This window comes from Danio aesculapii, chromosome 21 (assembly GCF_903798145.1).
Source record: "Danio aesculapii chromosome 21, fDanAes4.1, whole genome shotgun sequence".
In the NCBI taxonomy this organism is placed as follows: Eukaryota; Metazoa; Chordata; class Actinopteri; order Cypriniformes; family Danionidae; genus Danio; species Danio aesculapii.
Genome location: NC_079455.1, coordinates 3,304,004 through 3,374,143, shown reverse-complemented (window position 1 = coordinate 3,374,143; position 70,140 = coordinate 3,304,004). Strand labels below are relative to the sequence as shown.

The 70,140-nt window shown below is 37.4% G+C and overlaps 2 protein-coding genes across 2 annotated transcripts in view; one reads left to right on the top strand and one right to left on the bottom strand.

The window, feature by feature from the left end:
• Positions 1-6,999, top strand: part of stk32a (serine/threonine kinase 32A) — a 103,493-nt gene extending 96,494 nt beyond the window's left edge. Inside the window, exons 12-13 of the mRNA XM_056446517.1 lie at positions 4,050-4,114; positions 6,323-6,999. Coding sequence (XP_056302492.1) covers positions 4,050-4,114; positions 6,323-6,428 — 171 coding nt within the window. The 3' untranslated portion in view covers positions 6,429-6,999. The remainder of the gene's footprint in view (positions 1-4,049; positions 4,115-6,322) is intronic.
• Positions 7,000-16,796: 9,797 nt separating this feature from the next.
• dpysl3 (dihydropyrimidinase like 3) lies at positions 16,797-68,555 on the bottom strand. Its single transcript, XM_056445821.1, has 14 exons — positions 68,433-68,555; positions 61,522-61,610; positions 58,080-58,264; positions 54,361-54,525; positions 50,960-51,021; positions 47,379-47,459; positions 43,135-43,203; positions 41,070-41,190; positions 34,032-34,188; positions 31,809-31,950; positions 28,921-29,091; positions 23,496-23,675; positions 21,630-21,786; positions 16,797-19,097 (listed from the first exon to the last, which is right to left on the bottom strand). The coding sequence occupies exons 1-14, from the start codon at positions 68,469-68,471 to the stop codon at positions 19,012-19,014; spliced, it is 1,704 nt and encodes a 567-aa protein (XP_056301796.1). The 5' UTR covers positions 68,472-68,555; the 3' UTR covers positions 16,797-19,011.
• Between the last annotated feature and the right edge of the window lie 1,585 nt (positions 68,556-70,140).

The following is a 70,140-nucleotide window of genomic DNA, read 5'->3' as shown; positions in this document are numbered from 1 at the left end:
TACAAAGAACGATTTTGGTTCATATAGCAATTATTACCCTCCATGACAACTGTGAGGGGGGTGAATTTTTTTACAACTCATCCATTTCCTTTATATTAGGTTATATTAAGTTTGCATAATTAAGGGCGTGGCCACTTGAGTGACAGCTAGGTCTCGCTGGTCGCCGTCACTTCACCTCAGCTGAATCCGGCAGATTAGCCACTGATCTCGGCATGTTCATCGTATTTTTGTGTTGTTTTATGTGGCTTTACACAGTCAGCTGCCTTTTGGACTTATTTCTTACAATTATCAGATGATATGGGATGCTGTGTGCACTAAATTGTGCTCACAAACCATTCATGTGGCCTCGTTTCCCATGTGAGTAAAGTTATATACTTATATACCTTCTCTATACATGTGTGTGTTTTATTTAAGATCATTTATCATTTATAATGTTCTTTAGACCCGTAAAGCACTCCAGAATGTGACAGATTGATTAGCTGTAGGCTCTAGAACAGTCATCTGAAGCGTTATCATACAGTGTTATGCTGGAGTTCATCAATAGTCTTGCATTTACTAACACACACTATATCTGGTGTTTGGAAGTAATTCGCGTTTTCCTCCTGTAGAAAAACATCATAAGAGCAATGCTTAGTGGCTCAATGTATTACTACAGTGTTTTTAAAAGTCTAAACACTTTATTGATATAGTGTACAGCCAAGCACATGTGGTCAGAACACAAACGAGTCTCAGGTAATAGAGTATCAAGCGTTTCTCCCAAAGTAAAGTCTGTCTGCCAGGTCTAACCAAAGTGCCAGCAGGTGTCTGTAGCTCCGCTCACTCTCCGCCTCTTTGCCCTTGTTTGGTATCCCACCGTGGGTGCGATGACGCGCGAACAAAATGCCGACGGTTGGCCGCGCCTACTTGTAGCTTCTTTTGCAGTGTTCAGAAACCTATGGGTGACGTCACGGATACTCCGTCCATATATTTTACAGTCTATGCCTAAGACAAGCAAAATAATCTGCCAATGGGGGTAAGCTCAACAATCTTATGTCAAAATGAAAACTAGGTTGTTTTGTTCACCCCATTGGCAGATTATTTAGCTTGTTTTAGTGACAACTCACTTAATTTTGACATATTATTTCTTAAAACTAAGCAATATGTTTTTCTTATGCAAAAACTCTTAAATCAAGTAGTGTTTTCTAGACATTTAGACTAAAAAACGTGACAATAAAAGCATTTTTGCAGTGTGGTTTTACTTCCTTCTTGCCCCCCAAGAGATTTGGCATGTTTTAACCTTGATTCCCTGAAGATCTGATCTTTTCGGGAATTATCTTGTTTTAAATAACCTGTCGTTAAAAGATAAACCAGATAACACCATATGTGTTTGCTGAGTAAATAATGCCACTGTTTTTGTGTGTTCAGCAGCAGCTAGAGATTGTATTTCCTAGAGCGCTCTTTATTGGGTGGAGTGTGGATGATTGTAGCGCACTAAGCATCAGTCAGGCTTGCTGAAGGAAATCCCTGCGCTTGCCTGGAGCCGCATGGCTGGGGTTTCTAGAGTAAGCACTAAACACTCGACACCTGCTGACTGTATCTCATCACGCCCAAAGTCATGACTGCACACATTTACACAGGCAGAAGTTACTACTCGTGTCTTTTTGCTTTGCATTACTTCACATTTTGTGTCGCAGGGTGATTTTGGTCCAGATTGTGGATTATTCAGGCCAAGGTCTGTAAAGGGGAAACTCACAACGAAGTGGGATCTTATATAGAGCCATTTTGGGTTCTTGTGGCCAGAAACTCTTTCACACCCCAGAACCCCATTTTTTTTTTTAATAGGTAATTTTCCGGAAAGTTCTGTATGTGTGAAAGGGGCTAAATACTGATCCTATACTGATCCCCCACACAAAGTAGAAACGGCAGTCTCAACAACACATGAGCTGAGGAAACTCCAGGCCCAGGCTGTGTCCTTTCATCATATTCAACCATTCATGGTGTTTTGAACAATTTTATCTGACAGACCTTTAAATAAGCAGACATCCTCATTCTCACAACCAGTTTCTGAGTTCTCTCACCCTTCCAACCGAATATTGCTCATTAGAGAATCGTTGTATAGTGGTAAATCATTGGTATAATTTGGAGGACAACAAAGGCAATGTCCTTGCCGTGAGCTGAACTAAAATTATTATTTGTAAACAGAAATGCTGAATACCTTTGAGTACTGGTCAGTGCCGTTTAGCTGAACTTGACCTCAGATAACTGTAGCACACACTGCTGATGGAAATAAAAACTACATAATGAATGACGTACGCCACAGAGAGTGTCAGTGTGAATGCCTCGTACAGCGTCTTTCTGCAGTCCTGTAAGGCTTTCTGACACCCTGCTGTTGTAGCACCGGTGGTCAGCGACTTCTCAGCACAGCAGGGCAAACTCATTGTCTGATTCAGTCAAACTGATAATGCTACTGCGCTTTCAGAAGATCCGACCAGACAAAACAACATGAATCAGCAAAGACGACATTTTAGTGGCATTCAATCCATGTGTATTTGCTTTGAGCTCATCTACAGTACTGTTCTACAGTAAAAGCCTGTTAACTGGTGAACTGTAGGTTTCCCTACTATATACAGCATACTTGCAGTAGTACCTTTCTTGTGAATAATCACTGAATAATTTAATTAATTCCATGCATGGAATTAATATTCAACGTTTTGGTTTTATTAACTTTAAACAGGGCGACATGGTGGCTCAGTGGTCACCTCACAGCAAAAAGGTTGATGGTTCGAGTCCCGGTCATTTGGCATTTCTGTGTGGAGTTTGCATGTTCTGCCTGTGTTGGCGGGGGTTTCCTCCGGGTGCTCCGGTTTCCCCCACAGTCCATCCACATGCGCTATAGGGGAATTGATGAACTAAATTGGTCGTAGTGTATGAGTGTGTGTGTGAATATAAGAGTGATTCAGATCCGGAATTAAGCCCTGGTCAGCATCACTCGGTTACACTAAACATTTCACTTTTTAAAACTTTCTGGCATCTGGCATTTCTGGCTTAAAACACTCAGAGCAGTTTGTAATGAACTGAAGGAGCTACAGTTTAGTGATATATGATCATTAGAGAGACTTGGGTCACACTGGAGAGTGTTACGACTTTTTTCAGAAGCTGTCATTTGCTAATATTTAGGCCCAATTCCAGTTCTACCCCTTAGCCCTTCACCTTACCCCTACCCCTCATTTTGCACATTCCTGTGGAGGGGAAGTGGTGTACCAATTCTCTTTAGCTTGAAGGCGTAGGGCTAAGGGTAAGGGGTATACACCCCTTCAAACGAAGATTTTCAGGACCACACTCCAAACCAAGGGGTAAGAAAATTTCCCAGAATAAACCAGCCACAGCTGCACCCGGAAGTAAGGAAATCCACTAATTAGTATTTTTTTGGCATTATTACGAATTTTTACAACAAAAAAACACATGTTTTAATATATTCATAACCGCATTCTTGTTTTACCGTCATGCTTTAAAAAAAAAAAAAAACGTTAAAATCAAAAAATGCTAAATTTCGCGATCTGTAATCTCTAATCATAACTCCTGTACAGCAGTCCCACAACATTCTGACACTCGATGACACTGGAATACCCTGTCAGAAAAGTCTAGTAGCTGAGTATGAGCTTCTTATAGTGTCTGCTATAATGTTAGTGTTGTTTTTGTGTGTTTACATAGATGAATATGGCCACTGTTTAAATGCACAGTACAGTTACGATCGTATTGCCACATTAAATCGTTATGATAACATAATAATGCCTTCAGTGTTTCCTAAAGATAATAACCAAAAAATAACCCAACTGGAATAACTACAGCAGTCGCCATCGTCTGATCTCATATGAAGCAAGAGATCGCGATGACATATGATGACGTGTGCAGGTGCTGCAGTGCTGTCCCACTATTTAGGGGTAAATTTTGAAGCCCTTCCCCTTAACACTCTGTTTTAAGGGCTAAGGGGAAGGGGTAGGGGTACAAAAATAGAATTGGGATTGGGCCTTAATGTGACACTTTATTTTTCTCTCTTTTGTTTTGTACAGAACGGGCACATCCAGCAGCGCTTAGAGACGGTCCAAAGAGATTTCATCGTCTTCAACAGAGAAAAGTAAGAACACTTAAATAGCTTCTAAATCTGAAGGGGAGTGTGATTTTGAGCTTTGATTTTTGATTTTTTTGATTTTGAGAGGAAATATATATATATATATATATATATATATATATATATATATATATATATATATATATATATATATATATATATATATTTTTTTTTTTTTTTTTTTTTTTTTTTTATATATTTTTTATAATTTTTTTTTTTTTTTTTTTTTTTTTTTTAATTTATTTATTTTTTATTTATTTATTTATTTTTATTTATTTATTTTTTTTATTTTTTTATTATTTAAATTTTTTTAATTTTTTATTTTTTTTATTTTTATTTTTTTATTTTTTTATTTTAATTTTTATTTATTTTATTTTTTTATTTATTTTTTTTTTTTATTTTTTTTTTTTTTACTTATCAGGTTTTACAGTGTAGATGAATGTAATACTCATTTAGATGTGTAATCCTTAACCATTAACTTTAATTCCAGGTACATTTAGTAGACATTTATGTACATGTAAAACTAAACAATAAATGAGAAATAGTGCTTTGACAGCAAGCTGTTTTCTGTATTTAACTTACCATTATATTTACAGTTTGAGCTTTAGTTTTAATGATCTTGGCCTGGTTTTTCAAAAGGTTTAATCCGGATAAAATTGATCCAGATTTAGATTTTTTGCGATACATGATCATGTAATCCAGCTTACTATTTGAGCCAGTTTTTCAAAGCAACATCGGATTGGATCAATCTGATAGGGATAGGAAATTTTCAGGATCACTAAAATCTGGATAACCAGAGCTCAAACACACACACAATGTAGAACTATAGATATGTTAAGAGCTACAAGTAGAATAGCCAGTGTGGCGTCAATATAAGTTTACTTTTATTTGAAATAAAAACACACACATTAAATAAGACTAAAGACAAGAAAACCCCCAGATCATCCTCCTCCAGCAGTCCGCTCATCTGAGACCTACAACACAAGCACTGTACATTGAGGATATTTATACCGAGTTTCAAATATAGATGTATTGAATTAAAAAAGAGACTTAATGTCAAAAACTCCACAATAATTTCAGACTTCCTCATCTGAGAGACCAGCTTGTCTGAGCGTAGCCTTCAGGAGGCGGATCTCAAGTCTGGCCTTGGTTTGCTGCAGTTTGGTCAGAGTCAGTTGTTCCTCTGCCAGATGAAGCTGTGCTTCTGCCCTTTCAGTCTCTTTCTGCAATTGTTGAAAGTGTTTTCAGAAATCAGTGATTGCCATTCTTTGCATTTTTTTTGGTTATACTGTAATCATTTCCTGCATCACTATTAAATATTCTAAACACAGAAATATTTTCCATTGTGATGAATATATATATCAGTCAGTGACAGAATAAAACAACCCAGGCTCATTCTGAAAACATACCTCCACGCTTTCTGGAGGCCGCGAAATACATCAAATCCGCCGACGTACGTGGCGCGCTAACAGGACAAACTGGTTGCAGCCGGAATGCCATCCATACAGAGGTAAGCGGTCAGCTAGTAAGCGCAAAAAGGAACGCCATCACACCGCCCCCTAGCGTTCGTTTAAAGAAATGAAATGCAGCCATACGTACCTCCGCCTACGTAATCCGCTGTCTCCAGAAACGTCCGCAGGGCTACGTTTTCACAATGAGCCTGTGTTGGATTAAAATGTATTGTTTTTGGTCAATTTTGACAGCTGTTTGAGGATTGTTTTATGAGGCCAAACTCTTTCTACTTTGCTGTAGGCCTATACTGAAAGGCTGAATATGTTAAAGCCTACCTAATCACTGTAGCCTGACGGATCAACAAATACAGTTAAAACCTTAGGAATAAGCTGGATATCTTGTAAGATGATCCAAATATAGTATTATTTGATACGTGTTTAAAGTTTTCATTACATTTTGGACATGAAATCCACGCTGAATCCACCCTTCTGATGGGATCAGTTTAATCCAGATTTTTTAGATCAAACTGATCCAAATCCTACAAAAAAGGTCCGAAAAACCCAAAACTGAAGGTTTGATCTGGATCAAAATCAAGATTGGATTACGTGATCTAATCCAATTATGTAATCCATTTATTCTTTTGAAAAACCCATTTTCAAGATTTGATCCAATCCGTTATCCAAAATCCTAGTGGATTACTTTTGAAAAACCTGGCCCTTGTATTTCCTTGACTAGATTTGTTCTCCTTTCTCTGTTTTGGAGGTTGAGGAAAACCAGAGCAGATGCCGAGACCAACAACCTCAGCACAGAAGAGACAAGCAAAGCCATTCAAGACGGACAGAACAACAATGTACAGCTTAACAGTTAGCATTTAGCCCGATCATCCTTTTCAATCCACGCTTTCAGCAAAGCAAACGCCACCGCAGTTTCCAGCAGAATGCATGAGAACATCCATTCGGGACAGACTGGAGCATCATGGACTCTGAATGGACGCTTCAACCTCGTGTGACCCTCAGCTCTGCATTAAAACTGATGGTGTGCGGCGGTTTGGTGAACACCGTACATATAGAAATAACTGAATGATGATGCTCTCTGGACCTGGCTGTGAAATGTGTGCCTTACTAGCGAATGGATTTCCCTAATGCGTCTGGAGGCACATGGAGATTTACTGCTGTCTGATTCAGCGAGCGATCAGACTCCGAGCCGTTCGCCGGGATTTATACAGCTTCTCTTGTTGCAGAGAACACAAACATATTTAGTTCAGCTCATTACGCCTACCGTATGATTAATACAGTGTGAATCTTTACAGAGCTGCAAAAAAATCCTGTCATTCATGCCATCGAGGAGATTATTTGGCTTTTCTAAGTCTTTTGGTTCTTGGGATCCATTGCTGGATCCCTGAATAAGATATCGATCACGCTGTACAGATGAAGTAATAATAATAAAAGAGTTTAATAGCAGCATCTGACAAGTCTGATTAAGGTTTTGCATGGCTGAGGTAGACTCTGGCTCATTTTTAAAGCCAGATAAACACTGCATATTTTCATCTAAGCCAGCGTTTCTCAAACTTATTCTGCCATTCACCACTTGGACGTAGGGATGGTTTGCTGTAATAATCAGACCCTCAACAGTTTCATGATCCTGCGATTGCTGACTCTAATGCAAAATCAAGCAAGATTTCATGCCATTCGCATTCATTATTATTATCAGTATTATTATTATTATTATCATTATTATTAGTAGTAATATTATTATTGTTATTATTAGTAATTTTATTAGTAGTAGTAGTATTGTTATTATTAGTAATAGTATTATTATTATTAGTAGTAATATTATTATTGTTGTTATTATTAGTAATATTATTATTAGTAGTAGTAATATTATTATTAGTAGTAGTAATATTATTGTTATTAGTAGTAATATTATTATCATTGTTATTATTAGTAAAATTATTAGTAGTAATAGTAGTATTATTATTATTAGTAGTAATAATATTATTATTGTTATTATTAGTATTAGTATTATTATTGTTATTAGTAGTAATATTATTATTATTAGTAGTAATATTATTATTATTGTTATTATTAGTAATATTATTATTATTGTTATTATTAGTAATATTATTATTAGTATTATTATTATTATTGTTGTTATTAGTAGTAATATTATTAATATTAGTAGTAATATTATTATTATTGCTATTATTAGTAATATTATTATTATTATTATTGTTAATAGTATTAATATTATTATTATTGTTATTAGTATTAATATTATTATTAGTAGTAGTAATATTATTATTATTATCAGTAATATTATTATTATTATTATATTTATTTATTATTTTTTAAGATTTTGAAATATGATACAGCAGATTTAGGGGTAAAGTCTACTTTCTCTCAGTGTTTCGTTTTCTCTATATAGATGACAGAAATCAATAATTCTCGAGGTCAATAAAATGAATAAAGTATTAAGATGTGTATATTTGTGTATATATTTCAAAGGAAAACAATAAAAGAAATGCAGCGTAAATTTGCTACAAATTTAGCAAAAATTCGCCACATAATCAATCATTTTAGTTGCAAAATACAGTTTGCAAAGGAATAATTTCTGTCTTTTAGCTGATAGATTGTAGATATATTACATGAGAGACTTGCTTTGTTTACCAAATAAGTCGATCTAATAGGATTTGCATTGTAAACAATAAATAAAGGTTAAAAATTAAATTTTTAAAAAATTTAATATATGAAGTTTTTAGTTATGATACTCCCAAAATCATTCCGCATAAATCCGCATATTTTTCACAATATTCTGCGCAGAAATAGCAAAAACTGCCTGCAGATTCTGTCTGGCCCAAATAATGACTCATTTCCACTGAGCAGTACAGTAGTATAAGCCAACTTATTCTCACTCCCGATACACCTTGGGCATCTTTTACCGCATGCAGGGGTCATCAAATGATTTTGGTCACTCACATTATGGGCTCGATTTTAACAATCTAGGTGCAAGATCTAAAGCCTATGGTGAACAAGCATGTCTGAATCTACTTTTGCTCTTTTAAGGATGGAAAAATCTGCTCTGCACCGCGGTGCTTGGTATAACAGGGTTGTGCTTATTCTCTTAATGAGTTATGGGTGTCATTTGAGCATAACGTACATTAAACCAATCAGAGTCTCATCTCCCATTGCCTTTAAGAGTCAGTTGCGTTGCGCCATGGTGCATTTGCTATTTACATGGCGGACTTTGTAAGTGGAAAAACTGAACGCTTCACTAGCGAGAAAACAGTTAAACAGATCATCTGCAGCGCGAGGATAAAGAACGAGCCTCCTCCATTCAGCCTCTTTACTTTCTCATTACTTTTACTCCTTTACTTTAATAGTGTAAGGAAACAATGTTGCACGCACTCTGCTGAAGACTCCATCAGTCTACATATTTAATTTAGTTTGTTAAGCGCAAAGATTTGCTTCAAAACTATTTCTAAATTCAGTTCTAATTTCCAGCAAATGAATAAATGAACAATAATAATGAAGTGTGGAGTAATATCCAAACACACGTCCTGTTCTTATCCCCATTTGGTGATGCAGACGTCTCCAAAACCCGACAAAATCTAAACTTGTTTTTATTAAAACAAATATAAATAAACATTTAATAAATAACACTGCTAATAATAATAACATTATACAGATGCAGATTGTCATGAATGAACTGAAAAAGCCCAGAGGTGAAGAAGTCATGAAGGCAGTGGTTTTTATAATTATGCAGAAAATTGTATTTTTGTAATATTTTAATCCTTTATTTTTTCATCTGTAAAGAGATGTGTGTGTTGCTGAACATTATGTGTGTATTAAGCAATGTGTAAGCGTTTGGACTTGCATAGGTTCATAACTAACACGCTCTGCAATGGACTTTAGAGCAGCTTTTAGTCAGTCAATGGTGCAGTCTATTTCAGTTCTACAAGATAGCAACGCACCAACAATGCGCCTTAACACACCAGCACCCTCATGAGTCCATAGAGTGGCGCAAATGGATTTGCTAATTAAACAACGTGGCACAAAACGTGAAAATTACTGTTGCGCTGGTCTGAAAATAGCAACAAATATGGATGTGTTTTGGGTGTAATGTATTAAGCCAATCAGAGATTCAACTCCCATTCACTTTGAGAGCGAGTTGTGGTCTTTCCATAGTGCATTCACTATTTACATGGCAGACTTTGTAAGCTGAAAACTGATCTGTTAATGCATGACGTTAAACCAGGCATGGGCAAACTCGATCCTCGAGGGCCGGTGTCCCTGCAGAGTTTTGCTCCAACACTAATCAAACACACCTGAACACCCTAATTAGTGTCTTCAAGATCACTAGAAAGCTACAAGCAGGTGTGTTTGATTAGGGTTGGTGCAAAACTATGCAGGGACACCGGCCCTCCAGGATCGAGTTTGCCCATCCCTGGGTTAAACCAACAGATCATATACAGGACAAGCCAGATTCACCAAAGTCCCCTGAGCTGAAGGACCGGGAAGAAGCTGAATTTTTTCTATTTATTTTGACTTTCACATTTTAATCCTAAATTTTTCATAATTAAAGATGTTTGTGTGCTGCTGCGCATCCCTGTGTGTGTAACGAGCATTTTAATGCCCTTTTTAAATGACAAAAAAAACATTTTACTTTAACTTTAGCGCAGCTTTTAATTGGTTAAAAGCGTGGTCTAATTCAGTTGCCTCAAAATAGTAGCACGCCAACAATGCACCTTAACACATGCGCCTTTCATACCAGCACACCCATGGGTGCACAAATTGGCACAATGCATTTGCTATTTAAACAGCACAGAGCAGAATTGTGGAAGTAAACAGTGGAAAACTGGAAGTAAACACTTGGTGCCACATTGCGCCGGGTGAACGATCGGACCCCAAATAACAGCATAAAATCTTGCATATAGAAAAAAATAGAAGTGCAAGTATATTTTCACTTTGTTGAAATGTTATAATAAATGCAACTGTGTGCATTTTTGCTTCTCTTAACATTTAGCTGAATAAATAGAAGTGTGGACTAGTTCTGCTTTGCTTTGTTTTTTCAATTTGGAAATAGCATGTAATAAACAAAATTGACACAGAAATGATTCTAACCTTATTCACTATTTTATTATCAGCAAAATGAGTTTTTAACTCATTTAAATACCAATTTAAATACTTATGGAGAAAAAAAATAAGGTGCATGGACATTGTAAATTCTATGTTGAATCTATATATATATAGATATATATATATATATACACACACACACACATATATATATATATATATATATATATATATATATATATATATATATATATATATATATATATATATATATATATATATATATATATATATATATATATATATATATATACACACACATATAGTTCTGTCTGGTTCTCTAATCTGATTGGCTGATAGCCGTGAGATATTAAAGTAATATCAGCACATGTACAGCCTCTTCACCTTTGTGTATTACTCTGCCCACAGTAGTGGCAAGCAGAGGACTACAGTTTGACAAATATTGCAGCTGTTGGACAACATAATGTACTTTTGAGGCTTTTTCAGGTGAGAATCTAGTTGTTTAGATTGCAACTAAGCTGTTTATGTATAAGGAAAGGGCCTATTTTAAATAATTTCAGAGACTCAGTGCGTTGGGGGCCATCCTGCCATACTGAGCAGAGCAAAGACAGTTGACATTCTACCACAAGGAGGCGCCAGAGACCGCATTATAAGTCCTTAGAGGAGAAAAACAGCATTTTTTCAGCATACGTTTCAAACTACAGCAGAACAAATTATTATAGAACAGGTAAGTGACAGTATAAGTCGATCTCTCTCTCTCTTGTATGTTGTAGTGCTGTATTTATACCATAGTAATCTGCTAGTGTTTGCTTTGCTTTGGCTTTTTCAGGGTTTATTATTGTGATCTCCCAATTGCATCAGGGAAATACTGGGAAATCTCTGTAGACTGATGGCATTTCATGCCGCATTGCTTTAGACATTACGCTAGAGAATCATTCAATGCTAGCTCCAAAGTGAGATTGGTGAATGAGCAACGGTTTCTGCTGTTCTGACATCAGCTGCAGATGAGAATGAACGGCGGAAGAAAGTAGTTCCTCATACTAAGGGGTTTTTAAGACTCTGCGTGTTTGATTTTCTTTTTTGTATACACAATTATGTCGTCGAACTGTTGTATAAACGCAATATCACAGGAGTAGCAGTGCGATATAGCTGTATAACGGCACTGGTGGGACACTAAGGCACTCGGCCTATGGCCTCGAGCCAATGCACACCTACCACCAGTGTCGATATACAGCCATATTACACTGCTAATTGTGTATATATGTATATATGTGTGTGTGTCTGTGTGCGTGTGTGTTTGTTTAAATTTGTACATCTCTATTGGATATTTTTTACACTTAAAATGCTGTCTTAAATTGTCCTTTGGGGTAATATCTCAGTCAATTTTAATATGCAATTAATTATGCCTAAAAGGGATCAACTATGCCCTTTTTACTAGTAGTAAAATAAGTCTCTGGAGTCATTTAAGTGTGCACGCAAAGTTTTGCACTCAAAAAAACACACAAATAAGGTTTTATAATTCCCTCAAACTGAAACCATTTAAAATTTGATCCTAATTAGGCTATTTTAGTGACTGTCACTTTAAATTCAAATGAGATTGTGCTCTTTTCAAAAGAAGGCGGAGTTACAACCGCCAGTAAAAGTGTAGGCATAGTGGCAGATTCAATAACAAGACTAATGTCCTATGCTAATGAGGGAGAGATGGTCACTAGTGGGCAGGGCTTTCCTCCTCTGATGACACATACAAACGGAGAATGTCAATCAAAGTGTTTCTGCAGACTGTTTTTATCAAGTCTGATTATAAAAAATAAAATGTATACATTTTTACCATTAGAAGTTGGTTATATTCACACACTGCTGCCACACAACTGTGTTTAAACCCCTTATAAAAGTGATTTTTGCATAATAGGTGCTCTTTAATGAGTTTCTCCGTTGTGTAATGAATGAGGTGAGACAGTAGGAGGACACCTGTGCTGTGGAGTTTATCGGCGGTACTAATGAAACCACATGAAGAAGCTTCACGTCAGAAACACGCCGGCCAGTGATGAAGCAGATGAGAAACACTCCGCTGGACATCTTCAGGAACAGCCTCGCTTTAAATGACTCAAAATGTGGGGAGTTTTCTCACAACATTGCTGTAAGTTTATTTATTTAATGACGTTCAGTTTGGTGACGGGTTTCAATGAACGCTGTATAGTTTCATTGGTATTTGGTGCCCTCTTATGGTCGGTCAGACAATCTGCATACTTATATTGTAGAGTTTTTGAAGTACTTGAATTAATCTGTTGTGATAATTCTGTTTGCTATTGTAATACAACAACTATACTAAATGAAACGTGTTCTACAAATATATATATAATACTCCAACCAACTACATTTTACTGTAGTAAAAACTACATGAGTTCTTAAGTTCACTGTAGTTAATACAGTATGTTGTAGCGTTCATTAACAGAGTTGTAAATACTGTAAAATATACAGTATAATACACTTTACTAGTGTATTGTTCAAAAACACTATAGTACTATATAACTTAGTATAACTATAGTAGTATAACTATAGTATTTTTATATGTGTTACAGAAAAAAAAGTCCTGTAAAGATATTTAAACGTATTTAATGCTTTACACACATTATGTATTGTAAGTGTAATATTAAATACCTCATGCTTCAGTATCAAAACAACCATTGTTAAAACTGATTAAAGGTGTTGCCAAATTGTATTTCAGTATTATTATTATAATATCTGCGAATACGTTTTTTAAACTTGAGAAGTTGACTATTTTATGTGCATATTCAATACAATTCAGCACACTGACCAATCAGAATGAGTTATTTTAGAGTGCTGCTTAATATTCATTATCATACATTATAGATAGATGGACAGACAGACAGACTGACAGACAGAGAGATAGATAGACAGACAGACAGACAGACAGACAGACAGACAGACAGACAGACAGACAGACAGACAGACAGACAGACAGATAGATAGACAGATAGATAGATAGATAGATAGATAGATAGATAGATAGATAGATAGATAGATAGATAGATAGATAGATAGATAGATAGATAGATAGATAGATAGATAGATAGATAGAGCCAGTATTTGTTACCTCATTTTAGGTTATAATGCATCGATTATTGATTATATATTAAGAAAAATTATATCAAAATGCATCTATATGATGTGATTTATTTGGTTTTTGAGAATTATTTATGTATACATGTCTTAATAACGATGGTATTCCAGCATACTTATTTATTATTTTGCCTTGAACCTTGAACATGAAAAATAAGTTAAATATCATCTTGCTAGACATTCCTGAGAGATTGAAACCTAATATTTATATGTTTCATAAATATTTTATTTATACTTGTATATGGAACTTGTTAATTTCAAGCTATCAGAGTTTTGTCTTTTTGACACATAACTATCAGCAAACCCATCAGTGCTATCAGTGATTTAGGAAGAGTTATCAGTCATTTAGGGCATGCCTATCAGTTTTAGGGAGGTGTTATCAATCCTTTAGGGTAGGTCTATGAGTCTTTTATTGTTTGGCCACCAGTCAAATTTGCCCACTGGCTTCTGTCCATCATGGCCTGCTAACCATCCCCATATCATAATTGGCTTCATCACTCTGTCTCTCCACCAATCAGCTGGTGTGTGGTGTGCGATCTGGCTCATTATGGCTGCCGTCTGATGCACACTGGCGGTGGATGAGGAGACCCCCCCCCCACCACCACCACCACCTCAATGTAAAGCATTTTGAATGTCTAGAAAAGCACTATATAAATGTGTATGGAATTATTATTATTATTATTATTATTATTATTATTATTATTATTATAGTACTACTTAAATCAACTATTAATTGATATTAATACTTATTTAAATTGTAACATTTAATAAACTGTATCATACTAATCATTTCCCTGATATAAAATTCTTCATTACATAAATATCCATGCAATCTGTAACAGATGTTCTGTTGAAGAAAAATACCATCTCAGCTAATATAATATTAAATAAGTCGAGATGTTTAAGCTTATTATTTAAGTTTTTGGCACAAATTTGTGTATTTGATTCATGAAAAAGTAATTAAAACATTCATATTTGATGTAACACACTTTATAATGTACTTTAAATCTCAATGTAGTCTATACGTAAACAAGTCTCCTCATTCTTTTTCTTTTGGCTTAGTTCATTTATTCCTCAGGGGTCACCACAGCGGAATGAACCGCCAACTTATCCAGCATATTTTTTTTTACGCAGCGGATACCCTTCCAGCTGCAACCCAGTACTGGGAAACATCCATACAAACTCATTCACACACATACACCACAGCCAATTTAGTTTATTCAGTTCACCCATAGCGCATGTGTTTGGACTGTGGGGGAAATCATCCGGAGGAAACCCACGCCAACATGGGCAGAACATGCAAACTCCACAGGGAAATGCCAACTGACCCAGCTGGGACTCGAACCAGTGACCTTCTTGCTGTGAGGCGACAGTCCTAACCACTGAGCCACCGTGTCGCCCCTGTTTGCCCATTCAAATCAGTGTTGTTGCAGATGAAAATAATGCTGATCACACACGAAATCAATCAGTTGTAGCTTCTGTTTATTGAGGAACACATTTTGCACATCACACATTCATTTCAACCTGCTTGTTTTATCAATCTTTTTTTTTTTCTTGAGACAGCTGTAAAAAAAAAATACAATCAAACCTACATAAATATAATAAACAACCTACTGCACTCCACGTCATTTGGTAGATCACTTTAAGCCATCGTCATTTAATCTATACAGTATGGTGAACTGTTTTAACCTAAACCTGTCCTGCTGAACTACACCTCAACCTACCGTCAGAGATTTGGATATCAAAAACGTATTCATTTAAGAAATAGAGATTGTAGCACCTGTTTATCTGAGCTGAACTGAAATGCAGAAGCTGGAGATCTTTCCCCTGCAGGCTTTCAAACAATTCGATCTTTTAATGTTATGTTTTCCTTCATGTTTCCGACTGAAGTTCACGTATTCCTTCAAAGCGCATATCTGAAACGGGTAATGAAAGCAGAACTGTGTGTGAATCAAAGGGATAGTTCACCCATTTGTTTATTTCTTCTGTTGAACACAAAAGAAGAGAGTTTGAAGAATGCTCACCCCATTGACGTTCATAGTAGAAAAAAAACAAATACTATGGGAGTCAATGGGTGCCAGCAACCAGCATTCTTCAAAATATCTTCTTTTGCGTTCAGCAGAATAAAGAAACCCTTCTTATTTGTGTGTGAACTGTCCCTTTAAACAAATGCCGGTTATATTTATCAATATATCATTGCATGTTTTCCTTAACATTCAGTTATACGTTAAAAAAACTGCTTGTGATACCAACTCAGCACTTCAACTTCGTTTAAAAAGTAACGTTTACTAGAATAATCACAGCTGATTTACGCAAATAAAGCTTATGAGGGAATAAAGAGCTGCAGGAATGAAGTCAAAACTTTTTCCATGGGGTTTTAGGACGCCGTTATCAATTAATGAGTAAAATAGGGTCTGTTGTATGAAATAATACTTGAAATGTTTGTTTTACATAGTAAACTGCAAAGGCTCACAGTTTTTATTATAACGTTTTAAATATGGGGGTGTGATTTCATCCCAGGCTCATTGGAGATATGTGCTCAGGGCTACATTTTTCATAAATCCACTAGAGGCTGCTGTGTACATTTTCAACAATTTCAAATACGTTAAAGGGGCATGTTTCCTCACACTTGTCATTTCTCGAAAATCCACCAGAGGGCGCTGTGTACATTTGTACAAATCTTTAATGTGTCACTGGGCCACATTTTCTCATCGTACGTGTCATTTACATTTTCAAATTGAGCGCGTCCCTGCTTGTCATGCATAATATATCAACTTGCTGTCAACTGATCCACACACAACTTTAATAAACGCAACCAATAGTGTTTTTCAAAAATAAACTAGAAGAGAAAAGTGCATTGTGGAGGCATGCTTTTACCACGATATAAATATTTTATGTTTCTGGAACCATCACCCCCCATGACTCCACATCCCAAATTAAACACCGTACAAGGTGAGCTACTGAGCAAACTGATCTTGCTGGAAAAGCCGTCCATGTGATGGTAAGCAGTTAGCAATATATCAAAAAATCACCCATTTCGAAACCGTTCAGTAGCATTCGTTTTACACACAAAATGCAGCAGGATCCACCTGATCTCACGAGGAAACGTAACTATTTTACGTTTTTTAAATTTAGTTGCTAATTCGTACAAATTTATACAATTTCAGTCAAACGAAAATTTTTAAAAGAGGTGTTATACAACCCCACCCTTAAACCCAACTGTAACTGGTGGATGAGCCAATCGTATTAAATTGTACAAATTATATCATAAAAATTCATAACAATTGGCAATTAAATCAAAAAGTTACGAATTGCTGTGAGATAGAACTGGCTGGATGTATAAGAGGGTACGTATTTGCAGTTTCCCAAATATGTAGTCCAGGGCAAGTATTCCCAATGAACCTGTTTTGTCAAATTTTTTGTTTCTGGAGCCATCATTTGCTGGACTTAAATCCTGGTCCACTCTGCATCCCCGTCCAATGCTGTACAAGGTAAGCTATTGAGCAAACTGACCTTATGGGAATAGTTGTCCATATGATGGTAAGCCATTAGCAGTATATTGCGAAAAATCAGCCAAATCGAAACCCCCCCGTAGCATTCGTTTTATACGCAAAATGCAGAAGGACCAGCCTGATCTCAGAAGAAACTATTTTACATTTAGTCAATTTAGCCACTAATTTGTACGAATTCGTATGAGTTCAGTCATATGAAAATGTCTGATTTTTAAAAGGAGGTGTGGCACCAAACCAAACCCCACCCCTAAACCCAACCGTAATTGGTGGATGAGCCAATCGTATTAAATTGTACAGATGATATTGTACAAATTCATACGAACTGGCTACTAAATAAAAAAGTTACGAATTGCTGTGAGATAGAACTGGCTGGATGTTTCACAGGGTACGTATTTGCAGTTTCCCAAATATGTAGTTCTGGTCATGTATCCTCAATAAACCCGTTTTGTCAAATTTTTTGTTTGTTTCTAGAACTTTCATTTGCTGAACTTAAACCCTGGTCCACTCGGCGTCCCAGTCCATTGCTGTACAAGGTAAGCTATCGAGCAAACTGACCTTGCTGGAAAAGTTCTCCATATGATGGTAAGCCATTAGCAGTATATTGCGAAAAATCAGCCAAATCGAAACCGCCCCATAGTATTAGTTTTACACTTAAAATGCTGAAGGACCAGCCTGATCTTACAAGGAAATGTAACTATTTTACATTTTGTCAATTTAGCCACTAATTCGTACAAATTCTTACAAGTTCAGTCATACGAAAATGTACAATTTTTAAGAGGAGGCATGACACCTAACCCCACCCCTAAACCCAACCGTCATTGGCTGAGCAAATCGTATTAATTTGTACGAATGATATTGTACAAATTCATATGAATTGGCTTCTAAATAAAAAAATATTACGAATTGCTGTGAGATAGTGTTGACTGGACGTATGTCAGGGTACATATTTGCGGTTTCCCAAGTATGTAGCCCTGGGCATATATCCCCAATGAGCCTGTTTTTTCTCATTTACATCAGAGCGAAAGGGATAGTTCACCCAAAAATAAAATTTCCTCACTATTTACTCTATAAACTTTCCTAATTTCATTCTTCTGTTGAACACAAAACGGGATATTGTAAAGAATGCTGATAGAAAGCAGATGTTTACATCCATAACTCACTGTGTTGTGCATTCTTCAGTAAATTTTCCCTTCTGTTTAACAGAGGAAAGAAACTCAAACTGGTTTGAAACAGTAAATAATGACAGAATTTACATTTTTGTGTGAACTATCCCTTTAAGTTATGGTTTCCACACAAGTTGTTATAAAAAGGGAGACCCCATAGTGAATTCTACTTCCAGATTTTGACGTCATTCTTCCACCACTTTAATCAGATAAAGCCCTATGCAATGCATGACAGTAGTCCTTCCTCTACCGAACGCAAACTTTGAGAAACATCCACACAAAAAATCATTTTACGGGAATCCTACGTTTATCTAAACACATAAATGAACATGTCGCTACACTAACCGCCCGAGTGAATGTTTGCTGGGCTTTTTTTTTCTTGCCTTCCTCAGAGGTGGACTACTGACCTTCAGTCATTCAGCAGGAGTAAATCATGAAGGGTAAGGCTTGAGTTCAGTGTTTTATGGTTTCGTTTCTTTCTTTTCCTCTCTAATCACCTTACTTCTACATGGTTGCTTTTATCATGGGGCTCATTGTGTTTAACTGAGGGAGGTGATGTTGGAGCGGCCGCCGGGAGGCACAACGATACGTCTGCCAGCCGGTCTGATAGGGGCTTCTTCAGGACCTGAGAGAGACATAGAAATGCAGCATGAGTTTGGTGTTCTTCACGTTTACGGTGCCGCCACTCCCTGCCTTCCGTCCACAATTGATGTCAAAAATATATAGATTCGGCCCACCCAAATACACACTCACCGGCCACTTTATTAGGTACACCTGTCCCAACTGCTTGTTAACCCAAATTTCTAATCAGCCAATCACATGGCAGCAACTAAATGCATTTAGGCATGTAGACATGGTCAAGATCAGGGGTGTCCAAACTTTTTGAGCCGAGGGCCAGATGCAAAAAAAAAAAACATTGTCCCGGGCCGAACAATGCATCCATTTTGCATCCATCACACATACGCATATATATATATATATATATATATATATATATATATATATATATATATATATATATATATATATGTGTATATATGTCTGTGTGTGTGTGTGTGTGTGTGTGTGTGCGTGTGTGCGTGTGTGTGTGTGTGTGTGTGTGTGTGTGTGTGTGTGTGTGTGTGTGTATTATGGAATTATTTTAATCTGTCGTCCAACTGTGTTTCTAAAAAGACTTACGATTTTAAAATCTTGAATCTTCTCTGGGCAAATTACAGTTGCAACACTCATCATACACTCCATAAATTCTCCTTCAGTGAAGGGTTTCCTGTGCTGTGTGATTAGCTGAGCTACCTCATAACTAGCCAGCATAGAATTTTCTTGCACTTTATTAGCACGAATAAACTGCTGTTGTTGAGCTGATAGGGCAGCTGCTAATTGTTTTGCTTTATGATCTCGTTCGGCACCATTGTAAGAGCTGAAGGCCTGATGTTTTGTTTCATATTGTCTTTTAATATTACATTCTTTCATTACTGCAACTGATTCCTGGCAAATTAAACAGACACATATTCCGCTGACTTTGTGTAGAAATATTCTTTGCCCCAACGTGACTGAAATTTCCTGCACTCACTATTGATTTACCTTCTTCTTGGTTGTGCCCTGGCACACCAAAATGTGATTATCAATAATGTTTCCTTCAGTTTGTTGGGTTCGTTTTACTTCATAACAGGAACTGCTGTCCTAATTGAAGGCATGTCATAGCGACACCCGGTGGTTATTTATTAAATCACATTCATTTTTGTATAGCGGGCCAGATTCTATTAAAACTTATAAAAAGCCTCACGGGCCGCCACAAAACTGATTGCGGGCCGCAGATGGCCCGCGGGCCATAGTTTGGACACCCCTGGTCAAGATGATCTGCTGCAGTTCAAAGCGAGCATCAGAATGGCGAAGAAAGGTGATTTAAGTGACTTTGAATGTGGCATGGTTGTTGTTGCCAGATGGGCTTGTCTGAGTATTTCAGAAACTGCTGATCTACTGGGCTGATCTGTCGGGATCTGCTGATCTACTGGGATTTTCACATACAACCATCTCTAGGGTTTACAGAGAATGGTCCAAAAAAAGAAAATATCCAGTGAGCGGCAGTTCTGTGGGCGCAAATGTTTTGTTGATGCCCGAGGTCAGAGGAGAATGGCCAGACTGGAGTAAAATATGTAGCAAAATCTCTGAGGAATTTACCAGTTCCTTGTTGAATCTAAGCCATGAAGGTGTACCTAATAAAGTGGCCAGTGAGTGTATATTCGCACATTGTTGTGCAGTTGCATATAGCAACTTGTGGGTTTTGACTTGCCACCTACAGAACATTTAAGGTACTGCACTATATATATATGGTTTAATTTTACTTTCAGTTTCTCTCAGAGAAACACATGGTTAATTGTTAATGAGTTGTCGGTCACTGCAATACCAATTTGAGTTTGAGACCCCTGGCATAGACTGTAACCTTGAAGCCAGTTAAGTTTCACTTTAGTTTGCACCAATCTTGGGTTTTAGGTAACATGAAAGCAGATCGACTTTAATCACTCATTGTTGGCACGACTTTAATCACTCATTGTGGAGCGACATGGTTCCTAAAAGCTAGAATTTATGCAAATTAAACTGAAACATAAAGCTCCCGTGAAGCGTTTTGAAATGTGCATTTTGTTATTTGATGTTTGACGTAATCTCAACTGAAATATGAATAGGGGGTGGGGCATCAAGTAGCCCCTTCCCTTTAAAACAGCCAATAGTGTTTTGTTTCATCACCACTCTGCCAGTGGGAGTGGTTGAGCTCAAGAGCATCAAATGTGAAGCGTCTTGAAGGGGGTGGGGCATGTCGGATACTACAGAGCATTTGATTGGTCAGAAGATTTGATGACAAATTAAAGTATGATGTTGATCCATTTCTAAAACCGTTGATCCATTTAGACGGAAGTGACAAAGTACAAGCTATACATGTTTATATCTGTTTTATACGTCCTAAATGTGAATTTTGTCATTATTTTGGAGCACACTTGCTTACAGATATCCTAAATTTGAACAATTCTGATACTAACATCAAAAAAACTTTATTTTAATTTCATGGGAACTTTAACTGGCTAGCCAAGCAATCTCTAAGCACTTTTCAAACCTTGAAAACACTAGATTCAAAGCAATTTTAAGGATTTCCTGCACGTCATACCTGAGAGTGTGAATCCAGACTGATGCAGGTTCCTGACGGGGACTTTGGTGGGTGATGTTCGGGTGGAGGCTGACGGTGTGCCACCCCTTGACATGGGTGAAAACTCAGACACGGGGCCGTCATACATGCCCCGGGGCACGGCCTTCAGGATGGCCAGCTGAAAGAGAAACAAAAACATTACACTGCAGTTTCTGACTGGACCGCGTGCAAACCGTTTATAGAGAAAAAAAGTCTGGGTGTTGGCAACAACATTCCACGCATGCATTTATCCTCATGTGGGCTGTTCTGGGGAACTGTGTGTTCACGAAAATTGTACATTTCATGTTTTTGTGAAAATTGCTTCCAGATTTTTGCTGACAGACTATTGAGATGTTTAATCGTGTCGTGCTATTAATTTTGTTTCTGCAATATCAGCAAGATATGTTTGAGGAGTAAAATCATGGATAAAAAAAGAAAAAAAACTAAATCAGACTCCATCAAATAGTGGAGCAATAAATATAATCATGAATAGATATCATCAATCCCATCTGTAAAATCTGGCTTTATTCAATCAGATTTTTTGGGCTTGAAATTCATGCAAATTATGACATAACTATGCCTCATTTGCATGAATTCATTCATTTTCAACCGCTTTTCCGGGGTCGGGTCGTGAGGGCAGCAGAACCCCAGACTTCCCTCTCCCCAGACACTTCCTCCAGCTTCTCTGGGGGAGATCCCGAGGCGTTCCCAGGCCAGCCGAGAGACATAATCCCTCAAGCGTGTCCTGGGTCTTCCCCGAGGTCTCCTCACGGTGGGACATGCCTGGAACACCTCCCTAGGTAGGCGTCCAGGAGGCATCCGAAACAGATGCCCGAGCCACCTCAGCTGACTTCTCTCGATGTGGAGGAGCAGCGGCTCTACTCCGAGCTCCTCCCGGGTGACAGAGCTCCTCACCCTATCTATAAGCATGTGCCCTGCCACGCTTGTATCCGAGATCTTGTCCTTTCGGTCATGACCCAAAGCTCATGACCATAGGTGAGAGTAGGAACGTAGATTGACTGGTAAATCGAGAGCTTTGCCTTTCGGCTCAGCTCCTTCTTTACCACAACAGACCGGTACATCAACCGCATTACTGCTGCTGCACCAATCCGCCTGTCAATCTCAGGTTCCATCCTTCCCTCACTCCTGAACAAAATACTTGAACTCCTCCACCCAGGGTAAGGACTTTCCTCCAACCTGGAGATGGCAAACCATGTTTTTCTGGTGGAGCACCATGGCATCGGACTTGGAGGTGTAATGTTATGTAAAGCACATTCCCCGAGAGAAGGAACGGAGATGACAGAGATCAGAGCATGACAGCCCACCCTACAATGCCGCGATGAACATCTGGTCCTCTGTGTCATCGAGCATGATCAGCATCTGAGAGGATGGACCACTTCTCTCGCTCGAAGCATCGATGAGGAGTGGGGTTAGTTAGCCCCCTCTGTAGCCCTCAGATCTGCTCGAGTGCCACCCGATATTACTTATAATATCGTTTCTTGACCAGCAAATAAGAATAGTCAGATTCATTTTCAGAGCTGCTGTCTCAGTCAAATCGAGCCAAATAAAAAAAGAAAAAAGGGATATTATGAACAGTTGGTCAATTCCATTTCCATGCAATGGAGGGGGAATTAAAATTTTACTGACAAACAATGACTAAAGGACGCTGTTAATCATCAACATTTCATTTGTAATTCTCCCTACATTAATTATATGCTTTCTATTTAGGATTTTCCAAAATCAAAACATTTGTCTTCAGTTTGAGTGGGCTCTTATGAAGCCTCGCCACTGGTTCTGCCTTAATCACACAGTAAACACAGATAACAGACGGGGGTCACAGATCTGTACCTGTTTCCTGGCTTTGACGCGTTTGTAAGCGAAGTCCGGAAACGGGGAGCAGGGAATGAAGCGTCCCGTGCCAGAGGTGGCGTGCAGGTTCCCGTCCTCCAGAACAATCTTCCCCTGGCAGACCACCAGCATCGGGGCTCCCCTCAGCTCCATGCCCTCAAACACATTGTACTCGGCTGCCTGCAGGAACACAACATCAGAAAAAAGGTCAGAAAACAACACTGGGGCACTAAAAAATCAGCTAACAAGCAACATATTCAATACACTGGCATTCTGACTAATTCAGTAGTTTACAGTAAAGAACATGTACTGTACTTATTTATTTGTACAGAATTAATATTGTATTATTGTTTAAGTGAAGTTTCATAAACTAATTTCGAGAGGAGCACGTGATATGATTGAGCACGTCTGGCCACTCATCTGTAATCAGTAATAATCCAATCAGAGTGAGCCTAGTCTACTATAAATGGATCATTTTCTTCCTACTGTTTCTATCTTCGTTTGGAAGAATCCCCCCTTCCACCCCATCTCCTCCTTTTCCTCCCTTTTCTAAAGGGGGAGCTCTCGAGACCTACCTGATCTCGGATCTCCTGATATGCTTATCGACCGGGCGGAAGCCCTGGGCTCAAATATCTCCGAGCTCAGGGTTCTCTCCCGGGACAGCATGCCAAACCTGCTTTATACGCCAAGCATATCTAAGTGGGAACTCTTGAAATATGTTTATCTGCCCCATGTCTAAACAAGCTGTTCCAAATTATCGACTTGTTGATGTCATTGTCAGTGATGTCATACAATTTGAGGTTCTTCCAAGACTTTTTTAGCTGCTCTACCAAAACAGAATACCAAATACAGTTGGTCAGAATTATTAGCCCCCCTGTATGTTTTTGCCACAATTTTTGTTTAATAAAAGGAAGATTTTTTTGATAGTTTTAGTAACTGATTTCTAATAACTGATTTCTTTTATCTTTGCCATGATCACAGCACATTATATTTGACGATATTTTTCAAGATAATAGTATTCAGCTTAAAGTGACATTTAAAGGCTTACTAGGGTAATTAGGGTAAAGTTAGGGTAATTAAGCAAGTCATTGTATAACAGTGGTTTGTTCTGTAGACAATCGAAAAAAATATTGCTTAAAGTGGGCTAATAATATTGACCTCAAAATGGGTTTAAAAAAATAAAAATTGATTGATTGATTGATTGATTGATTGATTGATTGATTGATTGATTGATTGATTGGAAAAAAATGCACATACACTACAATGGAAACACATTTACTGAATAAATTCCAGTGTAAGCATCAAAAATGTCATGTGATATTGTATTAAACAGATCATGTGGTAACAAAACTTTGTGCTATGGATCATTTTCATCAATAATAGACAAACCAGTGGACCGAGTGTATTGAAAAACATCAAAAATGTTGTTTTGGTCAAAATCCCTCAGCCAAAGTCTGTCATCAAAGTAATTCGGTAGTATTATTATCATACTATTATTACCTCTAGAACTGTCTTGAGCGATAGCACTCCCCAAAGAGCGTCTCACGTCTCCAAAAGCCCCCGCATTTTGTGTTCTGAGGCTCAAGTTATTTATTATATAAGTGAAAAGGCTCACAATGGCTTCTCCTACAGCAAGAAATTCAATGTATTCAATCTATTCAATATTCAGCGCCTGTTTATAAGGATGTGATGCTTTTATTCTCTTCGACTCATCGTGACCGTGTTTTAATCGCGAATGTTTTATTCAATATTCCAGTTTTGCGCATAAGCCTAATTCACAATATTTGGATGGAAACACGGCTATTGAAACTCGATCACGTACACAGTTATACAAACAGCTTTGAGAAAGGCTGAGAAACTAATGAAGATCATGTGTAGGAGAGTGAGATTCGACTCTGTCCTTCATTCACTCTCTCTCTCTCTTTCCGCCAAACAGCTGAATCTAGGAATGACAAAAACATCCATCTCTATTTCCTCATCTTTAACACACACACACAGCTCTTCTTTATCCCTCTCTCTAATCAACATATCCCTTCTGTCTTGATGATCATTTTCTGCTTGTCTCTAGTTGATACTGTACATTAACACTGATCTGATCCACAGTCTCTGCATTTGGCTCTCATCCGTCCTTTGTGTGTCGGAGCAGGATATGACACGCGCTCTCCGGCTTCTGCCAAGAATGCTAGCATGAGCTCATGTAGAAAAACACAAACGCTGGTAGGTAACGGAGCCGTGTTTTAGGCGACTTCACGGAGCATGGGAACCAAGGATACAGAACCACAGCATAAACAACCAATAAACAGTCAGTCAGCCACAGTTCTGGCCGGAGGAATGGCAGCCAGTGCTGTTTGGATGTGTAATAGTCCCTAGAGGAGCGGCCGAACAGGAAATGAAAATATGTTGTCATTTTGGCTGCGCCTGAGTTTTGCTGAATCTTTCCCCTGGATACTGTTTTTTTAATTCGAACAATGTTGTAGTAAGGAGTTCTCGTATCGCACACATCAAAAATCAGATTGCAGTGCATCGATTAGTAGCTTTTCCTTGTGCTGGTATTGATAAAGTTTAAAGAAACACCCCATTTTTTTGGAAAATATGCTAATTTTACATCTCCCCTAGAGTTAAGCTATTAAGTTTTACCATTTTTGCAAGCATTCAGCTGATCTCTCGGTCTGGCAGAGCACTTTTAGCTTAGCTTAGCATAATTCATTGAATCAGATTAGACCATTAGCATCTCGCTCTAAAAACAGAAAATGAAACAGGCTGAACAGGAGATGAAAATGAGTTGTCGTTTTGGCAGCGCCTGAGTTTTGCTGAATCTTTCCCCTGGATACTGTTTTTTTTAATTCGAACAATGTTGTAGTAAGGAGTTCTCGTATCGCACACATCAAAAATCAGATTGCAGTGCATTGATTAATAGCTTTTCCTTGTGCTGGTCATGGTAAAGTTTAAAGAAACACCCCATTTTTTTGGAAAATATGCTAATTTTACATCTCCCCTAGAGTTAAACTAGTTTTACCATTTTTGGATGCATTCAGCTGATCTCTCAGTCTGGTGGAGCACTTTTAGCTTAGCTTAGCATAAATCATTGAATCGGATTAGACCATTAGCATCTCACTCAAAAATGATTTAGTTTAGATAATTTTTCTTTTCTCTTTAGTTACTGAGTTAGTTTAGTTCATTTAGACTGTAGTTACATCGTGTACTAAGATCAGCGTGTACTTAGATCAACAAAAAATTTAAAGTTGCTATTTTATAGGTCGATATGGAAAATAGATAGGAAATCAGTGGCATTTAGATACTTTTTCTTGCAATAGTCCAGCCACATTACACAATGTGTAACACACATATTAATCTGGAACAGAAACTGGCAGTATGTCAAAGGTATGGATACACACACACACACACACACACACACACACACACACGAAAATGAAAATGTGTTGTAATTTTGCAGCGCCTGAGTTTTGCTGAATATTTCCCCTGGATGCTGATTTTAACTTATTTTTTTATTTCTATTTATCCTGTAGTAAGGAAATTTTAGTTTAGTATTTAGTAAAAACTTTCTTTCGATTAGTAGTTTTCTGTTGTGCTGGTATTGATAAAGTTTAAAGAAACACCACTTTTTTTGGTAAATATGCTAATTTTACATCTCTCCAAGAGTTAAACAGTTGAGTTTTACCATTTTTTTAATTTATTCAGCCGATCTCTGGGTCTAGCTGGAGCACTCTTAGCTTAGCTTAGCATAAATCATTGAATCGGATTAGATCATTAGCATCTCGCTCTAAAAACAGAAAATGAAATCGGCTAAACAGGAAATGAAAATGTGTTGTCATTTTGGCAGCGCCTGGGTTTTGCTGAATCTTTCCCCTGGATACTGTGTTTTTTTATTACAAACAATCCTGTAGTAAGGAAATTCCAGTTCACGTCTCACACAAATCTAAAATCGCAGTGCATCGATTAGTAGCTTTCTGTTGTGCTGGTCATAGTACAGTTTAATGGAAAACACCCTATTTTTTTTGGAAAATATGCTGATTTTACAACTCCAATATAGCTAAAGAGTTGAGTTTTACCATTTTTTAATCCATTCAGCAGATTTCCGGGTCTGGCGGGATGACTTTAGCTTAGCTTAGCATAAATCATTGAATTGGATTAGACCATTAGCATCTCGCTCTAAAAACAGAAAATGAAACAGGCCGAACAGGATATTAAAATGTGTTGTCATTTTGTCAGATTTGCTGAATCTTTCCCCAGGATTTTTATTTCGAACAATCCTGTAGTAAGGAAATTTCAGTTCCCGTCTCACACAAATCTAAAATCAGATTACAGTGCATTGATTAGTAGTTTTCTCTTGTGCTGGTCATGGTAACGTTCAAATAAACACTCCTTTTTTGGAAAATAGCCTCATTTTACATCTCTTGAAGAGTCAAACTGTTTAGTTTTACCATTTTTAAATCCATTCAGTCGATCTTACGTTTTAGCTTAGCTTAGCATAAAACATTGAATCGGATTAGACCATTAGCATCTCACTCAAAAAGGACCACAGAGTTTTAATAGTTTTTCTATTCAAAGCTTGACTTTAGTTACTGAGTTAGTTTAGTTACTTTAGACTGTAGTTACATCATGTGCGAAGACCAATCAGAAAATGAAAAGTTGCTATTTTCTAGGTCGATATGGAAAATAGATATGAAATCGGTGGCGTTTTGATACTTGTCCCTTGCAATAGTGCAGCTACATAAAACAAATTTTCATGGACAAATTAATCCGGAACAGAGACTGGCATTATGGATGCACACACACACACACACACACACACACACACACAAATGAAAGTGTGTAGTCATTTTGGCAGCGCCTGAGGTTTGCTGAATCTTTCCGCTGGATTACTGTGTTTTATTTTGAACAATCCTGTAGTAAGGAAATTCCAGTTCCCGTCTCACACAACTCTAAAATCAGATTGCAGTGCATCGATTAGTAGCTTTCTCTTGTGCTGGTCATGGTCAAATTTAAAGAAACACTCCACTTTTTTTAGAAAACTGGCTAATTTTACATCTCCAGCAGAGTTAAACAGGAAGGTGAATAATTTGGACTTTAGCTGTACTATATCCAGTACTAAGATAGACTTATGCTTGGAGTATGCAATAAATTCCAAATAAACATCGGCTTGAACTTAATATGGCAACAAAAGGAAATCCATGTCAGAAATAGCTGAACTGAAAGATCCTGTTTGTAGCCTGTTTCCTTCCAGAAGTGATATTTATGAGGGAAAGCAGAGCAGGTTCCTGTACTTACACGCATTTTGATGTGTTAGAAGCATCTATTTCCGCTCAAAGTGACCAGTTTAGACTCAATTTAGCTTTGAAATGTGAGTATATGTAGAGACTTGGCTGGATTTTTGATGCAGTTGTATTGTTTAAAGAGCACCTACGGAATGATGTGTTTTGGCAGTGATGGTCCGCACAGCGTCGGTGTCCCAGATAACCAGATCGCTGTCTGAGCCTACGGCTATCCGGCCCTTGCGTGGATATAGGTTCAGGATCTTGGCGGCATTGGTGCTCGTCACAGCCACAAACATGTTCTCGTCCATTTTACCAGTGACCTGAGCAAAGGAAAAACACACACAAGTGGCAATGAATCGCAAATCTGATTTAATTTTGGAGCCTTCTCGAGAGAATTTTTGTTTTTATTACTGCATTTAAAAATATAGTATATATTTATTTTATATATTTTTTTAAAATATATTTTTATTAAAAAAAAAGATTTTTTCACAGTAAAATTTCATTGCATTATTGCATATATATATATATATATATATATATATATATATATATATATATATATATATATACATATATATACATATATATATACATATATATACATATATATATACATATATATATACATATATATATATATATATATACATATATATATATATATATATATATATATATATATATATATATATATATATATATATATATATATATATATATATACATATATATACATATACATATATATACATATATACATACCTACAGGGCTTTGCATTAACACCCGCCAACCCACCAAATGCGGGTAGATTTCAGTGGTGGCGGGTAAGACAGACACTCCCACTAGCCACTTTGGCTGGTTGAAAATAATTTTCCTGGATAATAATTCTTAAAAGCAGGGTTCGACAATAATGATGATCCAATATGCATGCAAAGGCGATCTTAGAATTGAGAAGCAACACGACTGACAAAAATAATTGTGCTCGCACGAGCAATAGAAAGCAGGTGAATACCGAATGAGAGGATAATCACTCACGCTAACAGCTGAGGTGATGCGCACGACTGTTTAAAATGCGCGCGCTCCCGTTTCCTTGCGTGAAGCAACTGTGTCTAGAAACACAACTGATGTGATCGGGTCTCTTTCAAATAGATTGGGCAGAAAGTGATGAACATGCACACACAGTCCTGCTGCTTTCAAGAGCTCCAGAGTTGACTTATTGTAAGCAGCGCCGGTTGCTTTCGCTTTAAACCATTCTTTGAACAGATTATTTATGGGAGTAACATTAACTGTGTGTGTGTGTGTGTGTGTGTGTGTGTGTGTGTGATCATCCTTTCATTATCACACGGTTTTTTTACCTGCTTTCTTTTGCGTTAATATGGTTTAATTATCATTTTTTACAATAACATTGCTTTAATGGGAGATTAACTCCCTGTTCATGTGTAGTTAACTGCTGATCTGGGACCTTTAGCCAGGACAGATTACTGCGCATATGTTTTGTTAAATAAAAAGTAGAGTATACAGCTATATTTAGCTTTGTTTGACACATTTAAAATTTGTGGCTAGGAAATAATTAATTGTTTATGTTTGGTGTGGTCAGAGATAAATGTATTAAATCCTTCATTTTGAGCTCTGAAATGTATGTGAATTAAAAACTAACTGTAATACTGTGAATCCATGACCCATTTGCTCATGATTATTGAGCAAGCTCATACACGACACACAAAAAGTGAAATAAATGAGGAGGCATGTGGAGATAACGCAAAATCTAAATCAAGTCATTTTAGCATGTCAAAGTCATATTAATGTGTATAAAATATATTTTCCCAACAATAAAATTGTGGCTAGTGAAAATAGCGAGTGGCTAGTAATGTTGGATATCTATTAGCCACAGTAGCTGGTGATCAAAAAAGTTAATGTCAAGCCCTGTATATATATATATATATATATATATATATATATATGAATCAGTGCGGGGCAAGATGAATCACAATTTATGTGTGTGTGTGTGTGTGTGTGTGTGTGTTTATATATAAATACACACATGCAGGCATATTTTTGAGAAAATGTTTATTTATATTTAGATATAAAATATCTATGTATATAATACAAATTATATGTACATTTAAATATCTATGTAACAAAATTATTTTGTATAGGTTAGTTTATATATGTGTGTGTATCACATATATTGTACATATTAAATATATAATGCACACTTTTATTTTGAATTTAATTGATTGTGATTAATCTTTGCCCAGCATTATATTATATTACATATTTATCACATGGGTAGCAGTATGATATGGCTGTATATCAGCAATGGTGGGAGGTGTGCATTGGCTCGAGGCAGTTTGACTGCATAATAGTGTATATATATATATATATATATATATATATATATATATATATATATATATATATATATATATATATATATATATATATATATAAACATGGAGAGTTTCAAACTACTTTCTTCCGCCGTTCATTCACATCTGCAGCAGAAACAGCAGAAACCGTTGCCACTTCACCAACAGCACTTTAGAGCTAGTATTTGGATGATTCTCTAGCGTAATGTCTAAAATGATATCAAAACAGGGGATTTTGCTCACATTTTAGGATTATAATGCTGAACAGGATGAAATGCCATCAGTCTACAGAGATTCCAGGAGAAATCAATCAGGAGATCACGATAATTAACCCAAAAAAATAGCCCAAGCAAAGCAAACACTAGCAGATTGCTATGGATTAAATACAGCACTACATCATACAAAAGAGAGAGAGATCGACTTAGAATGTCACTTATCTGTTTTATAATTATTTAATCAGCTGTGGTTTGAAATTTACACTGAATTTTTCTCCCTTTATTGACTTATCAGGTTGTCTCTGTCGCCATCTTGTGGCAGAACGTCAACCGGCTTTGCTCTGCTCAGTATGACAGGTGGATGTGCAGAATCTCCGAAATTATAAATATCCTAATAAATAAACTGCATAGTTGCAATCTAAACAACTACATGATGTCCATCTGATGCTCACCACAGCCTTGTCCCAGATGATGGACATCCTCTCCTCAGCTCCGTTTACTCCTTCAGGGATCTGGGTGAAATCGTCTTTCCCAATGGCCTTCTGAGCCACAGAGAATGTGCAGTGAGCGCTGCCCACCACCGACAGATCACCACTGACGGACACACACATACAATACATTCATCACTATATACAGTTGAAGTCAAAATTATTCGTCCTCCTGTTTGTTTTCTTTTTTCAATATTTCCCAAATTATGTTTAACAAAGCAAGGAATTTTTCACAGTGTTTCCTATAATATTTTTTCTTCTGGAGAAAGTCTTATTTGTTTTATTATGGCTAGAATAAAAGCAATTTTTGAGGTCAATATTATAAGCTGCTTTAAGCAATATTTTTTTGGATTGTCTACAGAACAAATCACTGTTATACAACGACTTGCCTAATTACCCTAACCTAGTTAAGCCTTTAAATTGCACAATCAAGAATGCGTGATTATTTGGTGTCAAGACATTGCAATCAAAAAAATGTGATTATACTAGAAGTCATTGGGGCAAAAACAACCCCCAACATAACAAAAGGGTAGTCAATCTGGGGTGCGTTTCCCAAACAACGACGTAACTCGCAGCTGAACTATCATAGTACGATGTAGGGGTGGGCGGTACACAGGTGTCATAGTCATCACCGGTGTGACATTGCACCACGACATGGATTTTCTAATACCGTCAATACCGTAATAAATCAATTATGCGCCTTGAACGGCTGCATTTACATCAATAATAGCTAATTCTAAATAATAAGGCATTCAATTTTCTTCAAACGTTCAGTTGTGGTCTGAATACCTGTCCTTATACTACAGGGCCTGAAATTGCAACCATTTTGGTCGCATGAGCGCCCGAAATTTAATCTATGCGCCCTCATAATATATTTGGGAGCATTTGTGTGTCTGAATATAATGGTTGTAGTGCAATCTGATTAGATTTTCTCTAAAAACTTGCTGAATCGCTCTACCCTGCTGCTGTATTGGTTCATATTAGCTGTCAGTCACTCAACGCTTCCCGCTGTCAGATAACAGGGAGCTTTTGTTACTGCAGGAAATGCAAACGGCTGAAGAGTGAAAAGTGCACAGGTTTGCAAACCTCACCTAAAGTTATAATAATAATAATGGAGCAGATGACAGCGATCATGACATGAGGTAAATGTTGATCCGCCAGCTGAGATCAATCGAGTGTTTTCGGAGAAGGTGCCTGAATCTCGATGCGTTGCATTCACCGCGTGTTCAGCGCAAATGTCTGCTAAATATAAAGTCTAATACTGTAGACATCATCGCCAAAGAAACTCACCTTTACTAAGTTTACACTGAAACTACGGCTCATAACAAGGATGGAATTGCGCCGGTGGTCATCGTGAGAATCCTGCTCTGTCTGCTCATAAATTGGTGCGGCTGACTCGCCTGCTTTATTCCACCAACACAGAAAAATGAAGATCAGCTCATAACGAGACTGAGCATTTACAATGACCCAAACCAAAACTTTTAAAGAGTGATAGAAGTGAGACTTTCTTTTGTCCGTTCTTCCTTGAGATGTATATTATTTTGCTATTGAAAGTAATACCATGATATTATACCGTCACCGTTCAAAAGATGAAAAATACCGTGATATTAATTTTAGGTCATATCGCCCACCTCTAGTACGATGCATCGTTTGGGAAAAGAACGATGTAGTGACGAGTGTTTGCCAAAACGCAGTTTCTCTGTCGCAGATCCATCGCTTGAACCATGTTAGTTATAATGTAAAACGCCCATAATGACGTTCTAAACGGGGTGGAGTAACTACTTCTTTAGAAAGGAACCCCAGATTATATGCAGATTATATTGTTTTACACATAATAAGTGGCTCAGTGGTTAGCACTGTCGCCTCACACCAAGAAGGTCGCTGATTCGAGTCCCAGCTGTACCAGCTGGCGTTTGTGTGGAGTTTGCATGTTCTCCCCATGTTGGCGTGGGTTACTTCCAGGTGCTCTTGTTCCCCCCACATTCCAAACACATGCACTATAGGTGAACTGAATAAACTAAATTGGCCATAGTGAATGTGAGTGTGTGGGTGTTTCCCAACACTGGGTTGCAGGTGGAAAGGCATCCGCTGTGTAAAACATATACTTGATAAGTTCATTCCACTATGGCGACCCCTGATGAATAAAGGGACTAAGCTGAAGGAAAATGAATGAATAAATAAGTTTACCTGGCCAACAGGGTGTTCAGGTAGTCTGGAGTGGTTGGGTCGGGACTGAGAGGTGGTGAAGTCACAAAAGAGGCAGCTTTCGCCCAGTTCTTACTCCAATAATGAGTTCCATCAGTTCCCAAACTGGCCGTGATCGGCTCTCCAAACACCACGTTACCTGGAAATAAACAGTTTTAATCTCATTATCTTGCTCGTTTCCAGTTTCAAGGACCCAAAACACAAGATCACCTACACTGCTACAAATGCCTTTATTACTTAGATTTTGTGTCTCCTTTCTAGTCCAAATATCTATAAATTTGTAAATCAAGAAGCATTTTCCAGACAAGCAAAACATACTGTCTTGTTTTAAGAAATAATATCTCAAAATGAAGCAAAACAAGCATAATCTTATGTCAAAAGGAAAAACAAGATCATTTCACGTACCCCATTGGCAGATTATTTTTGCTTGTTTTTAATTTTAAGGAAAAACTCTTAAAGCTTAATTTTTGGCGTATTATTTCAGAAGACAAGACAATACTTCTTGATTTAACAACTTTTAGATATTTGGACTAAAAACAAGACGAAAAATCTAAGTGAGCAAAGCATTTTTTGCGGTGTACCATTAAATCTACTGGCAGGAATACAGCCATGGAGTCTTGTCAACCGAACACATCTGCTCAATAGCAAACGTTATGTGGAAAATAAACACATAAGCAGCCCATTATACAACAGTGACTGGGGATTAATCATCTATTATTGCAGGAACATCTGGATAACACTGCTAACTGTGTTGAAGAGATCACTAGAGGAGTCGCGGAGCTGCTGGATTCTGCCTTCCATCTATGGGAACGACAGATTCAAAGATAAGTTTCTTTATTGGCTTTAGTGGTTGCATGAAGAAACTTTACATTGAAACAAGGTTTTTTCAGTAAAACTAAAACTAAGACTAAGACTAAGACTAAACCTAATGGTCAAAAAACATTTATTTTAACTGGAATTCAATTGAAACAATTTACAATTTTAAACTATAAGACTACATCTATTGTTCAAAAAACATTTCCGTTAACTGTAATAACATTAAAATAATTCACAATAAATACATTTTTAGTACAAACTGAAATTTACTAAAACTAAAACTATTGACCAAGAAACATTTTCGTTAACTGAAATAAAATTTAAAAAAATGAAAAGCTAAAACTAAATTGAAAAACAAACAAATAATATAATAATTAGCAAAACAACATTTAAAACTACTGGCCAAGATACATTTTCGTTAACTTAAATAAATACAAGAATTCACTATAAATAAAAAACTAAACTGAAAAAACTACAGAAATAAAATAATTAGCAAAATAAATTAGCAAGTTTTACTCAAACAAAAATGTTGTAAAATTAACACTAAAACTATTGGCCAGGAACCATTTTTGTGCATTTTTCTATATAAATAAATACAAATAAAACTACAACTAAACAGAACTAAAACTAAACTGAAAAGCAAACTAAAATAAAAAAATAATTAGCAATGCAAATGATTTTTTGTCAAACTAAAATATTGTAAAACTAAAACTTTTGGCCAAGAAACATTCTGAATAACTGAAATTAAATCTTTAAAACTTTCTAAAACTAAAGCTATTGGTCAAGAAACAATAAATGACAAATTCAGCTTGTAGCTTATGTCAAAACAATATATTGATGACGCTGTTATAAATATCATGACATATTTATAATGGCTAATAATGGCTAACCATCTGCTAAATTTCTATTTTAAAAACCGTTTCTATTTTTTCGACTTCGCAACAGAAAGACAGCATAAACTACTACGACAATGATCATCTCAGGTACTGATTATGGGCTTTATTCAGTGTTAAATGCTACCAATGTAAATATAGCAGGACAACAGCATAAACTACAATGACAATGATCACCTCAGGTACTGATTATGGGTTTTATTCAGTGTTAAATGCTACCAATGTAAATATAGCAGGACAACAGCATAAACTACTATGACAATGATCACCTCAGGTACTGATTATGGGCTTTATTCAGTGTTAAATGCTAACAATGTTAATATAGCAGGACAACAGCATAAACTACTATGACAATGATCACCTCAGGTACTGATTATGGGCTTTATTCAGTGTTAAATGCTACCAATGTGAATATAGCAGAACAACAGCATAAACTACTATGACAATGATCACCTCAGGTACTGATTATGGGCTTTATTCAGTGTTAAGTGCTACCAATGTGAATATAGTAGAACAACAGCATAAACTACTATGACAATGATCACCTCAGGTACTGATTATGGGCTTTATTCAGTGATACCAATGCGAATATAGTACAACAACAGCATAAACTACTATGACAATGATCACCTCAGGTACTGATTATGGGCTTTATTTAGTGATACCAATGTGAATATAGTAGAACAACAGCATAAACTACTATGACAATGATCACCTCAGGTACTGATTACAGGCTTTATTCAGTGTTACGTGCTACCAATGTGAATATAGTAGAACAACAGCATAAACTACTATGACAATGATCACTTCAGATACTGATTATGGGCTTTATTCAGTGTTAAATTCTACCAATGTGAGTTTAAATACCATTTTACAATACATTTATAGTCATACCACTGAAAGCAGCATCAGGTCTAGAAAATAAAATAACTAGCAGACGGCTTGAAAATGAAAGATAGGATTGTGACTCAATACAAACCAACAACATCAGCCACTCAGTAGCCTATTAATAATGTTAAAGAAGTTTCATATGTATTCATTACTTGAAAAGCCTTTATCAAGCTATTATCACCAGAGTGCCGTGTCTAATATTGAAATGTGTCTGTCGCATCGTGTTTGGTGCAGACAGACAAATTGCTTGTCGCTTGTTGTTAGGACACATAGTGTAAGATTATTACTTAGAGTGACTATGGCTTTGTTTAAATCCCTAGACCCATCTATGAACCACTTGAACACTGGTACTTAGCAAACGCCACTAACAAAATACATCTGCGACCTTTAAACGCCTCCAGAGGATGCAGCTCTGCAGAACTAGCTTACAGTATAAATCTCCAGTGACAGGGCAGTCAGAAAGATTAAAGCGGTATGGTCTGTACCCATTGCTCTGAAGACAGTGATTAACCACCCAATTTAGCACAACAGATAACACTTTTGGAAATGCCCTCAACCATTTCAGAGACCCAAAACAACAATAAATATAAACTGCTGTTTATTTTCAGTGGTGAAGTAAACTAAATAAGGATTGGAGTTATAGGTCACAGGGTAAAATGAATTATTTCGAATGAGACAGAGGAGAGTAGTATACTCAAAAAGTGCTGCTTGTTCAAACTACTTATTTAAAACGAGCTGAAACAACACAATTCCTGAGTTTTTTGGGAGATAACTTAATCGTTTTATGTTCAATACACTTAAACTTAAGTGAACTTAATCGATTTGTGTTGGGATAACATGAATGAATTGTATGCATTGTTTACAGTGCAGTTAATTTCTCAGAATTTACTGACATCTTTAGTGCTTTCTAGATTAAATCCAGCTATCTATACGACACCTTTAGTGAGATTAATGAATTTGCTAGTGCATTCATTTGAATTTCCTTATAAGAACTGAAAATACTTCAATTTTGCAGACCTCAAGAACAGCAGTTAATATCAAGGGCTTTTGCACAGACAAGAACTATAAGGCAGTCCCCCGAGAACTAAATTTTGGTCACTGATCCATGACTAGGTGCTCTGAACTGTCGTAACCCTTAAGAGAAGTAATTAAAAAGTACCTACATACTTAAGTACACTTAAGTGATGTAGAAGTATCTTTAAAGTATACTTCAGATCTGTTTTTAAAATATGTCTAATAGACGTCTAAACAATGTCGTCTTGGTTAAAACAAGGTTAATTGTTTTGCTGTCAGGTTTCAAAATAGTTCAGTTTTTTCCACTGTGTGGATTAATACTTAATGTGTGTCACTGTTTTTGCTTATGGTTAAGATCAGAGCAATATGCTGGTGTTTAACTTGCTTTAATGCACTCCTGCATTGGGCTCACACATACACTCTGCACTCTGACTACTTCAAAATTGTTGATAAGTCGTGGTGGGCGATTCTTTCTGTCTCGTGCTGAACACAGTCGACCAATCACAGCAGACTGGGTCATCGGACCAATCAGCGCAGATTTACATCGCGCTAACGAGGGGTTTGGGAACAAATGAATCGCTGAACAAATCATATTGGAGTTTTGAGGATAATTAGGTAAAAATAAATGCATATTATAAGACAATGAATGTGTTATTTGACCTTGCATGCATATCAGCCTGTTGATGGAGACCCCCCAAAACCAAAATTTGATCTTTTTGATGCATAATAGGGGCTCTTTAATAAATTTATTTTAAAAGATAAGCTGTTTTTTAGCCATAAATGTTCAAAAGTCTTGTATTAACCCCTTGTAACAATTCAGGGTTTTTCCTAATGAGTATATTTTCATTACACATCTCTAAAATGATAACGACTAGCTTCAGTACTACGTTCTTGCTTTTTTGAAACTCATTTATGCTTGAGAGCATTGATTCAACTAAACAGTATGGTTTATTATTATGATGGACGGTGAAACTTTTAAAACAGTGCATAAAATAAGCATATCGTAATGATAAATGAATACTAACACATGTATAATAATAGTTAAACACACAGAGACAGAGTTTCATCCAACTGGAGGTCATTACTGTCATGAATATATATTCAAGGATGGCTATAAGTCAGCAAAGGTTTATTCAACACAGATGAGAGGCATAAACTTGGAGGCGACATCTGTAAAAGCTCAAGCTTCACGCTGAGCTGACTGCTCACACTACTTAGATTCCTAAATTGATGTACTTTAAAAAATAAGGGTATTTTAATATTGAACCAGGCTTATAAAAATGCATTAATTATAGAGACAATATTTTCAAATGATTGATATCTTACTAATTAGATTAGATAGTAAGGATTTAATGCGCTCCTATTATGGATTTTTGAAATGTAACTTTCATGCAGTGAATGAAAACACCCTGCAAAGTTTTAAACCTGCACTGCAAAAAAACTGCTTACTTTGAGGTTTTGTCTTGTTTCTAGTCCAAATATCTAAATATGCCTAAATCAAGAAGCTTTTTCTAGACATCAAAACATATTGTCTTATCTTAAGAAATAATATTTCAAAATTAAGTGAGTTTTTCCTCAAAACCAGTAAATTAATCTGCCAATGGAGTAAGGAAATAATCTTAAGGGAAAAACAAGATAATTTTGCTTTTTTGAAGCACATGCTGGAATTTATTCTGTAAATGTGTTTCCATTGTGGTTTATTTTTATGGTATACTTATCGATTATGGGATTTATTCAGTGTTAAATGCTACCAATGTCAGTATAGCAGAACAACAGCATAAACTACTATGACAATGATCACCTCAGGTACTGATTATGGGCTTTATTCAGAGTTAAATGCTACCAAAGTGAATATAGCAGAACTACAGCATAAACTACTATGACAATGATCACCTCAGGTACTGATTATGAGCTTTATTCAGTGTTAAATGCTACCAATGTAAATATAGCAGAACAACAGCATAAACTACTATGACAATGATCACCTCAGGCACTGATTATGGACTTAATTCAGAGTTAAACACTACCAATGTGGATATAGCAGAACAATAGCATAAACTACAATGACAATGATCACCTCAGGTACTGATTATGGCCTTTATTCAGAGTTAAATGCTACCAAAGTGAATATAGCAGAACTACAGCATAAACTACTATGACAATAATCCCCTCAGGTACTGATTATGGGCTTTATTCAGTGTTAAGTGCTACCAAAGTGAATATAGCAGAACTACAGCATAAACTACTATGACAATAATCCCCTCAGGTACTGATTATGGGCTTTATTCAGTGTTAAGTGCTACCAAAGTGAATATAGCAGAACTACAGCATAAACTACAATGACAATGATCACCTCAGGTACTGATTATGGGCTTTATTCAGTGATACCAATGTGAATATAGCAGAACTACAGCATAAACTACCATGACAATGATCCCCTCAGGTACTGATTACAGGCTTTATTCAGTGATAAATGGAATAAATGTGAGTTTAAATACCATTTTACAATACATTTACTGTCAGATCTTGAAAATAAAATAACTAGCAGACAGCTTGAGTCTGTTTCCATCGTGGTTTATGTACATTTTTTCTTATTGAGTAAAAAGTTTAAGTTTTTTATGCGCTTTTTTAAAATGCATACACATCTTGGAGTTTCCATCAAGCATTTTTTTTATGTGATCATTTAAAATGTGAAAAAAATAGACGGATGGAAAAATAGCTAATGACTTCAGCATCAGGGTCAGGGTGCTACGTTTACTACAGGCAATACATCACTTGCGTGTTGCACTGCTGACTCTTTTGGCATTATGTTGTACTGCCCACAGTAAACACACACCCTCACTGATTATAGTTAGTTTACATAGTGGAGGATGATGTTTATTTTATATTTTAAAGAATATATTGTGAATAAGTTTGTTCCTGTTTTAAAATGTAGAGGTGCTGTTTGTTTTATGCATTAACTCTACTTTGCAGCCATACTTTGTTTTTAACACCGAGGACCACGATGAATCCTCGATGGTGTTATTTCAACATGGGACAATGTATTTTGTACAGTCTGTTTAATTCAAAGTCAATTCAACCTGACATGGGAGGGAAGATATTGTTGAACAAAGTTGTTTTTACAGTTTTCTGGCACACAAAAGAGTTCTTGAAGATTCTTATGATTCCAGTTGAACCAATGAAGTCACATGAAAGGTTTTGACAATGTTTTTGGTTCCTTTTGATCTTTCACATTTCAGGATCTTTACTTTTTTATGGAGAATGAGGAAGCTATTTCATCTAGAATATCTTCATTTGTTTTCTGAAGGTGAATGGAGGGATTGGAATGACATGAGAGTGAGTAATTAATGACAGAATTGTCATTTTTGGGTGAACTAACCCTTTAAGTACATGTCATGTTGTGTACCTTTTTTCCTGGCCTGTGAAATGATGTCAGCAGCACTCTTGCTCATCACGCGGGTCACATATAGAGGACAGTTGGTTTGACTGGCAATAGTGACAGCTCGAAACACTGCTTCAGCCTCCAGCTACACACACACACACACACAGATACACACACACAGATACAATAAAAGACATTCCAATGCATGAAAGAGATATTTTGATATCAGTTAACGAACCCTTCAGCCAGTGTGAAATCAAATTGTACAATGTTTATTTTAACAATGTCTATTCTTTAGGTGAACGATCAAATAAATGATCAACTACATTTACTGATATATTTAATTCAGGTTCCACTTCGAACAGAGCTAAAAAATAAAATAATAATAATTTTGGACATAAAGCCGCACTGACATGGAATAATTCGCGAAACATGCTAAAACTAAACACACTTCTGTCACTAAATGAGTATTTCAAGAGTTCACACTTAGCTGATGATTGGTAATAAGCTTGTTTGGCATGCTGTCCCGGGAGAGAGCGCTGAGCTCATAAGATCCTCGAGCCCGGGGCTCCCTCCCGTTGCAAGGCGGGAAGGGAGTTTGAGCTTAGGTAGATCTCGAGAACTCGAGAACAAGCCCGGGGTGCCCTCCCGTTTGCAGGGCGAGAGGAGTTTGAGAGTTTGAGCTCAGGTAGATCTCGAGAACCACCTCCCCCCCTCCTGCTGCTTAAGGATTGCTATGAGGGTGTGTTGCTGGTGGAATTTGACAATGGTGCTGATTTGGTTTAGTCAATTTACTTATGTCTCATGTTTTTGGACTGTGGGAGGAAAGCGGAGGGCCTGGGAAAAACCCACGCAAGCACGGGGAGAACATGAACTCCACACAGAAATACCGACTGGCCGGGTAGAGGCCCGAACCAGAGGCATTCTTGCTGTGAGGCCACAGTGCAAGCCACTGGGCTGCCGTGCTGCCCTATAGAGAAAAGAGAGGAGGAGAGGGGGTGGAAGGGGGGATTCTTCAAGACGAAGATGACTAAAGGTAAAATGCTTGGTTATTTATACTGAGTTAGGAATCGTCTGATTGGTGGTTTGTACATTAGCTCCACTCGGGGCCAGCCGTGTCAATCATAAGCACGTGATTCTCTCGAAATTAGCTTATAAATAAACTCCACCAAATCATGTGTTCACTTATAAACTGTTTCTGTGATGTGTAATTGTGCTTAATTCATTCATTCATTCATTCATTCATCCGTGGTCGCCACAGCGGAATGAACCGCCAACTTCTCCAGCATGTTTTTACAACGGATGCCCTTCCAGCCACAACCCATTGCTGGGAAACATCCATACACACTCATTCACACTCATACACTACGGACAATTTAGCCTACCCAATTCACCTGTAACGCATGTCTTTGGACTGTGGGGGAAACCGGAGCACCCGGAGGAAATCCACGCGAGTGCAGGGAGAACGTGCAAACTCCACACAGAAACGCGAACTGACCCAGCTGAGGCTCAAACCAGCGACCTTCTCGCCATGAGACGACACCTATTGCGCCGCCATTGTGTTTAATGTAAACATTTATATTTACAGTATTTTTTTTTTTGCTGGCCAAGATCACTCTTACAAAGAGATTTGAATCTCAATGAGTTTTTACCTGGTAAATAAATAAAGAAATGAGAAAATGTCAGTTTTGGCTTACATTAAAGCCTCTGTGTTTCTACAGTAGCCTATACAGTCATGTGAAAAGAAATTGGACACCCTATGAAATCAAAAACCATGAAATTCAATAGGATGTCCTAACTTTTTCACATGACTGTATATGATTCGCAAACACACTCTCTGTTGATTTAGTTAACTAAAATACCATATACATCTAGTTTTCCTCCCTACTCTCATGGCTGACCTCAAGAAAACCAGATGAAGAACGTCAAATGAAATCTACAGAAGGGGCCAATATTTTGTCAACATAAAATCTAATTGAATTATATTAATATGAGTTCCATGTCTTGCATTAAGAGCTGGAAAACAAATATATTAGCGTGAACTGCAGTGATGTTCAGAAGTGATGCAGCTGGGTTTGTGTTGACTGACCTCCTCAGGACGGCTGAGGACGTGTCCCTCGGGTCCAGTGATGCCCATCTCCAGCATACGGGCCTGCTCCTGAAAACACACACATAACACATTAATGGGGGCTTGGCGCCACAACACAGCGTGCACATGACAGTTGGAAGTATCACACACCAGACGCGCACATTCGCATGTTATTTAAAATGAAACTATTCAGATGGTGCTCTGTGGCGTGGCAGAAATATGAACGGTGTCCTGAGTCGTAGCTGGGCGCTGTGGACAGCCGCCGACAGCCGCCGACTTGCGGCACCGGTGTGTACCCTGATATAAATCTATGTTTAGAATTCTAAAATGCTTGGTACGGCGCATCGCCGAGCGGCGCATTCGGTGTGCGACCCCCTTTAGACTCTTCTCTTGGTGTATTTGTATTCTTTTATAATGTTCAGGATTTCTTTCTTCATATATTGATCTTGTGTTTGTAAAGAAAAAAAGGCTTAGGGACCAATCACACCGAACACGCTTTTCCATTCTGAAATTAGCGAATGGAAGCATGTGTCTGGACTGTGGGGAGCAGAAACCCACGCCAACACGGGGAGAACATGCAAACTCCACACAGGAATGCCAACTGGCCCAGCCAGGACTCGAACCAGCACCTTCAAACTGTGAGGCCACAATGCTAACCACTAAGCCACTATGCCACCTGGGCTATAAATGATTACATTTTAATAGTCGTCCTTCAAGCTAATGTACAGACTCTTCAGGCATACATAAGCAGTTGAAAAAGAAACTGCGCTGGAAATAAATGAAGGCCACCCACCCACCCACACACACACACACACACACAGGCTCTGGTCAGCCTGATAATGTCTAGATGATTGGATACTGGATGAGAAAGGGAGGACAGGACACACAGTACAGTATCTCCCACTCAGTAGAAGGACTGAGGGAATTAATTCTGCTGAAATATCCTGACGCACACTCATTAGAGGAGCAGACAGTGTCTTTGTGTCATCACAGCATTGCTTTCCTCAACTTTATATTGGACTTGAGACCACATACACTTGAGACCACATACACTAAAAAAATGATTCATCAAATTTACATTTCTTGGACTGAATTTACAACAACAAACAAATTTAGTGGAACATTACGACAATTGATTTGTTAGTTTTAAATTCCCCCTGTTTAAATTGTTTTCAACCACTTGCCTTATAAATCCGATGAATATATATATATATATTTTAGTGTACCTAACAAATTTAAGTTATGTGCAGTTTTATTCACTCATTCATGTTCCTACGGCTTAGTCCCTTTATTCTTCTGGGGTCGCCACAGCGGAATGAACCGCCAACTTATCCAGCATACGTATTACACAGCGGATGTCCTTCCAGCTGCAACCCAGTACTGGGAAACACCCACACACTCTCATTCCCACACATACACTACGAACAATTTAGTTCATCCAACATGGAGATGATTTCTTTTATCTTTGCCATGATGACAGCACATAATATTTAATTTATATTTTTTAAGATACTAGTATTCAGCTTAAAGTGACATTTAAAGCTTGAACTAGGGTAATTAGGGTAATTATGCAAGTCATTGTATAACAGTGGTTTGTTCTGTATCGAAAAACAATCTTATTGGAGCTAATAATATTGACCTGAAAATGTTTTTAATACAATTAAAACTGCTTTTATTCTAGCCGAAATAAAACAAATAAGACTTTCTCCAGAAGAAAAAATATTATCAGACATACTGTGAAAATTTCCTTGCTCTGATAAACATTATTTAGTAAATATTTAAAAAAAAAAGAACACAAATTTCATAGGAGGGCGAATAAATTCGACTTCAACTATATACTCTGTCAGATTTGCAAGATATAAAGACATATATATATATATATATATATATATATATATATACATATATATATATATATATATATATACATATAGATATATATATATATATATATATATATATATATATATATATATATATATATATATATATATATATATATATATATATATATATATATATATATATATATATATATATATAGTACATCTCACAATTCTGAGTTTCTACATCACAGTTTTGACGTCTTTTAACAGTAATTTTGAGAAAAAAGACATGAAGTACCACTTAACCTAAATGGGACAGTTCATCCAATATGAAAATACAGTCATCATTTACTCACTTTTCACAAAACAAAAACTAATTCAACAAAAATAAACGTTGTCAAATGTTGGAAACCGGAGAGTTGATCGACATCCATAGTATTTTTCCATCTACAGAAGTCAATGGGTACAGTCGACTGTCTGGTTACCAACATACTTCAAAATATCTTCTTCAAAACACCTTCACTTTTCTTTCTTTTGTATCTTTTTGAGTTATGAGTAAGGCCAGACGGAATCTGCGAACATCTTTTGCAATTGACGCAGATAATTTCATTAAAAATCTGCGGATTTAAGCGGAATGATTTTGTGAGTATCATAACTAAAAACTTCATTCATTAAATAAACAATAATAACGTTTCACCATTTATTTAATGTTTACAATGAAGATCCAATTAGATGCACTTATTTGGTGAACAAAGCAAGTCTCACCTATAATATATCTCTAGTAAAAGACAGAACATATTACTTTACAAACTGTATTGTAAATAAATCAAATGAACATTTCATATTAGTCAATAACATTACTGAAATTAATGTCAATGTCAATGTCAATTTTATTGATATAGCACTATTTAACACAACCAGAGGATAACCAATGTGCTGCACAGTACAAATCAAAACAGATAAAAACAAATGTATATATAAAATTACAAAATGATTGCTAAAACAGGCCATTTTCACTGATAAAATGCCAAATCAAAGAGGTAAGTTTCCAACCTAGATTTAAAAACAGACAGGGATGAATCAGATCTAATAGAGGGGCAGAGCATTCCACAACCTAGGACCAGCTAATGCAAAAGCACGGTCACCTCTGCATTTCAGCCTCGACTTTAACTTAAAAATTTACTTAAAAACTGAATAAATATAAATTTACACAAATAAATAAACAGAATCAATGATGGGCTAAAAATCAGCGGATTTCTGCGCGTGCAGATTCCATGTGGGCCTAGTTTTAACTATGCCTTCAATTAAAAAATGACTGTAAATGACTGTAAAATGATTGTACTCCTCCTCAAACCCAATAAAGACCCAACATTACCATCAAGCTATCGTCCAATTTCATTAATCAATGTAGACACTAAAATAATTGCTAAAGCACTTTCCCATAGAATAGAAAAAAGCATGCCATCCATAATTCATCCAGATCAAACCGGTTTCATTAAAGGTAGACACTCATCAAATAATACACGCAGACTCGTTAACCTAATACACCACTCATCAATAAATAAAAACAAATCTATCATAGTCACCCTTGATGCAGAAAAAGCTTTTGATAAAGTAAACTGGAGGTTTGGTTTTGGGGAGTCATTTATCAACTGGATAAAAACTCTCTACACATCACCATCAGCTACCGTCATTACTAATGGACTAACATCACGCAGCTTCACTCTACACCGGGGAACTAGACAAGGATGCCCACTCTCTCCCTCCCTATTCACCATATTCATCGAACCACTTGCAGCAGCTATCCGTCAAAACAACCTCATCAAAGGAATTCAAACATTAAGCATAAACCACAAAATAAGTCTTTACGCTGATGACATATTATTATACTTACAAAATCCCCAAACATCATTACAAGAAACAATAAAACTTATTGACACTTTCTCAAATATTTCTGAATACTCAATTAACTGGAATAAATCTGCTATACTTCAGGTACATTCCGATAGTGTGGATGTGACATCCCAAACATCACAAATCCCTCTGAGCACCAACTACATCACATATTTGGGTATCAATGTTTCCCCCAGGCTGTCAGAGTTGTTTGGTCTCAACTATACCCCACTACTTTAAAAAAATAGATGACGACCTTCAACGCTGGATGAACTTACCACTATCCATCATGGGCAGAATATCAGTAACCAAAATGTCCATACTCCCAAAGATAAACTATTTATTTTCAATGATTCCAACACAGCCCACTCGTACCTGGTTCAAAAATGACAATTTTTTTAATCCTGTGCTGAACACTGGCTTTCATAGCAGTGGGATCATTAGGTGTTCATGATTCTGTGTGATTCTTTCATGCTCATTGTTGAGTGTAATAAAGTGAATCTTGATATTCATAAAGGCACAAACCTCAGCAATTATTTCCCCATTTTCTGCGTGGACCTGAGCGATTCCTCCATGTTCTCCGAGGAAGGTGAAGACCTCATAAAGCTGTTCAAAAACACACAGAAAAAAAAATGTTACATATAAACTGTGTTTTTTTTAAGTGGGAAACATTTAAAGGGGACCTATTATGCAAAAATCACTTTTATAAGGGGTTTAAACACAGTTGTGTGGTGAATATAACCAGCTCCTATTGGTCAAAATGTATTAATGTTACTGTTTATAATCAGACTTGATAAGAAAAACTCAGCAGAAACACTTTGATTGACATTCTCCCTTTGTACGTTTCATCAGAGGGCGAAAGCCCCGCCCACTAGTGACCATCTCTCCTTCATTAACATAGGACGTTAGTCTTGTTTTTGAATCTGCCACTATGCTGACACACAGGCATTTGTAGCTCCGCCCTCTTTTGAAAAGAGCACAATCTCATTTGAATTTAAAGCGACAGTCACCAAAACTCCACAATTAGGATCAAAGCCTAAAAGGGTCAGTTTCAAAGAGCTATTAAACATTATCTGTGTGATATTTTGAGCTGAAACTTCACACACACACTCGAGACATCAGAGAATTATTTTATCTTGTAAAAAGTGTCATAATAGGATCCATTTAAGTTCAATTTAAGATATTGAAGACCATTATGAATGCAATTTCAGACGTATACAGGGTTAAACACTAGGATCTGCAGAACAAACATTATTTTTGCACACATTCCCTTTTATTTATTTAACATAGTTAGTTTACATTTCAATATGCACATACTGTAGCTATATATATAAAATAGCGTATATAGTTTATATATTTGTTCATTTATTTGTATGTTGTTATGCTCTATTTACTTCTTATTTTTTAACTGATTTATTATCTGTGTTTTTGTCCTGTCATAAGCTATGTTTCCATCCGAAATTGTGAATAAACTTTATGCACAAAACTGTAATATCGCATAAAAGACGTGCGAATAAAGCAGCGTTTCCATCTAACGCGTCAAAGAGAACAAAATCGTCCCTTCCTGATTAACTGAAGCAAATATCAACAGTAAAAACTGAAGAATTTGCTGCGATAAGAGAAGCTGCGTGAATCTTTTCTTCATTTAATAAATAACCTGCACTTCAGAAGACAATGCAGACACATAATGGGCACGGGGTGGCGTTTAAAGATGTGAGACGCGGAGCACAGACGCTCGTGACCGTTCTGGAAGTCATTAATAATATAATAACACTAATACTGAAACGGTTAAGGCGTTTTAGAATGGCCAAAACAACATTTCAGATGTTTTACGATGTGCTCAGCCTGCTGGTTTCTCCATTCACACACAGTTTCTTCATCACATGATCTCTTATAACAAAATCACATGACCTTTTTTAATGCACATGCTGGAATTTGTTCTGCAAAAGTGTTTCCATCGTAATTTATGCGCATCTTATCAAATAAAAAGTTTATCCTACTCAGTTATGCGCATGTATTTTATTCGCATTTTCAAATTGTATGCGCATCGAGGCGTTCCCATCAACTAAATTTTTATGCGCATATCCAAAATGCGCATAAAAGTAGGTGAATGGAAACATAGCTGCTGTCATTCTGTTGCGCTGTGGAAAAGCTTCGGTCACGAAAACAAATTCCTCTTATATGTATATACCTGAAATCAAATGAAAATTAGACTAGTAATCAGATAAACAGCTAAGTTCTGCACTGAGAGTTCAAATCTAGCCTTGTTATAGTCAAGCCGTCTATGTTTAGATGACTATTATGCAATTCCGAGTGTGCCTCACACAGGTGAGTGGGTTTGACAAACCACCTGTAGAAAACACAATCTTTCATCTCTCTGACACTTTAACACACACTTGCACCAGTTTTTGCACCAGACAGTTTCTTACAATCACTCAATATCTATAAAATAAATAAATAAATAATTTATTAAATAAATAAATAAATAAATAAATAAATAAATAAATAAATAAATAAATAAATAAATAAATAAATAAATAAATAAATAAATAAATAAATAAATAACACTTGTGTGTACATTTGTGAAGTGAGGTTCACACAGGTGAGTAGAAAACTCTTCTCTCTATAAAAAACACTCTCCCTCCTTATTCTCTGAGCACTGACAGTTTTTCTGTCTAATCAGCACTTGTGTGCATTGCCTCTTCTCATTGAATCGCTGAAAACCTCCTCCATTGTAAGTTGTACAAAAGCGTCTGCTAAATGTATCTATTACACGCCTATTAACTTCTTTTAAACACAAAAAATGTTTTCTGGGTCCATTTTCTTGCCTGCACTGTGACAGAATGTGTGTATTCACTACAGCATTACAGTTTTTCTCAGTCACTTTGGTGCATTTCTCACAACACTATTTACATTTGCACAACAGTTAAAGCATTTCTCTAAGCAATTAGTCATTTGTGCACATCATAGTAGCAGTTTCTCATTCCTTCCAACAAATTGCAAACGCTTTAGGACATGCATCAATTGCTTTCCTACAACTCTCTGCTGTTTTAGAACATTATCATTTGCTTATGCCATGTCAGTGAAAATGTGAACTCAACTTGTGAATGCTGAATAGTCATTCCATATAAAACTAATAGTGCTCATTTCATTACTTGAGTCATTACAAAGGTGTCAAAATCTGTCAAGCCAATTCTATACAAAATAGTAATCTTTTTTTCCTGAAAATGTCTAAATTGAACAATTTGATGACTGATTTACAGACCTGTGTACTGTATGTTGTAGGTTCAGTTCCAATATGTTCTGCAATATTATTCACAGTCGCGCACAGCTCTACTCAAAGGAAGTGTATGTTTGTTGTAAATAAGGGTGTGTTTATTCTCAATGCTGTGAATAAATTAGAACTGTAAAGAGCATATGCAGTAAAAATGTGAAACATACATATTCAGTGTCTTGTACTCAGTATACCTCACTAAATGCAGTAATGTCTAACTTTACTTTAGTTTTCAAATTGCTGTGCATATAGTGTTGTCTTGAGCAATTTCAGGACATGTCACCAAAATCAGACTCTTTTTGCATTGGAATAAATGTACAGAGTAAACTATCATAATGAAAACACGACAAAGCCATTTGACTATCTTGTTCTTAAACAATGGTGTCAGGATTTTTCATCTTGATGACACTTTCATTGACATGAAGACTTGATTTTTAGGAATGAGCTCTCCATTTTGAGCAACTGACACGCTTTTGCAGGTTATCAGCTAGGTTTTGCAGTTTGTACTAATTGTTTTGAAAATGCATTAAATGTTGTGCAAATGTAAATACACTTAAAAAAGTGTTGCATGCAGAACTAGTGCAAACTATTTATTTGTGTTGAATTTAAACAAACAAATTTAATTTAATAATGTTCAACTTAATTTGTTTGTTTAAATTCAGCCCAAATAAATTGCTTACAACCACTTAACGTAAAAAAATTGAGTAAATCCAAGCAATCATCTTTGAATCATTTTTTTCAGTGTAGTGTTGTGAGAAATGCACCAAAGTCACTGAGAAAAACTGTAATAAAAGAAATGAAATAAATAATTAAAAACATTTCTTTATCTCACCTCAGTGTTGCTCATCTGATAGAGGTCTTTAAAAGCCATGTAGACCTGGAACGAGTTCACTCCTGTATGAACAGAAAGAATAAATCAGCCAAAATTTAAAAAGCTCTGCCAAGTCAACAAGACAAATTCACAGTCAATCATTCATTCATTCATTCATTCATTCATTCAGTTTCTTTTTCGCTCAGTCCCTTTATTAATCTGGGGTCGCCACAGTGGAATGAACCGCCAACTTATCCAGCATATGTTTTACACAGCGGATGCCCTTTCCAGCTGCAACCCAGTCAGGGGCAAACTGGCTATCTAGCAGACTGGGCATTTTCCCACTGGGCCGACGTACTTTTAGGGCCGGGCTGCTCAGTTATTTACTGCTGTCATTAAAAGGCCATGACTCCTTGTGTCAGTGCGAGTCTGAACAGCCATGCTGCGTTGGGCCGCGCCGCAGCCCCAATCCACCTCGTCCTCCCATTATGAAATGTGAGGGCTCATGGAATCAACTTAAAGGTGAGGAATGGACTGTCTTTGACAGCTTGTGACATCATCTGGCACTTTCAGTGAGTACGTTTACATGGACACCAATACTCTGATTTTAATATGAATAGGACAATACTCTGATCAAGAGTCTACCACGTATACCACATGTGTCAATTACAAGGCCCGCGGGCCAAATGCGGCCCATCAAAACATTTCAAGAGTTCCCACTTAGATATGCTTGCCGTATAAAGCAGGTTTGGCATGCTGTCCCGGGAGAGAACCCTGAGCTCGGAGATATTTGAGCCCAGGGCTCCCGCCCGGTCGATAAGCATATCAGGAGATCCGAGATCAGGTAGGTCTCGAGAGCTCCCCCTTTAGAAAAGGGAAGAAGAGGAGGAGATGGGGTGGAAGGGGGGATTCTTCCAAACGAAGATAGAAACAGTAGGGAGAAAATGATCCATTTATAGTAAACTAGGATCACTCTGATTGGATTATTACTGATTACAGATGAGTGGCCAGACGTGCTCAATCATATCACGTGCTCCTCTCGAAATTGGTTTATGAAACTTCACTTAATCAGGCCCGACAACAAGTTTTGGTAATGAAGTTCAAGTGGCCTGCATTTGCTTTAAATATTAAGTCGGTGACCATTACAATATTGAGACGCAGGTGGTGCTGTTGCGCTTCACCCTGTTCTCTAATGTAGACGTCAGCATAACGTTACGCTAAATGTAAACAAGGTCAAATATTTTCTGAGACTAGCACAATGGCAAAAAAACGCAAAGTGGGCAGAAAATATTGGCAATTTCAACCAAGGTGGGAAAATATTTATTCATATATTAAAGTGTCCTTTGAAGCAAAATAATCGAATTTCTTACCATTTATCTATAATAGCCCACTAATAAATATATTGCTTTAATTTTTTAGTTCAGTTGTAGGCATCAACAGTTGGCATGGATCATTTCATGATTAGGCTACCTTTTTAAAGCTAAAAGAATAAGTTTAATAATACAACATCAGAAGCCATCTGTTGCTTGTTACAGTGTGGTATATCAGCTGTTGGCTTTTTGTTATATTATCAGTTTTTAAAGTAGACTACTGTTCTATGCTAGCCTACTGTACTGTTTTATATTGGTTAGAGACCTTATTTCATATTTTGATAGAGATTAAAGCTGCTGTGACACAACTGTGGTCCAAATTAAATAAATGTAAAACCTTGCTATTTTGATTTATTTCTACAGATGTTATACAGTTGTTAATACACTTTTATTTTCTCCAATAAATACATTTTTTCAAATGTGCATGTATGGCCCCTGACTTTATTCACAACACTCAGTGCGGCCCTTACCAAGTTTGGATTTGACACCCCTGACGTAAACAGTGATTTTTGATTATCTTAAAGGACCACAGACACAGACTGCGGAGGAAACATTTATAGGCTGGTGACGCAAGGACATTGATGGATCTATGTGCTATAACATGTAACTGGGAATCATGAATGTAACATTCAAACTCATGTAAACACCTGAATCATAATATTGTCTAATTCAGATTAAGGCAAATCATTAGATCACTGATGTCCATGTAAAAGTACTCACAAGCCCCAAACCCAGAAAAAAGGTGTTCGCTGATTTTGATGACAGCCTTTCCACTGGTTAGTAGCGAGCTAATGTAATATTAATAGCATAAAGCACATCTTGCATTCATGCTAACAAACAAATGATCAAAAGACACATATTAATGCAATTCAAATATATAAATATGAATTGATGTTTACTTTAAACTTATTATAAATATAGATTTATATTGTTCAATTATAATGATTAATATATATATATATATATATATATATATATATATATATATATATATATATATATATATATATATATATATATATATAGTCAAATAATTTTGTGGCTTAAAAGTATCGGTTCAGGCACCGTTTTGGCACCGGTACCATTTTAAAAGTATTGATTTAGCACCGGTATCGAAAAAACCCCAAACGATACCCAACCCAATTTATAAACGGACTAAGACGAAAAGAAAATGACTGAATAAACATGAAATGCTCTTCTTGTATATTAATAGAGCAGCGTTTCATTAGTTGCCGCATGATAATATCAGAAGCAGAACAGATTCTGCACTCATTTTCCGGTTGTGCAGCATGCTGTGAAGCAAGTTTCAAAAATAACTCAAAGATCAAGTCTTCAGTTGAAAAGAAAAGGAAAAAAACACATTCCCTGTGGGACACCATACTGCTTGATATATTTAGAAGTTCGCAGGGGATTTATTTTTAGTTAGCTAAACCATCTAAAACAATACAGCATGGCGGCCGAGAGAGTTTAACGTGCTGAGCAATAATCAGGGCACAATAAACAAATCCCAGCCAGTCCATCACGTTTTAGGGTCCCCTTGAAACCTTTCCGTTGTGTTCTGCGTGCTGTTTTCATGTGTTGTTAGAAATTGCAGCGCGTTTTCTGAATGTGTTTGCGTTGTGAGGATTTACAACACAAATGCTGTCAAACCATCTTGATCTCACAAGGAAACGTAACTATTTTACGCTTTATCAGGTTAGTGGCTAACTCAGAGTTCAGTCATATGAAAATGTATGGTTTTAAAAAAGGAGGCATGGCCCCAAACCCCGCCCCTAAACCCAACCATCATTGGGGGATGAGCAAATCGTACTAAATTGTATGAATGAGATCGTACGAATTCACACCATTTAGCCATTACATCAAAACGTTACGCATTGCCGTGAGGTTGTGTTGGTCAAATCGATGAGGCTCTAGTCTTAATTTGCTGGCGTTTTTTTGTAATTGCATGTGTTTCTTAAATTGCAGCATGTTAAGCTCTCTCGGCCACCGTACATTTGGATGCTTTAAATGTAGTAAATGAACAGTAAAAGGAAACAGTAATACATTTCTGACCTTTCTCCTTGATGAGGGTCTCGACCTCCTGCTTGACGCTGTCGTTCCAGTGGGTGATGTCCACATGTAGAGAGTAATCGCAGCAGGCTTTCTCATCCGCCCATTTACTCCAGCGATCGAACGCTTCCAGCAGACTGCAGCCCGGCTCCGGGATCACATGATCCACTGCAGGACACACACACATACTGACGTTAGCTTTTTAGCATTAGCATTTCCATCCATTCATTAATTTTCCTTCGACTTAGTCCCTTATTTATCAGGGGTCGCCACAGCGGAATGAACTACCAACTATTCTGGCATATGTTTCACACAGTGGATGCCCTTCCAGCTGCAACCAGTACTAGGAAACACCCATACACACTCACACTCAGACACACACACTTACACTACGGCCAATTTAGCTTACCCAATTCACCAATAGCGCATGTGTTTGGACTGTGGGGGAAACCGAAGCACCCGGAGGAAACCCACGCCAACATGAGGAGAACATGCAAACTCCATACAGAAATGCCAACTGGCCCAGTCAGGACTCGAACCAGCGACACTCTTGCTGTGAAGTGACAGTGCTAACCACTGAACATCAAAACAAATACAAAATAATACAAATTTACCACGAGGGCTAGTCATTTTGCCTTCAACCGTACGTCACTAGCTTGACTTTGGATTTGTTCATCATTGACAGAGGTCTTCCCAACGGAGACCACAAACTACAATGCAGCAAATGTATCTCATATAAAAGCAAACCTCTCCAAGCCACATTAAGTTAAGAACCTCTGTATTTTCACTGCTTCTTCATTGTCTCTCTTTTATCTGCGTGTCGAATCAAGCGCACGTTTCCTCTGGGAACAAAGGGGATTCTTACAGCTGGTCTTTAACTCTAAAATTAATCGCTGCTAACAGTTCCTGGTAAACACAGGGTTTAGGCCAGTCTTAGAAAGCAGCTGCCGTCAGGTTTTCTTCATGCAGGAAACCAGCAGTTGTTGTCAACGTGAATCTCTTTTGTTAACACACACGCTCACATTCGCATGTATGTGAAGCATTAAGCTTCTAGTACGACTTTCTGAGTCAATTAAAAGGGTCCTGTTTCAGAACGGTGGTTTTAAAGTGCTTAATCGTTGCATATATGTGTCTTGTTTCCAGTCCAAATATCTAGAAATTCTTAAATCAAAAAGCTTTTTCTTGACAAGCTAAATATTTTGTCTTGTTCTTAGAAATGATCCGTCAAAATGAAGTGGGTTTTTCCCAAGTGGCAACATCCTGCTCTCTCTCATGAAGCTAATACGGAAGTAACTGAAACAGCAATTCATCGAAATTCTGCTAGTCCTGGCTCCATAATAGAGCACATTTCTATTGAGCCCAGTGTTAAAATGGCCGACTTTACATCAGAAAAAAAGGGCTACGTCCAAAACCGCATACTTCCGTACTATACAGTACGCTAAAATCAGTATGCGAGCTGAGTAGAATTCGAAAATCAGTATGCGAGAAGTACCCGGATGACTTGCTTCTTCCGGCGAGATTCTAAAGTGCACGTCTTATGCATGCTGCGCTATCCCATGATGCCCCGTAGGTGAATTCATGAATGCGAGTGGAGCGACGCAACTGACGCAGGTACGTCACGTGACCATGACAAAATGGCGGATGTAGTACGTCCGAATTCCATTCATACTTTTCACATTCATACTGTATAGAACATACTTTTCTAACGGCCGAGTAGTACGTTTAAATTTAAATGCAGTACCTAGTGAGTAGTAGACGGTTTCGGACGCAGCCAAGGTGTTTACAGCATAGACTGTATTTATTTATTAATTTACTAACTTAAATTCAGATTTTCCAACTCGAGCGATACCCGCAATACGGGTGTTAAACGCATCAAAACACTCAACTCTCAAGATCGAACGCAGCATAGAAGTTTTCACCCGCTGAAGATAATATTAGAATAAGCGGATTATAAATGTAGTTTTAGATGAACAGCATAATCACAGTTAACTACTTTATTCTGAGCCACTTCTTTTGACGTTTTCACTTTTTCACACAGACAACGTCAGTCCTGTTTTGAATCTGCCACTATCCTGACACACAGGCATTTGTAGCTCCGCCCTCTTTTGAAATGAGCACAATCTCATTTGAATTTAAAGCGAATGTAAAGTCCCCTTTAAATACAAGTAAAAAGTACAGATTTAAAAACATTAGCATACAGTTGAAGTCAGAATTATTAGCCCCCCTGTTTATTTTATTCCCCAGTTTCTGTTTAACGGAGAGAAGATTTGTTCAACACATTTCAAAACATAATAGTTTTAATAACTCATTTCTAATAACTGATTTATTTTATCTTTGCCATGAATCAGAATCAGTTTTATTGCCAAGTGTGCTTCACGCACACAAGGAATTTGTTTTGGCTACAGAAGCTTCCAGTGTACATAAAGTGACAAGTGACAACACAACATAAATAAATATGAAAAATAAAAAATAAAAAAGACGATAAACATTAAACAGATGCAGTTAGTCAAAAAATCTGGATGTTGAATTGTGTGTACAGATTTGTTATAAATATACAGGTTATAAGGTGCTGTGTACAAATACGTATGGAGAAGGTATTGCATTGTATATTGATATAAGGTGCTGTGTACAAGTGCGTATGAGAAAGTATTGCACATATTTATTGCACAGTAGGGGAATATTTAACTGTTCATAAGGTGGACAGCCTGAGGAAAGAAACTTTTTCTGTGTCTGGCTGTTTTTGTGCTTGGTGCTCTGAAGCGCCGACCAGACGGTAACAGTTCGAACAGGTAGTGTGCTGGGTGTGAGGCGTCCAGAGTGATTTTGCGAGCCCTTTTACTCACTCTGGAAGAGTACAGTTCTTGGAGTGTAGTAAGGGTTGTGCCAGTGATTCGTTCAGCAGTCCGGACTATTCGCTGTAGTCTACGGAGGTCGGTTTTGGCAGCTGAGCCGAACCAGACGGTGATTGAAGTGCAGAATATGGATTGGATGACAGCTGAGAAGAACTGTACGAGCGGCTCCTGTGGCAGGTTGAACTTCCTCAGCTGACGAAGGAAGTACAGTCTCTGCTGGGCTTTCTTCACAATAGAGTCTATGCGAATGATCCTGAGAGATCCTGAGAGATGGTGGTGCCCAGGAACCTGAATGACTCTACTGCAGCCACAGTGCTGTTCATGATGGTGAGTGGGGGGAGTGCAGGGGGGTTTCTCCTGAAGTCCACTATAATCTCCACTGTTTTGAGCGTGTTCAGCTCCAGGTTGTTGTATCTGCACCATAAACCCAGCCGCTCCACCATGATGACGGTCAATAATATTTGACAAGACACCTATACAGCTTAAAGTGACATTTAAAGGCTTAACTAGGTTAATTAGGTTAACTAGGCAAGTTACTGTATAACGATGGTTTGTTCTGTAGACTATCGTAAGAAAATATAGCTTAAAGGGGCTAATAATATTGAACTTAAAATAGTTCATAAAAAAATTTAAACTGCTTTTATTCTAGCTGAAATGAAACAAATAAGACTTTCTCCAGAAGAAAGAATATTATCAGACATACTGTGAAAATTTCCTTGCTCTGTTAAACATAATTTGGGAAATATTTAAAACCGAAAAAAAAAATCAAAAGGGGGCGAATAATTCTGACTTCAGCTGTATATACATAACTGGAAAAGCAACTCAATTGCAGTAATGTGAGTAGTAATGTGACTTTCCACCCCTGCTTACCGATCATCGTGGTTCCTCCAGCCAGAGCAGCCTTGGTGCCCTGGTTAAAGTCATCGGCGGTGGTTGTACCCCTGAAGGGCATCTGTAGGTGGGTGTGGATGTCAATTCCTCCAGGGATCACCATCTTCCCATTGGCTTCAATGGTCTTCACTCCTCCTGGTACTATCAGGTTGTCACCAATCTGCCTTAAAGTTGACAGAAAAAAAAGCTTTTCATTATTTTTTTTATCACACTATGATTTAAAAGTGGGTGGCACGGTGGCTCAGTGGTTAGCACTGTTGCCTCGCAGCAAAAAGGTCGCTGTTTTGAGTCTGGGGGCATTTCTGTGTGGAGTTTGCATGCTCTCTCCGTGCTGGCGTGGGTTTCCTCCGGGTGCTTCGGTTTCCCCCACAGTCCAAACACATGCGCTATAGGGGAATTGAATAAGCTAAACTGTCCATAGGAATAGTTAGTGTGTGTGTGAGTGAGAGAAAGAGCAAGCACTGAGCTGCGAGAGCATCAGAGTGGAGCTCATTAATATTCACCACCATTCCAAATAAGGTCAATAAAGACCTTCTGATTCTAGGGATATATTCTGTAGGTACTAAATGAGCATATAAAACAATTTCTGAAAAACATTTTAAACTTACCTAAGCTACATCCCTACTATGTAGATAGCAGGACAATTGAACGTATTAAATCAATGCACTGACACATTTACTAATTTACCTAACAGTTACCTAATTTAAAGTCAAGGTGAGAGGGAGTTTTTTTCGCCTCTCTCTCCTGAAATGTATCTTACTTCCTTTTTCCTAAATGCTACCTCCGGTTGACCTGTATTCCCCTGAACTGTGAAGTTTGTATATGGTCGGGGGGTCCAATTTCACTACATGACGGTGTATTTGACTACATGGAAGTGTATTTGACAAATAAAGGCCTTTGATTGATTGATTTAAACATTTAAATTGCTGAAGCTGAATACTAGATTGGGCGACATAGTGGCTCAGTGGTTAGCACTGTGGCCTCACAGCAAGAAGTATGCTGATTCGAGTCCCAGCTGAGTCAGTTGGCATTTCTGTGTGGAGTTTGCATGTTCTCCCCATGTTGATGTTGGTTTCTTCCGGGTGCTCCGGTTTCCCCCACAGTCCAAACAGGTGAACTGAATAAACTAAATTGGCCATAGTGTATGTGTGTAAATGAGAGTGGATGGATTTTTCCCAGTACTGGGTTGCAGCTGAAAGGGCATCCGCTGTCTAAAACATATACTGCAATAGTTGGCGGTTCATTCCGCTGTGGCAATCCTTGATTAATAAAGGGAATATTAGTATCTTCCAAAAAAGTGAGTGAAATATTATGTACTGTCATCATGGCAAAGACAAAAGAAGCTAGTTTTAAAATTATTAAATTTGAAACGTTTAAACTCTTCTCTCGGTTAAACAGCACTTGAGATATATGAAAAATAATTACATTTCACAGGAGGGCTAATAATTCTACCATCAACTCTAAACAATGGAAAAGCAGCACAGAAAAACTGTTTGAAATTCCTTTGAAAGGGATAATCCATGCTTTACACCCTTGTAGCATGCGAAATATGATTTTCTTTGTTCAGATGAACACAAACAATGATTGTTAGAAAGCAAGATATGCTCTACACTGAGAGATGCAATTTTACATGGCATCTGTGTAGTTTTCCAAACCAGTGGCCCATACAATCCAACCGATAAATCATTATATCCCTGTGTGTGTGCCTGTGGTTAAGTGTTTCTAATGGTGCGGGGCATTATCAGTGCAATGTGCATGAGATAAACTAATGCTGATTATGTGAATGAGCCAAACAGGAAGAGGAGTGACCATCCATTAAACAGAGCCTACATATTGGAAAACCTCCAGAAGAAGATGGACTTTAATGTGTGTGTGAACTGGTTTGGGTGGTATATGAGGACATTATTTGTATAATGACATGGGTACAACCTAGTTGAGGAGAGTTGAAATCAAGCCAACTTTATGGTAATGAGCTATGACGCGATTCGGCGGCAAGCAATCGGAATGGAGAAGTCCACCGCTTGAGAAGAGTTCAGAGAACACAGACCTGTGAACTTCGGTTCCGGCCACAGTTGTTCCCAAGGGTTTGATTATTGCGGTCGCCGGATTTTCAGTTATTTACAATGTTTTACTACAGGAACATGCATTAAATAAGTTACTGGCGAGTTACTGATGTGCATTAATGCTATGTATATTTATCTTTAAAAGAGCGGGAATCTCACGCGACAGTACAAAACAGTATTGCTGCTTCAGTATATTTCAGACAGATGGACACACTGGATAATTAAGTGGAGTAAAGCCACACCACACGCAACTTGATCTTCCATTGTTAAATGAATTCGATAAGAAGTGGCCAACATTTCCATGCTAGAAAGCATGTTTTGTGCAGGTATGGAACTGATATGCTGCAACGGCGCCATTAAATACGAGATCAATGTAGCGAATTTTGACGCTCTCGCCGCCGGAGCTGAAGTCAGACAGGGTTGACGTCAGGGCGGCCAGAGGGACCTTGGACGCTCTCATTGCTTTCGGTGTGAACACACAGTCAGAGTTTGTCAGTAACTGTTACAGTTCACATGGACCAGTTTCCTCTTCCGTCGTATCATAACATGTAAGTGTCATTAAAATGATTGCCTTGTTTTGTGTAGTTTGCAAAATATGTGTTCAATTGTGTGTTGTAACTTCACGCGGCTTATAATCACTTATCTAATATAGATCAGTGCTTGTACTGTATCTCTCAAGTTAAATCTTTATGGGGCTGTTCACATATCGCATCCAAAACCAAGTTGAAAACGTGACGCGGGCTTCATCCTTTACTGAACTTGCGATCCTCTGCCGTTTGTCTTTGCTATGGCCACCATCAGCTGTTACTACACACGCGCACTGTGGATTAATACTGAATGTGTGTCGATGTTATTACTTGGGGTTAGGTTTAAGAGTAGAGCAATATGCTGGTGTTTAACTGCATTGCTTTAATGCACTCCTGCATTGGGCTCTCAAATTCTTCAGTGTTTCTCACTGACTCGGGCTGAACGCAGTCGACCAATCACAACAGACTGAGTCATCGGACCAATCAGCGCAGATTAGCTTTGCGCTAAGGAGGGGTTTGGGAACAAATGAATCGCTGAACGAATCATACGGGAGTCGCTGGGATAATTAGGTCAAAATAAATGCATATTATGAGACAATGAAAGTGTTTTTGACCTTGCGTGCATATCAGACTGTTGATGGAGACCCCTCAAAACCAAAATATGACCTTTTATAATGCATAATGGACTCTTTAATCGCTTAGTCCCACCGCAGCGTCACATGTGGCGGTAATAGCCATTTTGAACTGTCACCCACTGTATGTGTGTGTGCATGCATATGTGTGCGTGTGTGTGTGTGTGTGTGTGTGTGTGTGTGTGTGAGTGCAGCTTACTTGATGACTCCATCCTCCATATAGATGTCGGCATAGAAGGACTGGTCATCGTTCACAATCCGACCACCTTTAATCAGGAGCCTCTCGCTCTGTGAAAACAAGACACACAATGACAGAAAGAGGTCGTATGAGGTTGCAAAAAAATCTATACAAAATTGTCCTATTTCTATTGCCCTGTACTTTCAAACTAAGTCATGGCTTGAAATTTGCTGGGTGTTACATTGTGCGTCACTCCATTTGTCACTTCAACTTGGGCTTAAAATCCCCAGAGTGACATTGTACTGAACAATCAGTTTAGAAGCAGAGTTTTACTGGAGTCACTTCAGTACATTACAGTGAGTTCAAACTGGGGGCATTATCATTGACTGTTATTTTGACAGGAACCATTTTGCACTGTGACAGACTCAATTCTATAGTGCTTTTTACAATGTAGACTGTGCCAAAGCAGCTTAATAGAGGTGAAGTAAAGAGAATGAAAACATAGGCAGAGGGTGAACAAACTCCAGGGTAAGGCTAAGATATGCGCTGCCCTTTAATGCATTTAAGATTTGCGACCGATCAAGAAGAGGTTTCCACAAAAGCCCCGCCTATCAACAAGCGTCTTATATTCAACACACACATTAAATTATTTTATTAGATTCATTTAATTATTATAGTCACTTTTATTCTGCACGACGATGGCTTCGTCCATCATGATGTTTCACATTAGACATTGTATGATACCAAATTAGTCGACATCGCCCAACCCTAGTCCCAGACATGGGTCGGATTCGGTATTAATTGTCTCGGTCTCTGGTAATTAAAGAAGTGATTTTTCATTAATAGAGTGACTATTCACAATAAACAACCCATCTTGTTGGCATATAATGAGGTTTCAGTAATCATAAAAGAGCGATGGACATTTAAGAAATTCAGTGCTTCCTTGTGTGTCGGTGTTAAGTAGGTTGAAACGTCCAATTAGATTAGTCTTGTGAGAGCTAGAGCAAAATAAACACTGTAACTCAACTTTAATATGAGGAACACGTTACAAAAAACATGTCTTCTTTGAGAGGGTACTCATGCATCATTTTGGAGCAAGAACTGTTAGATTTACTGCAGGGTGCTGATAAAGGAACAATCTGAATTTGTAGAAAGCGCATTCACTCAAAGGGGACGGACCATTCAACAAATGCCAGAGTCCTGTCTGAGCCTAGCACACAAACAGTGCTGTCATTTGTTATGCGTGTGTGGGGAGTGGGGGGAAGACGCAGCCAAAGAACGCCGAGCCAAAGGACATTAAGGCGTGGAGCTTTAGCCATGCTTGTGCAGAATAATGGGCCGGGATTGAAGAGAACCTCTCTGTATGCATCCAGAGCTGCAGCCTTGTTGCCTGGGTGACCAAAATATTTACCGTACACTCATGAGAATTTCGTCTATTCTGCCAACGTAGCAGTCAAAACACTGGAACATACCCGTTTAGATGCATAATGACCAACCACCATTACACTTCAGCACATCCACCCTGTCCTGTGACCGAATTATGGGGGTTGCTATAGCCAGAAGCGTCAGACTCACCAGACAGTATTCAGCGTAAGACGGTGAGCTATGATCATCTAGATCACATCCTAATATCCCTACAAAATGAATCAAGTGGCCTTAATTATTATGTACTTACATCAGAAAATAAGTAGAAAGTACTTACTGTGTTCTTATAGTATAGCAGATCACTTCTGATACTCTTAAGGTGGGATATGGGTAGGGTTAGGGACAGGGTTAAGGTAAGGGATGGGTTAACTGTAATTACTATGTACTTATATCAGAAAATAGGTAGAATGTACATATTGTGCTCATATAGTATTACAGAACACTTCTGGTGCTCTTGAGGTGGCCTGGAGGTATGGCTAGGTTTAAGGTTGGGTTAAGGTAAGGGATGGGTCAATAGTGTATCTACGGTGTACTTTCATCAGAAAATGAATAGAATATACTTATTGTGTTCATATAGTATTGCAGAACACTTCTGGTGCTCTTGAGGTGGGATATGGGTAGGGTTAGGGACTGGTCTGGGGGGATGGGTAAGGTAAGGGATGGGTCAACAATGTAATTTCCAAATACTTGGATTAAAAATAAGTAGAATATACGTATTGTGTTCATATAGTATTGCAGAACACTTCTGGTGCTCTTGAGGTGGGATATGGGTAGGGTTAGGGACAGGGTTAAGGTAAGGGATGGGTCAACTGTAATTACTATGTACTTATATCAGAAAATAGGTAGAATGTACATATTGTGCTCATATAGTATTACAGAACACTTCTGGTGCTCTTGAGGTGGCCTGGAGGTATGGCTAGGTTTAAGGTTGGGTTAAGGTAAGGGATGGGTCAATAGTGTATCTACGGTGTACTTTCATCAGAAAATGAATAGAATATACTTATTGTGTTCATATAGTATTGCAGAACACTTCTGGTGCTCTTGAGGTGGGATATGGGTAGGGTTAGGGACTGGTCTGGGGGGATGGGTAAGGTAAGGGATGGGTCAACAATGTAATTTCCAAATACTTGGATTAAAAATAAGTAGAATATACGTACTGTGTTTATTTAGTATTGCAGAACACTTCTGGTGCTCTTGAGGTGGAATATGGGTAGGGTTAGGGACAGGGTTAAGGTAAGGGATGGGTCAACTGTAATTACTATGTACTTTTATCAGAAAATAGGTAGAATGTACATATTGTGCTCATATAGTATTACAGAACACTTCTGGCGCACTTGAGGTGGGATATGAGTAGGGTTAGGAACTGGTCTGGAGGTATGGCTAGGTTTAAGGTTGGGTTAAGGTAAGGGATGGGCCAACAGTGTATCTACAGAGTACTTTCATCAGAAAATAAATAAAATGTACTTATTGTGTTCATATAGTATTACAGAACACTTCTGGTGCTCTTGAGGTGGCCTGGAGGTATGGCTAGGTTTAAGGTTGGGTTAAGGTAAGGGATGGGTCAACAGTGTATCTACGGTGTACTTTCATCAGAAAATGAATAGAATATACTTATTGTGTTCATATAGTATTGCAGAACACTTCTGGTGCACTTGAGGTGGGATACGGGTAGGGTTAGGGACTGGTCTGGGGGGATGGGTAAGGTAAGGAATGGGTCAACAATGTAATTTCCAAATACTTGGATTAAAAATAAGTAGAATATACGTATTGTGTTCATATAGTATTGCAGATCACTTCTGGTGCTCTTGAGGTGGAATATGGGTAGGGTTAGGGACAGGGTTATGGTAAGGGATGGGTCAACTGTAATTACTATGTGCTTTTATCAGAAAATAGGTAGAATTTACATATTGTGCTCATATAGTATTACAGAACACTTCTGGCGCTCTTGAGGTGGGATATGAGTAGGGTTAGGAACTGGTCTGGAGGTATGGCTAGGTTTAAGGTTGGGTTAAGGTAAGGGATGGGTCAACAGTGTATCTACGGTGTACTTTCATCAGAAAATGAATAGAATATACTTATTGTGTTCATATAGTATTGCAGAACACTTCTGGTGATCTTAAGGTGGGACACTAGTAGGACTAGGAACTGGTCTGGGGGGATGGGTAGGTTACAGGTTAAGGGATGGGTCAACAGTGTAATTACCATTTACTTACATCAGAACATAAGTAGAATGTATTTATTGTGTTCATATAGTATTGCAGAACACTTCTGGTGCTTTTGAGGTGAGATACGGGTAGGGTTAGGGACTGGTCTGGGGGTATGGGTAGGTTAAAGGTTAAGAGATAGGTCAACGGTGTAATTACAATATACTTACATCTGAAAATTGGTAGAACGTACTTATTGTGTTCATATAGTATTGCAGAACACTTCTGGTGCTCTTGGGGTGGGATACGGGTAGGGTTAGGAACTGGTCTGAGGCTATGGGAAGGTTAAAGCTTGGGTTAAAGTAAGGGATGGGTCAACAGTGTAATTAGCATATACTTACATCAGAAAATAAGTAGAATGAACTTATTGTGTTCATATAGTATTGCAGAACTTCTGGTGCTCTCATGGTGGGATATGGGTGAGATAAGGGACAGGTCTGGAAGTATGGGTAGGTTACAGTAAGGGTTGGGTTAAGGTAAGGGATGGGTCAACAGTGTAATTATCATTTACTTACATTAGAAAATAAGTGCAATGTGCTTATTGTGTTTATATATTATTGCAGATCACTTCTGGTGATCTTAAGGTGGGACAATGGAAGGATTAGGGACTGGTCTGGGGGTATGGGTAGGCTAAGGGTTGGGTTAAGGTAAGGGATAGGTCAACAGTGTAATGACCATATACTAACAGTACATCAGAAAAGAAGTGGAATGTTTTAATCTACTTATTCAGAGAATAAGTTATTGTTTTTGTGCAGTCTTACAGAACACTTCTGATGCTCTTAAGGTGGGGTCTGGTTAGGGTTAGGGAATGGTCTGAGGGTATGGGTAGATTAAGGTTTGGGTTAAGGTAAGGGATGGGTCAAAAGTGTAATTTTAAATGTAATTACAGAAATTATACACAGATGTAATTACAAGCAGATCATTTTTAAAATAGTAGTATAATGTAGGAACATGTCTGTAGATAATAACCGCATTAAAGTAATTGATTAATTTAAATGTAAGGCCACCAAAATATATAAAGTGGGACCAAATTTACTGAAATAATTATTTCTGAAATGTCCCACCTAATTATACTTTTCAATTATGAACCAAAGCAAGAACACACATTATGTTAAGGCCGCAGCTTATGATATTTTAGAATACTAAAAAATAAGGTGTTTCATCAGAAAATGCTACTTACAGTGAATATACAGTCTACTAGACATGGGATCACACACAGGATAAATATTTAAATAGGCTGTTTTACATTAAATATTTCATCTTGACACTGATTCGATAAAATCCGTGTGAATGGCGTGAATGGGAATGAAAAACATTTCAGTTTTTACTACATTACTGTAGTAAAATATATATATTATATATATATATATATATATATATATATATATATATATATATATATATATATATATATTATTCTGTGGTGGTGTGGTTGTTTCCTTTAGGTTGTTTATTATGTTTTTTTTTAGGGGTTTTCACCAATATTGGGATAGGAGCGTGGAGATTGTACAGACAGGAAAGTGTGGGGAGCAGCAATAGGGGAAGGATCGGCAAAGGACCTCGAGCCAGGAATCAAACTCGTGTCGCCGCGAGCACCTTGGTGCTATGTGTCGACGCACCAACCACTAGGCTATTGGCGCCGACCCATTAGGTTGTTTAAACGGCCAACAATCTGAGATCAATATTCCCTTTAATTCAAAATGGATCAGAAAATATGAAAAGTTACAAACAAAATTAAACATTAGAACAGTAATTACAAGAAGATACTAATCAGCATTTGACCAGAAATGTAACATTTATAAATTTCAAACAACTGCACGAAGCTTTTTTAATAAGGATGCAAGGTGCGCATTTCTGTCTCTTTAGTACTCGCATACTCACAGTATATTAAAGGGGCCCTATTATGCAAAAATCACTTGTATAAGGGGTTTAAGCTCAGTTATGTGGCAGCAGTCTGTGAATATAACCAGCTTCTTACGGTAAAATTTTATTGATTTTATTGTTTAGAATCAGACTTGATTGAAACACTTTGATTGACATTCTCCCTTTGTACGTGTCATCAGAGGGGGAAAGCCCCGCCCACTAGTGACCATCTCTCCCTCATTAGCATAGGAGTCTAGTCTTGTTTTTGAATCTGCCACTATGCTGACGAACAGGCATTTGTAGCTCCGCCCTCTTCTGAAAAAGAGCAAACCTCATTTGAATTTAAAGCGACAGTCACCAAAACGGGGTCCTAACAAAAATTAGGATGAGAGCCTAAAAGGGACAGTTTCAGACAGATATAAAGCATTATGGGTGTGATAATTTGAGCTGAAATTTCACACACACACACTCTAGACATCAGAGATTTATTTTACATCTTGTAAAAGAAAATAGGTTCCCTTTAAAACTGCAAGATTTGAGATTATTTTAGGAAAGCGGCAAGCAAAGTAATAGGGTTGTGCGTGTGTCTGTGTGTCACCGACAGCAGTGAGCATTGTGCGTTCAGACTGAAGCTAATGTGCAGAGATGGATCAGTCTTTTGGGTAGGTCATGCTGAACAATAATATTGATGTCCAGAGCATCTGACAGCAGCGTCAGTCTGAGAAGAGAAAACCACACCTCATAACGCAGACAGCCAGACTACTGAAATCTGCTCAGTTCCAATCGTCTGTCTTCAATTTTTCAATACCATTAAGCCTTTTTTTAATGGTCTATGTTAATTAAACACTAAATGAAGCTGTGCGATGCTCGTGTGTATGTGTGTGTGTGTGTGTGTGTGTGGACTGCGCAGTTCCAGCATCAGCACCATGAGGCTGAAGATCTGAGACAAAGAACATCCCTGTAAAACCCGCAACAATACACTCCAAATCCCTACAAAATCCACACCACCGCCCACACACACACACACACACACACACTATTAATCTTTAAAACAAAGCAGGACTAAAATCAAAGTGATGCAATCGTTGCATGTTTTGTGAGTAACTATGTAGTATGTGCTCTCATTTATGGGCGTGATTTTCTTGCTGCAGTACACCGGCCACACACACTCAGTCCAGCAATATAACATCCACAAACGGAGAGAATAATAGCCGACAAAAACAAAACCACGCCAATTTTTGCTATAATTATCATTTTTAAATCCTGAAGATCAACATATGAGACTCTGTCTGAGCAGTGCGATGGTTTAATATCAGTTCAGCCCAACAGTATTTCACACGACTGAAGCCTGGCATTTAATCCTGCAATGTTTTTGTTGCAAACATGCAGACTATTAAAGAAAGCGTTTATTAAATGATGAATATAAATGCACGGACTTACAGTGATCTTTGGGATGTTCTTTTTGCCTTGGTAAGACATGGTTAGTTGTCGGTGGATGCAGCTGTCTTTATTCTGCTCTTTTGCTGATGTTAGTGGTGGCGCACACTGCTCGGGATTGTCTGATTTAAGGGCTCCTCCCTCCGCCCCGCCGGGTGTCGTGTGGGATTTCAACCGCCAGGAGGCGATGCTGGAAACTTGTTCAACTGAATCGGTTCATTCGAACAGTTCTTTTTACTGAACCGTCTAAAATAGTTATTCATCGTCAATGTCACAGTTTGATGTTGTGTAAAAACTTATATTGTACATTATTAATTGATGTATTAATTAATGACAACTTATTTACTTATCTGAATTGAACACTGACATACTCGTATTGGTGATTTATTAGCCTACCTGTTTCAGAAGTTCATAAAGGCTATAAATCACGCACATGTATTAATAATAATTAGATAGGCTAGCCAAATAATAATAACATTTTTTCCCAAGATGCATTACTATCTGAAACTTCTTTTAGTAGCCTGGAAAGTCTGACATTGAGATATTTTATTTTGCCACAATATATATTGCAATATTAATAACTTCATTGAATGATTTGAATAATTGTATTGGGAAAGATTTCATTTATTTAGATCACCTGGCGTGATCAAGTCTTTTTCTATGCAGTGCAAATGCATAAATTATAATAAGAATAAATAAATAAACAGTGCTTTATGGTTTTCTGGAGAGTATTCAAGTCTAACAGTATTCAAGAACAGAAATTCGAACAAGCATGTCAAATAACATGGTTATCATTGTATGAATATTTAACAATAAGCATATTAGTAAATAATCTAATTCTGCCACGTGACACACACATTGCGATGTCGATGCTTAAACGATATATTGTTCAGCGCTAAATGCACAGTTTAAGGTTATATAATTCAAGAAAGTAAATAAATGATCAAAATATGTTTGATTTACCCTAAACTTCAGAACGATTTAATGCTTAAATTAACGAGTTGTAATTATATTAATATAAACAGTTGAACTCTGAATTATTAGCCCCTCTGTTTATTTTTTCCCTAATTTCTGTTTAATGCAGAGATGATTTTTTTCAACACATTTCTAATCATAATAGTTTAATAAAACATCTCTAATAACTGATTTATTTTATCTTTGCCATGATGACAGTACATAATCTTTCACTAGATATATTTCAAGGCACTTCTATACAGCTTAAAGTGACATTTAAAGGCTTAACTAGGTTAATTAGGTTAACTAGGCAGGTTAGGGTAATTAGGCAAGTTATTATATAATGATGGTTTGTTCTGTAGATTATTGAAAAAAAATAGCTTAAAGAGGCTAATAATATTGACCTTAAAATACTTTTTAAAAAATTAAAAACTGCTTTTATTCTAGCCGAAATAAAACAAATAAGACTTTCTCCAGAAGAAAAAATATTATCAGACATACTGTGAAAATTTCCTTGCTCTGTTAAACATCATTTGGGAAATATTTAAAAAAGAAGAAAAAATTCAAAGGGGGGCTAATAATTCTGACTTCAACTGTACTTGATTCTGATTGGTCAGTTGGGTACTTCGAATCATCTTCTCCGTCAGTGAAAACATTCAAATACACTGTACATCCACATTGTGTATCTGCTTGCCCATCATGGCGCAGTTTTTGACTGTTTGGTGACAGGTTGTGAATGAACAATAAGAAGGTTAGT

Coding starts and splice junctions, on each gene's coding strand:
- dpysl3 (XM_056445821.1), bottom strand. CDS start 68,471: ATGTCTTACCAAGGCAAAAAGAACATCCCAAAGATCACT. Junction 43,204..47,378: donor ATGGGGAAATAATTGCTGAG/GTTTGTGCCTTT, acceptor GTGTGTTTTCAG/GAGCAGGCCCGTATGCTGGA. Junction 23,676..28,920: donor CTGCCAAAACACATCATTCC/GTAGGTGCTCTT, acceptor GTGTTCCTGCAG/GCAGCCGAGTACAATGTGTT.